Source organism: Carassius carassius, chromosome 20 (assembly GCF_963082965.1).
Source record: "Carassius carassius chromosome 20, fCarCar2.1, whole genome shotgun sequence".
NCBI lineage: Eukaryota > Metazoa > Chordata > Actinopteri > Cypriniformes > Cyprinidae > Carassius > Carassius carassius.
Genome location: NC_081774.1, coordinates 18,449,373 through 18,521,461, shown reverse-complemented (window position 1 = coordinate 18,521,461; position 72,089 = coordinate 18,449,373). Strand labels below are relative to the sequence as shown.

At 38.7% G+C, this 72,089-nt stretch overlaps 2 protein-coding genes across 2 annotated transcripts; one reads left to right on the top strand and one right to left on the bottom strand.

Moving 5' to 3' along the window:
* Positions 1 to 36,869: 36,869 nt before the first annotated feature.
* On the bottom strand, positions 36,870 to 46,805 carry LOC132096578 (carbonic anhydrase-related protein-like). The gene is made up of 9 exons (XM_059502022.1): positions 46,195 to 46,805; positions 45,150 to 45,341; positions 42,161 to 42,285; positions 41,490 to 41,585; positions 41,255 to 41,317; positions 41,105 to 41,153; positions 40,864 to 40,976; positions 39,087 to 39,257; positions 36,870 to 37,418 (listed from the first exon to the last, which is right to left on the bottom strand). The coding sequence occupies exons 1-8, from the start codon at positions 46,265 to 46,267 to the stop codon at positions 39,123 to 39,125; spliced, it is 846 nt and encodes a 281-aa protein (XP_059358005.1). The 5' UTR covers positions 46,268 to 46,805; the 3' UTR covers positions 36,870 to 37,418; positions 39,087 to 39,122.
* Positions 46,806 to 52,407: 5,602 nt separating this feature from the next.
* On the top strand, positions 52,408 to 65,498 carry LOC132096577 (ras-related protein Rab-2A). Its single transcript, XM_059502021.1, has 8 exons — positions 52,408 to 52,637; positions 56,552 to 56,623; positions 56,985 to 57,052; positions 60,904 to 60,986; positions 61,133 to 61,225; positions 62,095 to 62,206; positions 63,062 to 63,130; positions 64,462 to 65,498. Exons 1-8 carry the CDS (start codon positions 52,592 to 52,594, stop codon positions 64,555 to 64,557), a joined length of 639 nt encoding a protein of 212 aa, XP_059358004.1. The 5' UTR covers positions 52,408 to 52,591; the 3' UTR covers positions 64,558 to 65,498.
* The last annotated feature ends 6,591 nt before the right edge of the window (positions 65,499 to 72,089 follow it).

The window sequence follows — 72,089 nt, the reverse complement described above, 5'->3', positions numbered from 1 at the left end:
TACAAAGAGAAAATCAGAAGAGAAGAGAAGAGAAGAGAAGAGAAGAGAAGAGAAGAGAAGAGAAGAGAAGAGAAGAGAAGAGAAGAGAAGAGAAGAGAAGAGAAGAGAAGAGAAGAGAAGAGAAGAGAATTAAGATAGACATCATAAAGTAGCAAGAATGTCCTCACAAGTCAGGGGTTCTGTCTTTAAAAACATGAAATAAACTGAGAGCACCCCCCACAAAATTGAGAGTTGGAAGTAAGGCATTACTAAGCCATAGAAACACTCAAATTACCATATCACATTTTGTGGAGAAGTGTAAAAACAGAATTGCAAGGCATTTACAAATTTTAATAAGTTCAGGAACTATATTTTACATCATTAACAGATCTAGTGAGAAATGTTTCCCTCAGGATACGCAACAGCTTTTGTGTTTACTTTGTGACATGCATTTAAAATGAGTTCACAATATCATCCTTCTCCAAACCAGTTTCCACTATAACAATCACAGAGAGGTTTAATAAAAAACTGGTTTTTAATAAAAACTGGTGGTGGTGTAGTGGTGGGGATTTTTAAGTGATTATTTTCCTGCAGGTTATCATTATGCCAGTAGGTGGCAATACATCTTTATGAGTCGTTGAATCATTTCATTTACTGATTCGTTCAGCCACACGAACTGGTTCAGGATCTAAAAATTACGGTGCACTGTGATTTTCTATAGTATTATTCTGTCAAACAAATGTTTGTGTTTCAATTGTGACTTTGTGTACTGATTTTGACTTAAATAGTTACTTAGGTAGGACATTATGGAAGTAAATCACAGAGTTATGGGTAGTATAATCAATAGCCTATACTGAATTAAGGTAGGCAATGAGTTGAATATGGCTTATGTATATAGCCTAATTAATTTTTACATTAATTAAGGTTAGATCTTTACCTTACGGTGCTATTATAATTGCCATTTTGAATTTTTTTTTCTTCAAATGGCAGAAAGGTGGAACAGGCAATCTGTATGCCATTAGAAACAAGCTACTGGACTTATGGTAATCATCAAAGGTCACAATAAATAAGAAGTGAGGTGGAAAAAAATATCATTCCACAATCAGAAAGTCCAGAGTCTGTATTAGGATTTGTGCAAACAGGTAGGTACAATATTTTCACAACCTAAATAATTTTTAATCGAGGTTATGTAAGGAAATCTATTTCACACTCTGCTGTAATTAGGCCTATCTGTGGGACTCAGCTGGTTACCTCCGACATCTACTTATTTTTAGTAATGTCTTTATTATTAACTGTACAGTATGTTATTAAATATATAACACATAAATATACATTACATTTGCAGTTTCAGCATTTTTACTCTGCATAGCCATAAAACACAGGCTTTATTAAAAGGAACACATAAAAGACAGGAGGGGGAAATAAAATGGTGACTTCATGTGAATGTAATATGTTTAAAGAGGAAAAAGAACATCAGCAGTATAATCAATAGCACATGAATGAAGCTTCCCCATAATCCAAATGGCAATCATCCACATTCCCTCTTCAAAACTCGACCACAAAATTGGATTTGAGAAATTCACGAATGGTCGCTTCATTACTTCAACAGGATTTATTTTGGCAATGTATTTTGCATTTTAATTGATTTCTGTCTTGATGGTGTGCTGTTTACAACCATGAAATGGCTTTTTTTTCTATTTAAATTCTTCCGGTAAACATTGAATTAGTTATTTTCAACTTTCTGAGTTCTTGAAAAAGCTACAATGTCTGTGGGCAATGGGATCCTGCATGTTTGCAGTTATAAATGCGACCCTGGACCTATTTGCAGGCTGCGATTTGTGAAAAAAACAGAGGGAGGGATGTTTTGAAACAGTTTAATTCATAAAAATAAATCATGAGAACATGAACTAGATGACGTCATGTGCTAATTAGCATATTTATGACGTAAGTGCATCATATTGTATTGCCTCCCTATGCTCACATACTGCTATTTAATTTAGACATTTAATTTAATTTCTCAGAGAGTAAAAAATGATTGTCCAAAAAATCGCTAGATTTGTCGCTAGTCGCTAAATCTAGCAACAAAGTCGCCAAGTTGGCAACTCCACTGCCTAGCGGACCCGGCTTCAACCGTCTCGCAAGTGTTGATAGGCTGTTACTCGTGAGGTGTAACCAATCAGATAGCGCTGGGGGCGGGACATTGATCAAGTCTGCAGAGTGGTGAATACCATAGACAGTAAAAGAAATGGACACAGCGACCCCATTGGAACTTAATTGAGACAAGTGAAGCCCATTTTTAGCAATTTTTAGCACTTCCGTTTCTGACGCGAAGACTCAAACTAAGCTTGATGACGTCAGCAACCTGTCTGACATTTGTAAATCTTCTAGTAGCTGTGCGTGAAAACTGCCATCGTTAATCTTGCAGAGACGGCGAGCTTGAGCGGGGAGTTCTTTGGCGTGAGTGAGCAGGAGTAAGTATTCTGATTAATTATTTTGTATAATATTTTAAAATGTAACGCCAGGGCTTGTATCTATGGGCTTCTCTCTTGACATCTCCACATTTGCCTGCGAGCTTCTCCTCCTGTCTGTACGGTAATTTCTCTGTGCGACAGTCGAGTGGTTATGACGCAATCGTTAGCCTATTTTTACAAAAACTGTTTCTACGGGGCCATAATGTAACATAGAAGGTAATGGAGCCCTTTATACATTGTGTATCTTTATAAATAAATAATGGACAAATGGAGTCTTTAAACGCCTCAGATGTAAAGTTATTCACTGTCAAAGTGACGCCAAAATGAATGGGAGTCAATGGGATGCTAACGCAAGTGAAGTTCTGCTACAAGATGGCGGCACGCGGCCGACTTCAACTTCCGGTCGACTTCCTTCCCGCCTGGTGAATACAGTAATAATATGTTCCTGCACAACCGGAGGCTGCAGATTCAGGACCACATATCTAGGACCGCAGTTCTAGGACCCTAGTTTTTCGTGATAGCGCCACCTACCGTACTGGACGATATAGCGAAGGCTGCAGTTTCAGGACCGCAGTTCTAGGACCCTGTTGGTTTAGTTTGCAGTCACGTTACTTTGTATATAGCATCAATATATTAATCTCAGTAGTATTTGTTTTTAAATGTGATTTTTGATTCAAAATGCAGCAGAGGTTAATTACTAAGTGTGCTTTGAGTCACCATTTTAAATTTAAACATGAATTTACACAAAATATAAATGAAATATCAATTTTGTAAAATCGATGTATATCAATTTTAAAACAATTGTAAAAATGAACAACCTTAAAAGTCTTAGTCTCTTGAATTATACAGTATATTGATTAACCCCCTTAAGGTGAATTATTTCCCGAGGTGGGTAGTAACGAGTTTACTTCGTTGCATTTACTTGAGTAATTTTTTGGGGTAACTAATACTTTTCGGAGTATATTTAAAGATGGGTACTTTATACTCTTACTTGAGTAAATTTTTTGGGGAAAATCTGTACTTTTACTTCGTTACTGTGGGCGACGCTCCTCTCGTTACTTTATCTTAATGCAATAAATGTTATAAATGCTTCAGTTTATTCCAAACGCGCCGTCTACTTTTCTCTGGGCAATGAGCGATGCCCATTCGCGAATGATTCATTCTTTTGAGTCAATTCTGTTCAAAGGCTTGATCAAACCAATTGGCAAACGAGTGAATTGGTTCATGAATCAGTTTGAATGAGTCGTTCAGTTCCCTGCCGCACGCGCTGAGTGTCTGAAGTGGTTCACTCGGAGTTGTAATGTTTAAGAACAGAAAGAGCGTTGATTTAAAATTAAAATTTAAAAAACGTCCCAACTTTTGCGGAATTCGGGTTATAGATAAAATGTATGTAATGTATGTGTGCGTGTATAAATGTATATATTTCATCAGCCTTTACTCCAATTTATGTAATTTATTATAAAACCCTGTCTGTTTACTTAAGTAACAGATATAGGTGTCATGCCATAACATATTTTTAATACGACTGACTTTATATTAAATGTGAATTTAACATTGAAAGTTAATGTGATATACAACCCGAATTCCGGAAAAGTTGGGACGTTTTTTTAATTTTAATAAAATGAAAACTAAAAGACTTTCAAATCACATGAGCCAATATTTTATTCACAATAGAACATAGATAACATAGCAAATGTTTAAACTGAGAAAGTTTACAATTTTATGCACAAAATGAGCTCATTTCAATTTTGATTTCTGCTACAGGTCTCAAAATAGTTGGGACGGGGCATGTTTACCATGGTGTAGCATCTCCTTTTCTTTTCAAAACAGTTTGAAGACGTCTGGGCATTGAGGCTATGAGTTGCTGGAGTTTTGCTTTTGGAATTTGGTCCCATTCTTGCCTTATATAGATTTCCAGCTGCTGAAGAGTTCGTGGTCGTCTTGGACGTATTTTTCGTTTAATGATGCGCCAAATGTTCTCTATAGGTGAAAGATCTGGACTGCAGGCAGGCCAGGTTAGCACCCGGACTCTTCTACGACGAAGCCATGCTATTGTTATAGCTGCAGTATGTGGTTTTGCATTGTCCTGCTGAAATAAACAAGGCCTTCCCTGAAATAGACGTTGTTTGGAGGGAAGCATATGTTGCTCTAAAACCTTTATATACCTTTCAGCTTTCACAGAGCCTTCCAAAACATGCAAGCTGCCCATACCGTATGCACTTATGCACCCCCATACCATCAGAGATGCTGGCTTTTGAACTGAACGCTGATAACATGCTGGAAGGTCTCCCTCCTCTTTAGAATGTCAAATTTGGACTCGTCTGACCATAAAACACTATTCCACTTTGAAATAGTCCATTTTAAATGAGCCTTGGCCCACAGGACACGATGGCGCTTCTGGACCATGTTCACATATGGCTTCCTTTTTGCATGATAGAGCTTTAGTTGGCATCTGCTGATGGCACGGCGGATTGTGTTTACCGACAGTGGTTTCTGAAAGTATTCCTGGGCCCATTTAGTAATGTCATTGACACAATCATGCCGATAAGTGATGCAGTGTCGTCTGAGAGCCCGAAGACCACGGGCATCCAATAAAGATCTCCGGCCTTGTCCCTTACGCACAGAGATTTCTCCAGTTTCTCTGAATCTTTTGATGATGTTATGCACTGTAGATGATGAAATTTGCAAAGCCTTTGCAATTTGACATTGAGGAACATTGTTTTTAAAGTTCACAATTTTTTTACGCAGTCTTTCACAGATTGGAGAGCCTCTGCCCATCTTTACTTCTGAGAGACTCTGCTTCTCTAAGACAAAGCTTTTATAGCTAATCATGTTATAGACCTGATATCAATTAACTTAATTAATCACTAGATGTTCTCCCAGCTGAATCTTTTCAAAACTGCTTGCTTTTTTAGCCATTTGTTGCCCCCGTGCCAACTTTTTTGAGACCTGTAGCAGGCATTACATTTTAAATGAGCTAATTAAGTGGATAAAAGTGTAAAATTTCTCAGTTTAAACATTTGCTATGTTATCTATGTTCTATTGTGAATAAAATATTGGCTCATGTGATTTGAAATTCCTTTAGTTTTCATTTTATTAAAATTTAAAAAACGTCCCAACTTTTCCGGAATTCGGGTTGTATATATCTAAATAAAAATAGGCTCAGTATATATGACCCAAAGTAACTAGTAACTAACTACTTGAGTAGATTTTTTATCAGATACTCTTTTACTCTTACTCAAGTAACTATTCAAGACTAGTACTTTTACTTTTACTTGAGTAAATATTTCTAGAAGTACTTTTACTTTTACTTGAGTACAGTTTTTGGGTACTCTACCCACCTCTGATTATTTCATTATCAGGTAAGTTAAAGTTGGAATCAGCGTATGGAGTCACTAAATTACAGCCGATAGTTTAAAAGTTGTTGAGAGGCAAGACACAAGAATGATTCAAAAATTTCCCATCAGTTGCTGCATGGATAGAATGGCTGTAGGCTTCAACTCTAGACAGAGAGAGATAAATAAGAAACATTTGTTTAACATATTCAACTGGTATATATATATATATATATATATATATATATATATATATATATATATATATATATATATATATATATATATATATATATATATATATATATATATATATATATATATATATATATATATATGAAAAGTGTAAGTCCTTGCAGCATGTGGTGCATCTCTTCAATTCGGGCAGGGATCTCCCTTTTTGGATTGTTATATGTATCTTGAAAAAGAGAGAGCCTACTTGTTAGAATATTTTGAGATCATGAAAATATCCCTAGTGCCTTTTTTAATCATCTGTCCTACAATGAGCCTAACCAAATCCATAAAATCACTTCATATTGGCCATTCAGAACATGACAGAAACTAACACGATATCAATGGACTGTATGTGGAGTAGACCTGCAGATTAGGCCAAATTGTAACAAGCTATTAAAATTGCCAAACATTCATCATTGCAAAACAATGCCAAAACAACAAGCTAACACATAGTGCAACTAGACAGTCAGTGCAGTTTAATTATGAAATATATTTTATACATAAATATGGTAAAACAACGACTATTAAGTCAGTATTCACACTAATACATTAAGCTGCAGGTAAATCTTACAAACCTTACATCAACCATGCTCTTGTCATCTGATAAGTTTAATTAATGTGCAGGCTAGATTCACTTATGATACTTCGTCATTAAAACTCAACAAGGATTTATGAAATCATGGCCACGAATTAACGTCGTAGTAATTAATAAAACTAGCTCACAAATTCTTAATTTGTTGGGAATTAATTATTAATTCATAGTTAGCAGTTCTCACTATGTAAACTTCGCACCGTTTAAACGTTATAAAATAAAACTTTATTAAATATCGATACTCACCGTCTGATTGCAGTCCACGTCATCCATCTTTAATTAGTGTTGATCCAGTACGGTAGGTGGCGCTGTCACAAAAAAACTAGGGTCCTAAAGCTGCGGTCTAAGAGTTGCGGTCCTGAAATTGCAGCCTCCGGTTGTGCAGGAATACCCTTCTCGAATACAGAGAGGCTGCGTGCCAGCCAAAGTAGCGCATTTTAAAATAAAATTGACTTTAATCAAACCACGGATCCGTGATAAGTTTTGTGAGCCGTCTCGCCAATAGTGTAGTAGCACTGATCACTCTGAGGGGGGGATAAATTTATCCCCACTGGGGATAAAAATAATTAAGCAGAGGCAGGGATTGTTACGGATCACTCGGGAAGCTGAGGAGTAACAGACAGAATGGTTTATTGAACAGATACAAGCAGAGGACCAGGTAGTGTAGGGTGGAGTGAGGGATGGATCCATGCAGGCTGGGTGAAGACGTCAGAGGAGGAAGGTGAACCACACACACGCACACTGGGGATCTGGATATTCGGAGAAACGCTGGAGAGAGGTAAATAGAAGAAGAGTTAGTCCTTAGAGATAGCATACAGGTAAGATCTGGTCGTGAATGAGACCGGACGCTGATTGAGTGCGTGTGTGTGGTATTTATGGTGCCGAGGTGATTGGGTAATGATGAGGGTCAGGTGGAAGTGCTCAGTACTCAGGTGAGGGCGTGCGTTGTGAATGAGTGGAGGTGGAACCTGGCGTGTTTGTAACAGTACCCCCCTCCCCACGGCCCGCTCCTGATTTGAGTGGAAGGTGTCGAGTAAGTTATAGTCCAGGATATCGTTGCGTGGGACCCAGGAACGTTCCTCTGGACCGTATCCTTCCCAGTCCACTAGATATTCCAGTTGTCCACCACGCCGCCGGGAGTTCAGGATGTCACTAACTTCATAGGCCGCGCCATCGTCTAGGAGGAGTGGAGGGGGGTCTTGGTTTCGCCAGGTTATGTGGAAGGAGAGACAGAAGGATGGTGAGGTTTAAGGAGAGACACATGGAAGGTGAGGTGAATCCGGTACTCAGGGGGTAATTGGAGTTTGTAAGTGACCGGATTGATCTGCTGGAGGATGGTGAATGGGCCAATGAATCTGGGACTTAGCTTGCGGTAGGGCAGGTGCAGGCGGATGTCCCGGGTGGACAGCCAGACCTTCTGACCGGGTTGGTAGTTAGGAGCCTCGGATCGGCGAAGGTCGGCTGTCGTTCTGCGTCTGTGTAAGGCCCGCTGGAGTTGGTGGTGTGACGCGTCCAGGTTCCAGGAGTTCTGGTGGCCGTGACAGAAGGTAAGGAAGAAGCGTCCAATCTCCTGGACCTTCCTCTCCGTCTGCCCGTTCGACTGGGGATGGTATCCGGAGGACAGGCTGATGGCCACACCTAGGAGTGATATCCTCTGGGATGCCGAAGTACCTGAAGACATGGTTAAATAACAGCTCGGCCGTATATGAGGATATCATCTATGTAGACGAGGACGAACTTGTGGAGGAACACCCGGAACAACTCATGGATGAATCCTGGAAGACGGAGGGGGCGTTAACAAGTCCATACGGCATCACACAGTATTCATAGTGGCCAGTAGGGGTTATGAAGGTTGTTTTCCATTCGTCCCCCTCTCGTATCCGGATGAGGTTATAGCTGGGACGAGGGGAAGTGGGTACCTGAACTTGACAGTGATATTGTTGAGAGCCGATAATCAATGCATGGTCTTAAACCTCCGTCCTTTTTCTGCACAAAGAAGAAACTCGAAGCAGCAGGGGAGGTAGATGGATGAATATAACCCTGGGCCAGCGCCTCCTTGATGTATTCCTCCATGGCCTTCTCCTCCGGAATGGATAGGGGGTATATCCTTCCTGTAGGCACTGGTTCACCCGGCAGCAGATCGATGGCACAGTCCCACGGCTGGTGTGGAGGCAGCTTGGAAGCCCGTTTGGGGCAGAAGACGTCACTGAAGGGGGCGTAGCAGGTAGGGATGGCGATGGATTGGTTTTCCACTGGGCTCTCTATTGAAGTGGAACAAACTGGAAAAGGTTCAGTGGAAGATGTGGCCGGAACTGGACAACCTGAGATGCAGCTCTTGAAACAGGCGTCGCCCTACTTCAGGACTTCGCCCATCTTCCAGGAGATTGTGCTGCTCTAACCACGGGCGCCCTAGAATCACGTCAGTGGTAGATTCCTCCAGAACCGGCAGATGGATTTCCTCATGATGGAGTAGTCCAGTTTGGAGGGAAATGGGACCCACACTATGACGCACGCATCTTCTACATAACGGTTTGCCGGTGATAGTGTGGACTTGGTAGGCTGACGGCGTTGCTGTGGTAGCGAGCTTGAGCTGATGGCAGAGGGCTGAAGTTGCCGGCTGACTTAGAATCGAATAGGGCGGAAACTGGAAGAGATATGTCAGCGGCAGTAAGTGGTCACAACAGTGGTGAGTGGTTTCATTTGGTATCTTGAAGGGAGAACGGCATTCACCATGGGACGAGGAGGACGGACAGGCATACAGCGATGGCATGCCCTGGGGCTGCACAGTAGAGGCACAGATTCTGGGCCAGCCGTCTTTGTCTTTCAGCCATAGAGAGATGATATGAGTCCACTAGCATAGATTCGCTGGCTGGTTCTGGGGAGCTGACGGCTTCTGGTCGGCAGAGTGGCGTAGAGGAATACGCCTGGCCCTGGTGCTCTTCTAAGCATGACTGCATACGTGTGGCGAAGCGGATGGACAGCTGGATGAATCGTTCAAGCCCGATGGTGTCCTCGTATGCAGCGAGATGCAACCGCACTCGAGGTTCCAATCCCTGACGGTAGTCAGTAAAGCCTGTTCGTTCCATCCACTGGAGGCCGCTAGAGTCCTAAACTGAAGGGCATATTCATTGACAGACATTTTTCCCTGTTTGAGATTATACAGCTTCTCACCAATGGAAGAGTCCAAAGCTGGTCTGCCAAAAACTTCTCGGAAATGGTCGGTGAAGCTGGAATAAGACTGGATAACTGGGTTATTTTGAGTCCATATTGAATCTACCCACAGTAGTGCTTTACCTTGCAATAGAGAAATTACATCAGCGAGCATTGTAGGAGGAAACCGCTGCACTCCTCCGCCGAACCAGAGTAGGGCGCCGGCCAGGCCATGGGACTGGCGTGAATGGAAGGTGAGGAAGTGCTGGCATCATTGACGGAAGTGCTCGCTGGTGTTGGGGATGCAGGTGTAGCCGTGAGTGTTCTTCGGAGTGCATCGACCAGATCTTGAAAGGGGTCCGTGAGGCTCATGCTTGTGCCTAGTAGTGTTGGTCCGGTCTTCTGTTACAGATCACTCGGGAGGCTGAGGAGTAACAGACAGAATGGTTTATTGAACAGACACAAGCAGAGGACCAGGTAGTGTAGGGTGGAGTGAGGGATGGATCCGTGCAGGCTGGGTGAAGACGTCAGAGGAGGAAGGTGAACCCCACACACGCACACTGGGGATCTGGATCTTCGGAGAATCGCTGGAGAGAGGTAAGTAGAAGAAGAGTTAGTCCTTAGAGATAGCATACAGGTAAGACCTTGTCACCAATGAGACTGGACGCTGATTGAGTGTGTGTGTGTGGTATTTATGGTGCCGAGGTGATTGGGTAATGATGAGGGTCAGGTGTAAGTGCTCAGTACTCAGGTGAGGGAGCGTGCGTTGTGAATGAGTGGAGGTGGAACCTGGCGTGTTTGTAACAGGGATACATTGACCAGAAAGGGGGAAATCCCACGCATCCCCCCCGGCAAATCGCACCCTGCCTATTTGTATAGCCAAAAGTATATTCTATGGGTCAAAATTATAGAATTTTCTTCTATGCCATTTGGATATTAAGTAAAGATCATGTTCCATGACAATATTTTATTTTGTATTTATTTTTACAAATAGTTGTAACAAACCATACATCAATGCAAAGGTTATTTATTCAAGTTTAAAGGAAAAAAAAGTGATTTTTTGATTGTGAAATTATGACTGGTTTTGTGGTCCAGGGTCAAAAAGGTTATAGGAACTTCATATCAGTCATATCAGTCAAATTTTTATAGGTTCTGTTCTCAATTTAGACAAAAATTGGGAACTACCACAACATTTACTTTACCATCTACATCCAAAAAAGTTCTGAATTTGCTATTAACCATTGTGTTTTGATGTGTTCTTATTGATTGTGGTTTAACATGTATGAAGAATATTTATGAAACAGTATAGTTTATTAATACTATTCCAGTGTACCAGTGGTGTTGCTTTTTTCAGGATCATCTGCAGTGTTAAAAGATGAGAAAGAGAAGCTAGGATGAGCTGTGAAACTCATCCTCCTCTCAATCTATTCCATCTGTCACAACCAATGAATTGTAGTTTGAATTTTCTTGTTGGCAGCAGTCATGTCATTACAGAGAGCTCTGAATTGTTGAACGCCCTGGGCAAAATTTCATGGCTGCTAAAACTAGTCTGCGTATTAACCCTCATTTACTGAAGTCACCACTTTCAACTTACACATCTCACTACAGTAAATCTTCAAAGAATTAAGAGTGATATTCGAACGCAGAGATTTCAGACTGATTGCTGTTTAGATTCAGAGCGAAAGAGAACAATAAAAAAGAGCTGAGAGGATCTGTGCATCTAGTCGACCTGTTGTCGACAGGCTAATTTCGGTTTCTCATTCTTTCTTTTTTTTTTCTTGTTCGTTCCTCTCAGACAACACATTTAGATAAAAAATTGAGATAGATGTTTCCTGTGCAGGGTGTCGGTGCGCTTGAACCCCAGACAGGGATGTTATTTGAAGGATCCACCTTTATCAGTGCATATATATTGTTTGCTGAGTTTTGGGTTAAGATGGGCTCGTCAGTTTGTTGTGTCGTGTTTTTTGGAGAGGAACGGCTGTAATGCAGTCCTTGTCCCTGAAATAGGATACACTGGCTGTACGTGTCAGAGATTTCACATTCACGAATCAGTTTGTTCTTTGATCAATGACGCTAACCTCCCTGTGCAGCCTCCAGGTGTGTTCAAATGAGGTGCATTCCACCCCGGTTCTCTGAATAAAAAAGCAATCCTCCCTGTCACTCTTTTTCATTAGAGAGCATTGTGGCACTAAAAGAGAATATTCTGAGTCTGGTGGAAGATGTAAGGAATAAAGATGACTACATTGCAAAGAGTTGATGTTTTATTAATACAGCCCTCTCAATATGATTTATGCTTTTTTTTTCCTCCGTGAAAAGGAAGGGCCATGTGAAGTTAGAATTTGCATTGATAAATAATTAATTGCATTTAGAGGTAATAAGGATGCATGCTCACTTCAGCTTTGCCTCTTCCTGTACTGTGACTCTTCATTCGAAGGGTAAAACTGCCAGCACATTGAACCTGCACATGCTACTGCCAGTCATCGTGCAGATTAGCTTTTTAAGCCCATACGAACACAGCTTAACATTATTGTTGTGAAAGCAGTTTTTAGCAACATCTGTTGCCGATGCCAATAAGGGATGCAACTGCAGTGTCTGGAAAGCTGTTTTTATATGCCAATGTTTTGAAATAAATCATGGGAAATGGTAATGTCATGTTATTATTTAAATGTTATTATTTCAGATGAACCAGCATTTCCTTTGCATGTCTCTGATAAAAAAGCACTTATGTAAAAGTAAACTGTAATTGTATTTTTTGTTGTTGTTCTTATTTTTCTTTATCAGTTATGTATGACTGAATCATTGTGCTGTCCAATTTAAAGAATGATGCAAAATATCCTGTATTATGAAAAAAAAATGGTAACACTTTACTTAAAGCCTTCTTATAATGTCCATTATAATGCATTATAGCTTTTCATAAATAATTGTAACCAAAGTTAAAATGCATTATAATATTTGCAGATTCCTTGTATCTGAAATCGGTTGTTTGGCGTGTTTTATTGCATTATTTAATATTATCAGATCATACAATGCATTATAAGGTGTGTTACCAGGCCTAATCAATTAACTAAAAATACTTTATAATGCATTATATATGAAGACTTCAAGTAAAGTGTTACCCCAAAACCCCTGTATAAATAAGTATAAACCATGCATAATTAATGGAAAAAAAATTGCATAGAACATTTATCTAGAATTATTATTATTATTTTTTTACATTTTTTATTGTCAAAGTCTTGGCTTTCATCTTAGAAATGAGTCTTTTCGGTCTGAGTGAACAGTTTAAAAGCTGCATTTTTTTTCTTTAAGAGTCATAACCCAGTTTGTCTTTTTACAAAGTCAAAGCACTAGCACAGGAAAAGAGAAAACATTGCTGTCCAAACATATTCTAAACGATCATTGTGAAATACCTGAGGTCTATATATATGTTGAAAGGCCTTCACAGTTTTTCAAGTAACATGTACCTTTCCAATCAGAGTTGTAATCCTAATTCTTTCTCTTTTTAAAGCAGACAGCAAGAGAAACTGTGCGGTTTCACATTCCTCCAGGATTTCTAATAGCACAGTGCACTGCCAAAACCAAAATTGGTGCTTTACTTACATGCCATTCGGTTCAGCTCAAACGATGTCCAAAGGCTGTCCTATATACCTCACTGTATCCTGCAATTACCAAAGATTAATATATGACTTCATTTTCCTCTTTTCTTTCTCGGTAATTCTGGGACCGGAGCCAGCAGCACAGTTTCCTTTTGACTTAAAGACATCATTCAGTCTCTGTTTACACTTGTTTTATAAGGAAAAAAAACCTCTCAAAGCAACCATCTCTCTCTGCATTTTTCCCTGCTCTCTAACATAATTAACAGAAAATTGCCTCTATCTATCATTTAAATGTAATCACATTTGTGGAGGAATTTATATCAAGATAAATACAGAAATAGTTCACAGTTGATCTTAAGGTCAGTAAAAATGACTTGGAGGAAACTTTGTAGGCAGGTGAAATTGTCCTTAATTTGCTGTTGTGCTTTGTCTCATGGTCATTTTCAGTAGCCACACGTGTGATATTATTACAGTAGACAGAAACATTATGGCCATGGAGACTTGTAATTGTATACGGCAGGGTGTGTTTGTAACACAAGCTTACTTTGCATTAGCCAGAATCAAAGCAGACAGCTAAAGGGGACTAATTTGCAACCAGCAAGACACAGACTGTCACTGACTACTGAATCTGCCACATTTTTACACAATAATTGGATGGATGTGAAATGCTCACCATTTTTTTCCAATGCTAATAACGTCCCTGCAAATATGATTACAAAACACATCAACTATCAGCTGTCAGCATATGCTAAAGTGCAAGACAAAGTGATGCTTTTTTAAACACTGTTGAACACTGTAAACTGTGGACCAAGTTAACCAGTTTTTATGAAAATACCATAATTGCTACAGTTATCTTTACTGTAAAACCATAATAAATGGTTATGGGATCTCCTTCAAGATACTTTCTTTTTCCAAACTGCACTTCTAAATATATATATATATATATATATATATATATATATATATATATACATATATATTTTAGTAGACAACCCAATATATATATATATATATATATATATAGGGTTGTCTACTAAAAACTTCTATGTAACAATACCTATTGTAAAAGGCACTACACACATGCATTTTGAACAGAACTGAAAATATTTATCTTAGTGGGTAGTAGGTGGGAAAACGCTATATGGAATGAAGAAATTATGCATCATGTTGTCTAAAATCCCACCTGTTCTTACACAGTATGGGCTTTTGTACATGAAAAATGTAGCTGCCTTTATATTTTAGGAACTAATGTAATGGCTGCATCCCCAGCTGTACTTCAAAATGAATTGTGTGGCTTAAGAAATCATTTAGATCAGTTAGATTTGCAGGTTTCTTTGTGTGTTTTATTTCATCAATAGTTCATGACATTAGTCAGCAGAAACACTCAAAGACTCATTATGATCAAACTTCTAAGGACAAAAGCTGGAATTTCGAGTCATTGTTTCTTTGGGGGTAAAATTAGCTCTAGGACAAGAATAGAAGGCTCTCTGTATGGAGTCATTTCATAATTGCATTGGGCAGAATGTATAGTTAAGCAGTTTCTGAATAAGGCGCAGAGAGTGAAAGGTCATATGCACATGTCACTGATTCATTTCAAAACTTTTTTTTTCGCCAGCTATTTTGTGGTCTTTTATTAACTGATCATATAATGATTTAAAATGTTATGCAAACTTTAAAACAGAGCTGGTGCATTTCTTTGTTGATAAACCAATCTAATATCTTATTCTTGAGTTCAGTTTTATTTAACAGCACATGATTAGCGTACTCAGACTATGACTCAGTCTTCTGTTCGTTGCTCAGTGAAACATTAACGGGTTCAGACTGTTATTCCAACTAAAAAATTGTTTAACATTTCATAAAAAAATTGAGAGCCGGCATTCAGACAGCTGTTATTATTTGCTGTTAAAGGTCTTATTTTTATACTCTCCTGTCTTATGTATTCTCTCTCCACTCTTAAAAATAAAGGTTCTTCACGATGTCATAGAAGAAACTTTTTGTCTAAATGGTTCCATGAAGAACCTTTAACATCTTAAGAACCTTTCTGTTTCACAAAAGATTCTTTGTGGTCAAAGAAGGTTCTTCGGATTAAGAAAGAGATGGTTCTTTAAAGAACCTTTGACTGAATGGTTATTTGTGGAACCAAAAATGGTTCTTTTATGACATCGCTGTGAAAAAACTTGTGTACCACTCCAAACAAACAAAAAAAATAAAAACTGCACACTGATGTACGTGTACATGCATATATCATCTCTGCCTTTGAATAGGCTTAGTCAGAAATGGAAATAAGTGAGTCAGCATTGTGCAAGAAGCTGTTTTCTGCCAAAGCTTTTTGAAAATCAGTGAAGAGCTATATAAAGAACATTAGCATGTTGATGGAACTTTGCATCTTGTCTGAACAGTCTGTATCTGTTGAAAACAGAGAAGGACAAACTGAAATGCGGCTAGGGTCATTGCTGTTTTAAAGAGTTCTGTAACTTTTTGAAAATATATTTGTGTTATGATGTAGGGAAGTATATCTCTATAAACAGAATTTACTGTCAGACTTCCAGAAGCATGCTCTGGTCAAGCTCTAGGGCCTACATTTTATTAATTATAAATTGATTATTAACACAATGGAAAGATATGATATATAAGATGATATAAAGAGCAAAAGTTAGCTATCGTTCACTGGGGGATTGAGAGTTAGCTTACATGAGGATGCCAAGTTGAAGTTAATTTTTATCTTTTTGGTTACACTTTAGAATACGGAACATATATTCACTGTTAATTAAGAGTTTTTTTCTTAATAAACTGCTAATTTGCTGCTTATTAGCAGTTGGTAAGGTAGTTGTTATGTTTAGGTATATATGGGGTAGGATTAAGGGATCTAAAATACGGCCATGCAGGAAAAGGCATTAAATTGTGCTTTATAAGTAGTAATAAATGGCCAGTATACTAACATGCATACTAATATTACTTGCAATTTCAAAAATAAATTTGTTTAAAGATTCAAAAACATGTAATTATTATATGTCAGCATTCTTAATATTGGCAGAAAGATTGCCTAAAGAAGGTTTGCACATGTTTGCATATAACAGAAACATGAGCATATGTACAAAAAGTAAACAGTGTCGTTAGTTCAGTAAACCTGGTTTCTGCCTGTCAGTAAGGTACTCAGCTCTTGCTTTTTTGTGAAGTGCAGGTGCTGCTGGGCAGCAGAATAGTCCCATTCAATTATTTTAGCAATTGGACGAAACTATAAATGTTTGGATATATAGTCAAGTCCAAAAGTCTGAGAAGAAATTATTAAATTAAATTAAATTTATGTATTTAGCAGACGCTTTTTGAGTAAAAATGTCTTTTATGTTTGTGCATCTTGAGCTCTATTAGACTTATATATTAAGAACATCTGACCTTTTGAGTTCACATCAGTTGACGTCAGGGTCACAAATTTGCTTAAATTTGCTTAGTGACCTAGAAATGAGAATCTTTTCATTTGATGTCATGGCTTTTCTTTGTTTCGCATTTTCACTGTCCTAATCTTTCTGTTTATTTCTAGATTTGAAGAGGGGAAAAACCTACAATGTAACCTCAGACTTTTGGGCCTCACTGTATATCATTTGTGTATGTCCATGTCTCCCCACTCGACAGCTATGAAGTGATGAGATCATGCCAAATGACCTATATTGTGTTGCTGCTGTAGTTTGTACCACATTCATTTAGCACACATCCGTCCTCTTAAAGCTCCAGGGAATAAAAGCTTCAGCCATTGCGTCTCACCTTGTTAGATGTGCTAGGTCTGTACTGGAATCTGCTTTAAAAAATGAAGTTGGGAGAGTGCTGAGCTGACGGCACTGTGAATCTGTAAACACCGAAGTAAATCAATTACAACGGGAAAAACACAGTCCCATGTATAATTTGATCTGATTATGCTGTTGACAGCAGCGGCGTAATGATTACTTACACACAACAGAGTCAAAGCATGTTGCAGACTCCGAGATGTGAATGTACTGTATTATCAGGCCGGGAAATCTTTGATTTGGTTTGTCAAGTTGTATGGGGCAGCACTAGAAATTCGATTGGATATTAATTAAAGGAAAATGGAGAAGGGGGAAAAATGAATGTGGTAATAGCCTCTGACGACTTCAGAAAAAGAGTTCAGGTGCGTGTGCTTTTTATGTTCGAGATCAATATTAGCGTGCTCGTTTTGATGAGAAGAAACGGTGTGATTTGATCAGTGTAGACCTCAATCTCTTCAATTCTTTATTGCTTCTGGAGTGATTGCACTCCCACTCCACCTGGGCTCACTCTGCCCGTGCATCTGATATCCTCTTTTCAGAATGCTATAGAGGAAACAATGTAAGATGAGTTTTTGGATTTCAAATTTGTATCTTTTTTTTTTTTTAGTGTGTGCGTGTGAGGGGGTGGGTGGAATTGCTATGGGTGGCGGTTATATATTAGAAAATGAGTAAAGATCCGACCTGCTAAGTTTTGATGAAGGAATGATTTGCTGGGGCGCTTTGTGCTGTGTTTAGACAGGATGTCGTGAAATAGCATATTTCACTTATCAACGGTGAGCCTATTATATAAAACATTTTTAATTTTTTGTCAATTTAAGCTTGAGTTGGTGCAGCACTGCCAAAAAAATGATAAACAAAATAGTAAGTAACTCTCTCTCTCTAAAAAACCTAACAAAAAAGCTGTTTTATTCTACATTAAGAATGCAGATGGGGGTGACATACTGAAATTCAAGTTTGTTTATATAATACTTTTCAAAATGCATACTGTTTCAAAGCAACTTTTACAGGAAATGCTTATTTCAGTGTTAAAAAATGTAATTAATCTGTTTTCAGTCAGATATGTGTCGTAGTAATGCCTTAAAGGAATAGTTCACCCAAAAATGAAAATTGGATGTTTATCTGCTTACCCTCAGAGCATCTAAGATGTAGATGACTTTGTTTCTAGAACACAAACAAAGATGTTTAACACAAACCATTGCAGTCTGTCAGTCTAATAATGTAAGTTGCTGGGAATCATGGCTAAAACATACAATAATAAAAAAAACATACACAAACAAAACCAAATTAAACCCTGCGGCTTGTGACAATACATTGATGTGTAAAGACACAAAACGATCGGTTTGTGCAAGAAACTGAACAGAATTTATATTGGGTTTTTTTTACCTTTGATTCATTCAATGTCCGAACTGGTTAGAACTCTCCTGAGCGTGTCCTGTTGTGCACATTCTCTGCAACAGCAGGTGATGGCGGATCGTAGACTTATAACTGCATTAACAGCATTAGACTTATAACTTATAACCTGTCTCTCAAGTGGACCACTGACACTCCTAATTGAGATTGTAGATAGAGTGTCAATGGTCAACTTGAGAGACAGGTGGCCGGTAATGCACAGCCAATATAACAAAGGAGTGGCTAGGGAAAACTCTGTGAATGTCCTTGAGTGGCCCAGCCAGAGCCCAGGCTTGAACCCATATCTAACATCTCTGGAGAGATCAGAAAATGGCTGTGCACTAATACTCCACATCCAACCTGATGGAGCTTGAGAGGTCCTGCAAAGAAGAATTAGAGAAACTGTAAAAATAGGTGTGCCAAGCTTGTAGCATACTAAAAATTGCTTGATTTTTTTTTTTTTTTTTAACAAAACAAACTTCTTTTACATTGTCATTATGGTGTATTGCTTTTAGAATGTTGAGGAAATTAATGAATTTAATTAATTTTGGAATAAGGCTGTAACATAAAAAAACAAATGTGGGAAAAAAAGTGCTGTGAATACTTTCCGGATGCCCTGTATTCAGTCAGTTTATAATGCTCTAATGTATACTATGTTATTGTTGTTTTTCCTGCAGTAAGGTTAATAAAACTCAAGCAAAGCAATTTATATCTGTTGTCTTACACTATACAGTGTTTATAGAAAATTTGAGTAAAAATGAAACTTGTAATTGACCCTTCCAAAGACCCATCCCTAGTTACTGTTGCTATGTCCAACAAGCCGTGCTGCTCTCATGCAACACATCAATTTCTTACGCAGTGAAAAACCCATCACGGAGTAAAGAGGAAAGACGGAACTGACAACGCACCGACAAACAAGACGGAGCTGGTTACTTTTGGCAGGAAACAAACTGTCAGCTTTCAAATTTGTAATTTTGTAAGAAATTCATACAATATATACTGTTTTGTGGCTCTTTTATGTGCTGTGACAGATCGCTGTTGCACCTCCATTCAAGCAGCATGTGAAACGATCATCTCTTCCTCTTTACTAGTTATAGCGCGAAATAAACATGAATGAGCATCGGAAGGTATCTTGTTTCAACGGTGGAAAAACGTTGATACACTGTTTTTTTCAAGTTTAAGCCCACTGAACTTAATCTACTCTCCAGTCTGTTTCATTTGTCAGATCAAAATGGCATTACGATTGGTCAGATCCCCTGTCAATCAAACTCCCTGCGAATGGTCAATTATTACCGTATAAGGATTTAGTAGTTTTGTATCTGGAGTTTTCGCAAGTGTTGGCATCTTCGTTATGTACCCACACCACTAGATGTCAGAATAAGTTGATTTCACCATACTGTATTGGACAGTGGAAAATCAACAACAAATACAGAGCTTCCATTTAAGCACACTTTCTAAGAAAAATATGAGTTGAATTCAGAATAGAATACTGGCATACAACTATTTCTGACATGGCAAAAATAGTAAGAGTAGTATGCTACTATGCTATTACAAATTTAGCCATGGTCTTGAGGCTTCCAAACCCAGATGTGCCTATATCTGAAACATCCTTTCAACGCATGAACATCTAATTATGTGTTGTGGTCTTTCAACTTCTTTCAGATTTTCAGACTAAGAAGGAACGTTGTTGAGCACACAGTAGTTTGACCAAACAATATAAACATTCCCTGAATGGATTTATTTTTTTTATGAATTTTATGACCTAGATTCTGCCAAATCTCATTTCTATCTTAAATATTTATCTTCACACAGTGAAACCAGCTTGTTGTATTCACTGAAAACTACATTCCTGCATATCACTCGGTTTTCAGAAGCTTTATGTTATTGTTACTGAGATAGCATTGACATTTATAGACTGAGAGAGTGGAGAACAAGCAAACAGTATAATTTCTAATAAACAGGGAGCGATAAATGATTATAATTTACTACTGAACAATGAGCCAAGACTAAATCCAAACTATGAGGAATCGCTGATCAATACTATTGATGACAAGCCACCAGAGCTACAAGGGTGTAATGGGAGATTGTGTCTGAACTAAATATGTCCAATCAAGCTGTTGTCTCCCAGAAAATGTTACTATACAATGCATGTTATTTGACTTGGCACAGCAAGCCCAGTGTGGCATGTGGTTTGCAAAACACAAGGAGGGTTTTATAAGGGGCAGCTGTGATTACATTCCTCTCTTCCATTCCTTCTCATTATGAATGTGAAACAGAATACAGCCCAAGCATAACTTACAGCACTTACAGGAGGTGTGAAACTCCACTAGGGTACAAACCACACCAAATAAAATATACATAATGCTGGTGAAGTTTCATAGTCTGGCTCTCCCATGTCCAAAGGACTTGCGCTGACTTCTCAAAATGAAAGGAGAGTCTGTTACTGTGAAGCCATGTAAATAAACGTGAACATTTCACAACTTTGACTTTTTAAGAGGCAGAGATCAAGGACATGACAAACTAGATAGGCCTACATGCGCCCACCATCTATAATACGCGCAAGGCTGTGGGTTTGATTCCCAGGGAACACATATTAAATGCATAAATTTAATTTTAAATGTACATTTAATAATACAACACCATAAATGGCTTGGTTGTATGGAAGCTAATTTCAACCACATTATAGAATAAATAAATTATTAAATAAAAAGCTGAAAATTATGACAGAAATTTGGGTTAGAAATTATGAAAAAACAATGACATAAAATCTCAGAAAGGAATTCTCATAATTTTAATAATAATTATAATAGTAACACTTCAGGGACCAAGTCTCACTATTGATTAGTTGTTTATTATTCGCATGCATATAATAACATATTGGCTGTTTATTAGTACTTATAGAGCACATGTTCTGCATGACCATATTCTATGTCCTTAATCCTACCCAATAAACTTAACAACTGCTTTATTAACTATAAATAAGCAGCAAATTAGGAGTTTATTGAGGCAAAAGTCATAATTAATGATTTGTTAATAGTGAGAATTGGACCTTAAAAAAAAGAGTGTGACCTTTATAGGTATAATACATATAATTAGTTTTCTCATTACAATGATTTTTATATTCTATTTTGCTGTTTTATGCCATAATTAAGAAATTATGTCATAATTACTATTTACCAAAGTATGTTATTTTCTAATCTTGTGGAAATGAGCTTTCATAGTAAAGAAATTAACAAATATTTTGATATCTTACTTTCTCAAGATTGTTATCATAAAAGCACCTGATGCAACCAATTAAAAAATGTTCACCTATGTGTCCTGAACAATCTTACTATTGATCATAAATAGTTACTTTTCGATTTTCTTAATAGACCTGCATGTCTGTGCATGGTTATTTTATTAAATGATTTAGATGATGCTCAGTTCCATTAATGGAAAATCCACAAAATTTACAGTGCGACCAAGTGAAGTTAGATTTTTGAACAAATGTCTCCTATGAACGAGTTCGAACATGTCTATGTGAGGGTCAGAGAGCTCTCAGAATTAAGCAAAAATATCTTAATTTGTGTTCTGAAGATGAACAGAGATCTTACAGGTTTGGAACAACATGAGGTCGAGTAATTAAAGAATTTTCATTTTTGGGTTAACTATCCCTTTAAAAATACAAATGATGAGTTTTTTAGTGGTATAAAGGAAATAATGAAATATGCTATCACGTTCAGTTTGTTTTGTAGTTGCTTTTGTAAAATGATTGCATAATCTGGGTCTGAGTTCCCCTTCAAGGCAACTTGCACTGCGTCTTCTAGTGAACACTTTGGGGAATGCCACTAGAGAATAAGTGTCTCGTTCCCTTTCGAGGAACCATGGTCACATGTGTAACCCGAGACGTTACCATTCAATGGAAATCGCACTGCATCCTCTAGAGGCATTTTCCATAGTGTAGACTAGAGGACGCAGTGTCTCGGTACCTCTTGGGTTACCATGGTTACATGCATAACCCGAGATGATTTTAGTTAAATTCCATAAAATAATATATATTTTTTTTAATTAATGGAACAGCTAAAACCTGACACACTACAGAAGATTGAAAATCCTAACCGATTATGAAATCTGGTTGCAGCACTCAAATAAGGAGAATCTTAGCCGATTTTCTTATCCTCAAATCTTATACATGCACACACTGCAAGATTTGAAAATCATGGTGCATCACACCCTACAAGATTCTTAAGACTATTATACTTGGGGGGAGCACGTTATTGTTGTTTCAAAAACTATTTTTTACATATGTTAGCTAGTCTGCTAGCAGCTTTCACTCTCCCGGTATGTTCAAAACTGAGGCGATACCCCCCCAGCGCTTCTCTTTCCCCTTACGGTTGTGTTTTTGACAAATTATTCAGACAGTCGTGTTATTGCAGAACTTACACTAGCAGTTTATCCATCTCCACTATCCAAAGGACCTGTCTAGCAGCTTGTTTTGTGGTTGTGCATTGGCTATTGTGAAAGTATGATGTAATCATAGCAATGATCATCCTGATTTAAAATCCTAAATATCAAACCTGATTTGTTTGTGAGCAGATCAGGAAGATGCAAGATTCAATCTGTGAATGCCATACATTACCAAAAAAAACGCTCTGAACATCAGAGCCGTTTGAGGCTCTCAACAAGATTTTTTCTCTGATTCTCGAGAGGGGAAAATCGGGGCTAAATTGGTCTAAAAATCCTGAAGTGTGAACCCGGCTTTAAGACCAGAATCATTAAGAAAAGCTGCAGTCATAACCAGAATCATCAAATAGGGATATTTATTAAAAGTTACCTCGCTAATGTGGTTTATGTGGATGAATAGATGGCTTTGGGCACAGATCATCAACGACTTCCACTGCAGGAATTGGGTTTAGTAACCTACTCTGTTTATTGTGTCTTGAGTCTTGGTGGTCTGACAGTGGACTCTTGATCAGAGGTTGTTATGAGCTAATCAGTGGGTTTAGTCAAAGATTATAGAATACCCAAGACATGTCACTCGTATAGTTTTTAATGGGGAAAAATGCAACACTCAATATGGCCACTCAATAAAAGGAAGCCCTGTTCATTCTGAATGAAAGAGCCAATCGCTAATCGGTAAAGTCAGCGCATCACTACATCTACCGTTAGAAGCATCCCGGTTGCTTTAGAAACAGTCAGCGCTCTGAGACATGCGCTTTGGACTGTGCACTGGCTGATCTAGCCTGAGAAATAAGCTTTTTATAATGCTATTTGAGCAAAAGTAACAACATTTATGACACAGTTGTTGTCATATTTCTTTGGTGATTTAAAATATGAAACTTACTCTTAAGCTTAGTGAACAGTTTTGAGAAATTTGATATTCCACCATTCAAAGAGATAGGAGCTGCATAGGATGCCCGAGAGGTGTTTCAAAGATGGCCGCCGAGTGACATGACTTTGGTTCAGTGATGCTTGGTTAGTTCCGGAAGCTCAGCTTCAGGAGAAAGGACACGTAGTTCAGGAACAGTGGAGAATCTTGTACCACTCTGATAGCCCTTTGATTCCCCTGTCACTCCCCACTTGAGGGGCAACAGACCTAGTTTGCTCTGATGATCTCTTTCTGCTGGGTCATTGCCTCTGTTAGAGTACGATTCACAGTGACCCCCATTTAGCAGGGTCCTGTCAAGACCCCATCATTTTGTAGGTCTGTATGTTTAGACATTCGGGTTTGAACTTCATTTTAAATTTTAATGTGACGTACGTCTAGAAACATAAATTATTCCTTAGTGATGTTTAATCAATGCACTTCTAAAACAGTTTGATATTGATTATCCTCTAGCTGTACTTAAATGACCACTCATTGGGTTTAATTATGCCTGACTCTTTTCAAATGCACTTCTTTAATGAGGTATGTTAACAAAACGAGGAGTCCGTTGTGACTGCTATCTTGTATCATTTATCTGGAAAGGACTCCATGGGAATGTTAGTTAAAATGAAGCCTGCGAACAAAACCTGAGCCTAAGTAAGTTTAGAGTGTGATGAAATTCCAAGCTTGGTAGGCTCCATGAAGCAAATTCCATCGTTTCGAATCTCTCCCTTTCACATTTCATCATCAACACTTGTGTCACATTCACCAATTGAATGGGACATTGTCCTCCCCTCAGAGCCCAGTCTCAATAACTGCCCATTTTCTGGGTCCCTGCCCTCACACAATCACGTATCAACTCCAATCTGTCCACATAATGCTCTGCTGCCTGCTTGGAATGGCTGCTAAAACCTAGTGCCACTCCATTTGCATCCACTGCTTCTGTCCAGGGTAAGATTCCCTGCGATAATAAACACCCCCTGTTGAGAAGGTGTGGGTTTGAGGGATTTTGTCACCAGAAGAAACTTGTGCAGTATATTTATATTTCAAAGCACGGAGCTTGTATGTCATGGTCTAACACTTGTTTTTTAAACTGTTTCCATACTGTGGTGATGTGGTGACCATACAACTCAAAGCAACTGAGAAAGATTCATTTTTATAAATGATACCTAATAATAAAATTCTATGGGACAAACAATGAAGTATTTTAATGTAAGCTTGACATCTAAATAATGTTTGTATTTGCACCAGATATGATTATACTCATCAAGTGTGTAAGTCAGCTGCCCGTTTCTGAGCACTATTTGCAGCTCAGCAAAACATTAATATTCCTCTTAATGGCAGTTTTGTTTTCCACAGGCCTGACACTCTAGACAAGATTGTTAACATGACAAAGAGCCTTCTCAAGTAACTTTAGATTTAAAGATTAATAGTAGATTAGTTGGGATGTCAAGAAAGGAGAAATCTGATCTGCTATTTGCTTAAAAGGGTCTTATACTCATTGCGGGGAAAAAATGGTTCGTATTATACAATGGTCAGTTCTGGTCCATGAATTTTATTTTATTGAGTGTGCAGATATTTAGTCCAGTCTATCAGTCTGTGCAATTTAGTAAATTTTTTAAATCTTTCTGCAAGCTACACCATTAAATCAGTAAATGGAGACAAGTTACTGTCTTAATGAAAGAGTCTAATTATCAGTCGATTTGTTCAAAACATTTATCATTCTGGAAATGAGTGAGACAATTCATTAATTCAACCAGTTAATTACAAAAATCTCTGATTTATTCAGGAGCAAAACAAGAGACTGTCTTTAAGAGACGTAGGCTGCATCCAAAATCGCATACTTTTCTACTATATAGTAGGCAAAAAAAATAGTACAAAAGGAATTATGTCCAAATTTAAAGTACTCATAAAAGAGTAGGCAAAAAGTGCCTGGATGGCCTGCTGCTTTAAACACATGATGGACATTTTAACATCCCATCAGGCCATACTAGAGGATTTGTGAATGGCAGTAAAATGCTGCAATTGACACCGTCTGAATCACATGCAACCATGGCTGGACTGGCCATTGGGCATACCGGGCATTTGCCCGATGTGCCGACGTGCTTTTTGGGCCGATATATCTCATACTCATACTTTTTTTTTTTTTTTTTTTTTGTAAACGGCCCATAAAATTTGTACATCGGCGGCCCATTCGTTTTGTTTTGCTTAATTGGCAGCGCTGGGTTTGTGCCGGTGTAATGCATTGGTCAAAGTCAGTGTTAGTTTTTTTTTCTGACAGACCAGCCCATGAAACACGTAGATCAGCGGCCCCATTGGCTCTTTTCTTGATTGACACTGGGCTGGCCCAATCACAACTTTAAACGAGTGAGCGAGCGGCAGCAGTGTCAGTGTGTATCTGTAAAAAAGATGGAGAAGAAACGCAAGGAATGTGCAGATAAATAGCGTGAAAAAATAGAACCAGGCCCTTAAAGCAGACACTGTAAACTGTGTCAAAATATATGTTTTCTGACCTTCATCAGCTCCTGTGGCAGATGATGATAGTGAGGACAGAGGATCAGGAGAGAGATGAGAAAGTGTAGAGCCTGCGGTAAGCATAACTACTTTCAAAACACTTAGGCCATGTCATGAGTGTAGGTTATTTCCACATCTGCATAGTTGACGATTACCGCAATTCACTAGAAATTTAATAAGAGGCGTTTGTAAACCATGTTTTCCGCCAAAATAAAAGCTTGATGCAGTTTGCATCAAAATAAAAGATCATGTGCTTATCTCTTTCAAGTATAGAAATTGGTACAACTAATTAAGAAAGTTTCCTTTATTTTTTTGTGCATTTGTTTTACAAAATATGGCTATTACTGTCATTCGATTAATATTATAACTATTATTATGTATAGGTGTAATGTAAATAGACACTGTAACTAAAAGAGGTTTGAATTTTCCTTTGTTTAATTTGCACACTGAATATGGGTTGGAGCTTTTCATTTTGAACTCTCAAAGTGCACCAGATTAATGAATTTAACATTAAAATGCACAAAATTTTCTCACGGGGGGGCATGCCCCCGAAACCCCCTAGAAGGACCGAGGACACACCACCATAGTTTTAACAGAAATCCTGTAAGAAACACTGGTATTGCTATGCCAGAGCCGCTTATAGCTTGTTTTAGGATTCACCGCTGTGGAGTATAGTTCAACTGTATTAATAAATTTACAATTTTGACTTATTTCATCTGTTAGCTCTCACTCGTTCCTATACTCACTCATTATATGGCATTAGTGGTTTTAATGAATAGAAGTTGGTATGCATATAATTAAGGGGCGTGCAAAGATTGGTGGTGTTTATGATCATATAGTGGGCCGGTCTGGGCAAAAATGCCCAGGCCGATTTTTTGTCCCAGTCCAGCCCTGCATGCAACTGCAACTGAGTCACATGATAATGATAACATGGCAATTGTAGCACATCCAGATTACATTTATATTCTATAGAACTTTTTTAACAGTTGCAAAGTAATTACCTATTCAAAATACAGTGCTGTTTTTATTATTATTATTATTATTATTATTATTATTATTATTATTATTATTTGTATATTTGTCACATGTTAAAAGATTCAGATCATCAAACAAATTTTAATATTACACAAATATAAAGCAAGTAAATACAAAATGCAGTTTTTAAATTATGATTTCATTTATTAAAGGAAAAAGCTGTCCAAACCTACCTGGCCCTACGTGAAAAATTAATTGCCCCCTCCTGTTAAATCATGAAAGATCTGTCATTATCCTTATTATTTTAGAAAGCTGAGTTAAATTTCACTAGTCACACCAAGGACTGATTACTGTCTGCTGTTGAATCAAGAAATCACTTTTAAAAGAACCTGTCTGACAAAGTGAAGCATGCTTAAAAAGCAAGACATCATGCCGCTATCTAAAGAAATTCAAGAACAGATGAGAAACAAAATAGTTGGCGTATCAGAATCAGAATGAGCTTTATTGCCAGGTATGTTCACACATACGAGGAATTTGTTTTCATGACAGAAGCTCCGCAGTGCAACATAATGACAGTGACAGAACAAAAAACACAAAATGGAATAAAAAAAATTCAAAAATACAAATAGGTAGGTAAAGAACGAAAATATACAAATTGACAATGTATGGCAGGTATATTACAATGAGCATTATGTATGTACAGGTATATTATGTGCAAAAAAATTAAGTGTACGCTAAGTATGGTGTTAGATAAATAAGTGTATGTATATATAAATATAAATAGTGTAGTGTGTTCCACAGTTTTTATCAATTGTTCATTAGATGGTATGCTTGAAGGAAGAAACTTTTCCTGTGTCTGGTCGTTCTGGTGTTCAAAGCTCTGTAGCGTCGACCAGATGGCAACAGTTCAAAGAGGGAGTGTGCTGGATGTGAGGAGTCCAGAGCGATATTGCCAGCCCTTTTGCTCACTCTGGATAAGTACAGTTCTTGAATAGATGGGAGGGTTGAACCGATGATTCGCTCGGCCTTTTTCACAATGGAGTCAATGTGAATGTCCCACTTCAGGTCCTGAGAGATAGTGGTGCCCAGGAACCTGAATGACTCCACTGCAGTCACACTGCTGTTCATGATGGTGAGTTGGGGGAGTGCAGGGGGGTTTCTCCTGAAGTCCACGTTCATCTCCACTGTTTTGAGTGTGTTAAGCTCCAGGTTGTTGAGACTGCACCAGACAGCCAGCTCTTTAACCTCCTGTCTGTAAGCAGACTCGTCACCATCCTGAATGAGGCCGATGAGTGTGGTGTCGTCTGCAAACTTCAGGAGCTTGACAGAGGGGTCCTTAGATGTGCAATCGTTGGTGTACAGTTGGTGAGAGAAGAGCAGTGGGGAGAGAACGCAGCCCTGGGGAGCTCCAGCGCTGATTGTACGGGTGCTGGATGTGTATTTTCCCAGCCTCACTAGCTGCTGCCTGTCTGTCAGGAAGCTGTTGATCCACTGACAGGTGGAGGTGGGCATGGCGAGCTGAGTTAGTTTGGGCAGGAGGAGGTTTGGGATGATCGTGCTAAAGGCTGAGCTGAAGTCCACAAACAGGATCCTCAAATAAGTCCCCGGTCTGTCTAGGTGTTGCAGAAGATAATGCAGTCCAATGTTTACTGCATCGTCCAAAGACCTGTTTGCTCTGTAGGCAAACTGAAGAGGATCCAGCAAAGGGTCCAGTGATGTCCTTCAGGTGGGCCAGCACCAGTTTTTCAAATGACTTCATGACCACAGACGTTAGAGCCACAGGCCTGTAGTCATTTAGTCCTGTAATTTTGGATTTCTTTGGGATGGGGATGATGGTGGAGCGTTTGAAGCATGAAGGGACTTCGCACAGCTCCAGCGATCTGTTGAAGATCTTTGTGAAGATGGGGGCCAGCTGGTCAGCACAGGATTTCAGACAGGCTGGTGTAACACAATCTGGGCCTGGTGCTTTTTTCCTCTTCTGCTTCCGGACGACCTGGCGCACCGAATCCTCGCTGATCTGAATTGCAGGTGTGGGGGAGAGGGGGGATGCAGGAGGTGTGAATGGTGAGAGCGATTGATTGGAGAGGTGTTCAGGGCGGGTTGCAGGAGTTGTCAAGGGTGTGAACGGTTGTGTGGAGAGGCATTCAGGGTTGGTTGCAGGAGTTGTTATTGGTGTGAACGGTTGTGTGGAGAGGTGTTCAGGGCAGGTGATGGGTGTTCTTTCAAACCTGCAGTAAAACTCGTTCAGATCGTCTGCCAGTCATTGATTCTCCACAGTGCTGGGGGGTGGTGTCTTGTAATTGGTGATCTTCTTTAGACTTTTCCACGCTGATGCTGAGTCGTTGGAAGTGAACTGAGTCCTTATTTTTTCAGAATAATTCCTTTTTGCCACTCTGATCTCCTTTTCCAGTGTGTATTTAACCTGTTTATACAAGAAATTGTCCCCCTTCATGTAAACATCTTCTTTGGCCTGGCGGAGCTGTCTGAGTTTTGCAGTGAACCACGGTTTGTCATTGTTGTAATATAGTTGAGTCCTGGTAGGAATGCATATATCCTCACAGAAACTGATATATGATGTTACGGTCTCTGTGAGTTCATTCAGATCGGTGGCAGCAGCTTCAAAAATACTCCAGTCAGTGAGGTCAAAACAAGCTTGTAAATCCTGCTCTGCTTCATTAGTCCATCTTTTTACAGTCCTTAAACAGGTTAAGCTGATTTTAGTTTCTACCTGTAGGTCGGTATAAGATGAACCAGAAGGTGATCAGAACGTCCCAAAGCTGCTCGTGGAACAGAGTGATATGCATCCTTTATTGTGGTGTAACAGTGATCCAATATATTACTGTCTCTTGTGGTACATGTAACATGCTGTCTGTATTTTGGCAGTTCACGGGAGAGATTGGCTTTAATAAAGTCCCCAAGAATTATTAAAATGGAGTCCGGGTGTTGTTGTTCTGTCTCTGTGATCTGATCTGCGAGTTTCTGTAAAGCTGAGCTCACGTGCGCTTGCGGAGGAATGTAAACACTCACCAGAATGAACGAGTGAATCTCCCGCAGCGAATAGAATGGCTTGCAGTTAATGAAGAGTGTTTCGAGATTTGAGCAGCACATCTTCTTTAACACAGTTACATCTGTACACCACCGTTCATTGATATAAAAGCATGTCCTGCCGCCACGCGATTTCCCCGTTGATTCTGCTTTGCGGTCCGCTCTGAATAGCTGAAAGTCCGGCAGATGGAGCGCGCTGTCCGGTATGGCGTCATTCAGCCAAGTTTCCGTGAAACACAGAGCAGCAGAGTGTGAGAAATCCTTATTTGTCCGAGAGAGCAGAAGCAGTTCGTCCATTTTGTTGGGTAGAGAGCGGAGATTTGCCAGATGGATGCTAGGCAACGGCGTTCGAAATCTGCGTTTTCTGAGTCTCATGAGCGCGCCAGCTCTTTTTCCCCGTCTGCGCGTCCTCTTGAAGCCTGTGATCAGCGCAGCCGCTCCGCCGACAAGAATGTCCAGCAAAACATCAGAATAGTCGAAAACCGGTGATATTTCGGGAGATGTGTGTTGTATCAGTCTGGAAAGGGTTATAAAGCCATTTCTAAGGCTTTGGGACTCCAGTGAACCATGGTCAGATCCATTATCCACAAATGGAGAAAACTTGGAACAGAGGTGAACCTTCCCAGGAGCGGCCGGCCTACCAAAATTACTCCAAAAGAACCCACAACAACATCTAAAGAACTGCAGGCCTTGCTTGCCTCAATTAAGGTCAATATTCATGATTCAACAATAAAAAAGAAACTGGACAAAAACGGCATCCATGGAAGAGTTTAAAGGCAAAAGCCATTGCTGACCAAAAAGAAAACAAAGGCTCATCTCATATTTGCCAAAAAAATATCTTGATTATCCCCAAGACTTTTGGGCAAATATTCTGTGGACTGATGTGACAAAAGTTGAACTTTTTAGGGGAAGGTGTGTGTCCCATTACATCTGGCATAAAACCAACATAGCATTTCATAAAAAGAACATCATACTAAGTCAACCATGTTGCTGGTAGTGTGATGGTCTGCTTTGCAGCTTCAGGACCTGGACGACTTTCCATAACTAATGGAACAATGAATTCTGGACTCTATCAGAAAATCCTGAAGGACTTTTTCACACAAATGGGTACCAACTCAAGAGTATGGGATTTTACAACCATTCAATTACACTGATTCATTCAGGAACAAAACAACAAATAGAAGCGTAAGGAATTTCTGCAGAGATTCTCTTTCATATCTCAACTGCCCAGAACTGTCACTGATGTTATAACAGCCTAATTTGCAAACATATATGATGGAGTCTGCCACTGTTACATTACAACAGAAAAATGTTGTCTGAAAACATAACACCACTCTGTTTTTATTTTATCACTGTTCGATTCTGACAACTGTTTTAACTGCCCACAGTTTAATTGCAGAGTAAATGGCAAAAAATGATTTGAATATTCTCAAACCGAATGTTGTTCTCTTTTGGAGCCTGTGGGCAGAATTAAAGGCCATGTTCTTGTGCGCCCCCAGCCCTGTGTTGTCAAGCACACTCAATTCCATTTGGCAGTGAGTGATCAATATCTCCCTCCCTCTCCCCCCTCCCCCTCTCTTCTTCCATACTGCACATTTATATCTCCCTCATTGGCATAAAGATATGGACATTATAGCAACCCACAGCTCATTGGTTAGAAATTGTAGTTATTTTTAGAGCAGCTTAATGGAACAATAGTCTTTCCTCTCTCTTTCTCTCTCCCTTTCTCTCTCTCTCTGCACACATTCTCTCTTTTGGGCACAAAGGTCATGGTGAAATGGATTAGATTTTGTTTTTGATTTATATCTTTTGTTATTATGTCCCTTTCAGAATCCCATTCCAGTAAAATGCTGACCTGCACCGCATATGAATTTTCTGCCATATGCAGAATATTATGTCCACAAACAGAATATACTAGAGAAACGATATCTGATTTCTTTCTGTAGCCCACTTTCTCATTAGAACACCTTATCATTAAATTCTTTTTTGCATAATACTTTTCCATCTGAGTGTCTGTGGAGGTGTAGTAGCCTGGGGCTTTGGGGACCCTTGGGATTTACTACTCCATCCCAGGAATTTCTCTCTCTCTCTCTCTCTCTCTCTCTCTCTCTCTCTCTCTCTCTCTCTTTTTTTCCCTCTTAACTATGGTCCTTTTCTATTCACATGCGAGAAAAAAAGAAAGTAGTGATTTGATATCTGTGCTGAGGGAATGTAAAGGGACTCTCTGTCTCCATCGTGGCATACAGTATATTTTTGTTGCTAAAATGAGTAGTAGTGCAGATGGGAAATGCACCAGCTTTACAAGGGCATTGAGTTGTCCCTCAACCCATGAAGCAACCATCTGTTTGGGCTTTAAGCTCTTTTATATTAAAGCTGTAATAGCAAAAGGTCATTCCGGGAATGACATCAATAAACTTGTGAATTAATGCAAAACAAAAGAGGGAAGCGATACCTCTGTACTCGACGGTACATCTGGGTCCGCCAAATCTTCTGCTATGGAAACAAATCAATTAGAGCCACTTCAATTATGTCTGATGTGAACAATGAAGAACTGAATTTTACACAGACATGTTTTAATGAATGAGTGGAAGCCATGTAAAGAATGGAAGAGCCATGTAGCATGTTGCACATCTTAAATTAAAAATCTAAAATGTGAGTCTATGAAATTAGTCCTGCTCTTTTCCGGTTCAAAATCCGCATAATAAAACTTAATCAACCATGTCTGAAATGCAAGCCCTAGTGCTTTTGGCAAGAAAAACAACAAATAAACTATCCATGTGAATATTGGGAGGAGAATAATAGAAATGTCAAATGGAATAATCCTTTGTCACTGATATTTTCCCCCTGACCGTGAAAGGTCATGGCAGATCACTCAATTAGATGGCCCGTGGCCTGAAACCTTTCTATCCTGTGTCCAAGCAGAAATACTCACATACTCAGAGCTCCCCCTGCTGTTTCTTTAAAGCAGCTACAAGTGTGCCGTCAGCCCCCTGGTGCCAAGAATCCTGTCAAACTAGACCAGAGGGAATAAATCTCTATTTATTTAAGAAAATAAAAAAGCCAAATAGATCTGTTATCATTCTGCTTTAAGACTATGTTCACTGGTACACTGGTTTAGCACCATAAAAAAAAACATACAACACAATATTTGTCATATCCACTTTGCATCCATGTTCATAAAATTATTCCAGGTTACAAAGTTCAGTCATTTATTTTCCTGCATGGAAGCACAATGTTTGATCAAAACAGGTTTGGGCAGATTTGGGACAGTGACATTCAGGGTGAAAGACACTGTCTGATCTCTGTTCATGCATCCTCTTCTGTGTTCACAATCAGTCTGTTTACTTACAGGTGTGTGCCACATGAAATAACTATTCATACACATCGTAACTATAGAAAAGCATATTGAGAATGCGTATGTTTATTTAAAGAACGTCTTTGTGAAGTGAGTGATGACTGAATAAGCATAGGGTTGGTCTAAGAGAACAATGAACATTGTTTGTAAGAGAAACTACTGTAGTATCTTAATGATACTAAAATATCCCTGGTATCATATCAGTTATAGTCTGATATTAGAGATTTCAGAGAATGTATTGTTCTATCAGGTGCTTCATATTGTAACCCCTAAATGCTCTATATTGAACCCAAATTAGCATGTACTTGGTAATTTTCCATATTTTTACAGTATATCAGTGTTATATTATTTTTTGACTGTTATTAATTTTTTTTTAAATATTTTGTTTGAGATTAAATATTACATTTTGTATGCTCATTTACCCATATTTTTTATCTAATTTTTATTTAATCATTAAAAAATATATGTTAATTGTTATCTTAAGCAGCGTAAATCTCAAAATAAATATAAAATTATTACTGTACATTTTTAATGTTGTGATACCTAAATTAACTTTGATGCTAAAATTTACAAGGATTGATTTTAGTTTTTAATATTTATTTTCTATTAATTTAGACACATTGGTTTAATATTATTATTATAGGTCCTAATTGTTACTGATAAAAACATCAAAATAATAATCTTTAGAATTCTGGTATGCATTTTTAAGAAAAATATTTAATACTAATATTGTGTATTTGGTAACACTTTATTTTAAGGACCAATTCTCATCATTTACTAGTTACCTAGCATGTATATCACCAGCATATTAGCTGTTTATTACACACACATTAATGCCTTATTCTGCATGCATGATCATATTTTAGCTCTCTTAATCCAACCCCATACCTAAATTTAACAACTAATTTACTAACTATTAATAAGCAGTAAATAAGGAGTTTGTTCAGAGAAAACTCTTTGTTAATAGTGAATATATTTTACATATTGTAAGTGTAAAAGAAAGAAAGAAAGAAAGAAAGAAAGAAAGAAAGAAAGAAAGAAAGAAAGAAAGAAAGAAAGAAAGAAAGAAAGAAAGAAAGAAGTGTTATGTGAGGGTTTGGTTTAGGGGTATGGGAATATAAAATCATTAGCTCAAGTATAAAAACAATAGCAGTGAATGGACAGTCCTCATAGTGATAGGAAAAACAAACTGTGTGTGTGTGTGTGTGTGTGTGTGTGTGTGTGTGTGTGTGTGTGTGTGTGTGTGTGTGTGTGTGTGTGTGTGTGAATGCACGCTTGTTGCTCATGTTTGTTGTTCCATTTTAGACTGATAGCATTTGTGACTGATTGTTATAATCTGCCTCTGTTTCAGGCCCTAGGGAGAGCTATTAACACATTAACATCTGTATCTTGTTTATTTGTCATGCTATAATTTCCCTCTAATCAAGTCTTAATAACGACAAGAGGATTGAGGAATTAGCTGTCTGATGGGCATTGTGCGAATCTTCTTGCTGATTACTGGAGTGAAACACTTCATTTAGCGTGACACACTAGGTTGACTGCCTCAATTAACCATTCACCATGATGTCAGAGCATGACGATTTGCTCATCGAGTGTGTTTGAAGATGAAATCTCCTCTCGTGCACTTCACCCACAGCATTAAATGAGGAGCCACCCATAAATGTTCACATCCTTTTTAAAGAGTTGATGATTCTGATCTCTGATGTGAAACTGCTATCAGCTTTCCATAATCGATAGAGAGATTTTAAGTCTTTAAAGTGACCCTAGTGCTATCTTTTTGTCGTGGACCTCGCAATGCCTTCAAATTACTGTCATTTGTGTAATGCATCTAGTGATATTGGTTGCTGTCTTTTTTTTCACAGACAGCTGAGGGCGCTGTAGCGCTTTTCAATCCACACTAAACACATCCGTCTTCGGTAGCTAGAAGTATCAGCCTTCTAAAAATCATAAAGTGATATAACAACTACATCTCTTTATACAGCCGTTATGACTAAAAAAATTCTAAGTCCAATTCTATGTCTGTGTCTTCTCTTCTATGTCATTTGTGGACCTACAGCAGCAGCACACCACACTGTAGCAACATGCAAGATAATAATAGTACTAGGCCTAACTACTTATGTGACTTGTGTGAAATGGTAGTGTTGGTAAGAAAAAGAAAAAAAACATTGTGCTGCATAATGTACCATGATAGTGAATGTGCCATGGTACTTTGGATCTTACCATGGTATTCTGTTCTACAGTTTCTACTGTTTACCACAATTACATGCCTTTTCAATGCAAACAAACAGGTGTGGATCCTCTGTATTCAGAAGACAAACAGTTTGCTTCAATATTGTTTTAGAAGCTTTGAAGCTGCTGGGTGGAGCTGCATATGCTAGTTGCTATGGGGGATGTTAATATTTCCTTGTGGATCAGTGGAATAGGTAATGCGATTACAATAAAATCAGTAAGTTTGCTTCATGTCAACGCCCTAAATGACAGCATGCTGTCAGAGATTTTTAAATAGGTCACTTGATGAAACATCAGTAATGTTATTTTTAAAGCAGAAATAAAATAACTATAATAATAAAATAAATTAAATGAAAATTAGGCATTGGAAATTTACTGTAATAAGTTTAGGATAATGTAGTAAAATTATTAAAACTGAAACAAAACAAAATTATATATATATATATATATATTATATATACATAATTACATGTCAGTTGTTATGATGACAAGAGGTTTTCAAGGTATGCATAATCAGTTCTTTTCACCTAAACGTGGTTTCCCATGAGAACAGCAGAGTCTGTGGTTGTTCAGGTTTCAGAAATAATATGACATACAGACACATATCTGTCAATGAATCGTGTTTCTTTTTGTGGGACTACAAAAAAAAGTACAGCATTGCTAAAAAAGTTTTGTAAAGCAAGATAATGAAAGACCAATAGACTAGTTATCTATTAAACTGCTGTATGCCACCTGCTGAGCACTGAATCTGCAGATCTAAGCGATACAGCTATCTATCAAAATACATTTAAAACAAACAATATAACTATATGGTCCTTCATATTCTGTTCGTTCATCTGTTAAAGAAAAAAATTACACCCATGAATCCAGTCTTTGTAGCTTGAATCAGTTAATTCAACAGAATTAATTTATTTCAGTGCTAATATTTAAAAGCATTCAATGTACAGACATTTATATGACTTAACTGATTCTGATAATGTCAAATTATTTATCAGAATATCAGAAATAATCAAACAGTGTATGGAACTGGTCTGCCTACATTACATGTCAGTCTTGTGCTGTGTAGTATGATGTTCCTATAAAGCCACATTTATAGGACTACACACATGCAACATATTGTTGTTAAACTTCTTAATTGCAGTATTATAACAATATTCATCAAGTGTTAATATACTCTTTCACTTTTCCATACAAGCTTATCACCAGGCTTCTCTTCATACTCACTAGCTTCCATGCGTTTACATGAAATCCAGTATAATTGTGTTTTAAAATGAACAGTAAAAGCAGCATTTTGCACACATCAGGGCCATACTCAGGACGGTTAACTACAAAACAATGCCCAAGCAACTCTACAGGAAGTGATGAACTTTCAAACTTTCACTTTAGCCAGGACATTGTAGAGCCTTCATCTCTAGTTCTTCATCATTCTAATCTCTGAAAAAAAAAAAAATTAACTCTACATGCATACACACACACACATACACACACACACAGTTTTTTAAAAGGCTTTACCGTTACTTTCAGAATTCTACAGGACTGTTTAAATCGGAAGAGAATAAGGATCTGTGGATCCCTAATTCACATGTCAATCACACATTGCTGATTTGTGAGGCAGTCATGTGACCATTAGATATCTATTACACCTGAACAATATCTCACTGTGCATCCATCAGTTTGTCATGCATGTGTTCTCTGTTACTTAGCACAGAGGAAGTAGTGTGTTCATATGTGTGTGTGGGGGGGGGGGGGGGGGTGTATAGGAGAGAGGTGGGGAGAGAATTAAAAAATGTAAGAGCAATGGAAAATGGGTGTACGTGTCATTATATAAATACGTATGTGCGCCAAAAAAAAGAAAAACATGTAGCTGAAAACGGTCTTAACATGACTAATTTGCCTAGAGGAGAGTCAGAAGGTCTTTCAAATGCAATTAGTGAGGAGGCATATTATTGCCTAATCTGTTGACATCAGTTTTACTCGTTAGTACTGATTCAGCTAATTTACATCCTGATATTAGTCTCATTTATTGACAGTTCATGGTTTGAAGATGATTGCAACATACTTGACCTAGTTGGGTATTTTTCATATAAAATGTAGGAAGTGATAAATGATGTCTACTCCGTGTTTGAAGAGTTCGTTTATTGTGGTATTTACAGCTCATAGCTTGTATGAATCAATTTTATGATCCAAATCTGAGGTGAATAACATTATTTCATTTCAATTTCAAACAAACATGAAAACTGTTAATTTGTGCTGAAAGTGAGAAGAGTGCTGGAGTAGCTCTGCTCAACATTATTATAAGTAACTATATTAAAAGTAATTTAGTTTGCTGAAACTGTACGCATCCTCAGGCCATTTATATTGGAACAGATTAAGAGAAATTTAACATGACATAATTTGCTCACTAATGGATCCTCTGCAGTGAATGGGTGCCATCAGAACGAGAGTCTAAAACAGCTGATCAAAACAACAAAATAATCCACAAGTGATCCACACCACTCCAGTCCATCAATATTGTGAAGCAAAAAGCTGCATGTTTGTAATAAACAATAAAATTGCATTCTCCAGTCATCTCATCTGAATCAATAGAGGAATATGGGCAGATAAAGCACTGCTTATAAAGCAAGACAGTCCAGAACAGTGCAGGCAGACCCAGGTGTCCCCTTGAGAGCTCTAGAAATAGACAGATCTATACACAATTCTGCAGCTAGTCCTAGATCAGAAGGAAGTGGGTTACTCTATTTCTCTAACTCTTGCAGCACGCTATTGTATAGTGATGCTAATACTGCTAAGAGAACTTGGCCTATTTCCATTAAGCCACTGCACACTAAGCAGGAGCTTTTGTATAGTTATTGGTCACATGGAGATGAATCTTCAGTTTTGTTTAATTCTGGAAGTACTAACAGGTTTGCATTCTGAAAATCCAGGTGGGCTCTTGATTCAACCTAGACAATGAGACATTTAATCAGCTAATGTGAGGAGCCTAATCTAGCTCCTCCTTTACAAAGAGGAGCCGAAGCCATACATAAGCCATCGCATTATGCTCAAATGAGGGCGCTCCGCTTGAATAAACAAAGAACAGCATACAATCTCCTGACAAGTTACCCATGGCTGATTAAAATGGATCCTGCAGTGGGGGTTTTACTGGAAGGCTGCCCTGACCACCCTGTCACTCAGGGGCTGGGTGGGTCTGAAGTTGTCCCCCAGCATCCCGTCATTGCCTTCTGGAAGCTCTGCTCCTTTAATATGGGACCTGAGACGGCGAAACTCCTCAATCTGGGACAGAGAAAAGGGTTGAATGTTAGTTGAAAGAAGGCCAGTATTCACCTGTTTATTCACCCGGAATTAACAAAAAAACATAAAAAAAACAGTCATAAATTGCACAGGTATATTTGTAGCAATAGCCAACAATACATTGTATGGGTCAAAAAAATTTTTATATTATGCCAAAGTAAAATCATGTTCATGTTCCTTGAAGATATTTTGTAAATTTGTAAATATATCAAAACGTAATTTTTTTATATATACGTAATATGCATTGCTAAGAACGTCATTTTGACAACTTTAAAAGTGATTTTCTAATTATTATTTTTTTTGCAACCTCAGATTCCAGATTTTCAAATAGTTGTATCTCAGCCAAGTATTGTCTTATCCTAACATCATCAATGCATACATCAATGGAAAGCTTATTTATTCTGCTTTTATAAATCTCAATTTTTAAAAATTTACCCTTTTGATTGGTTTTTTGGACGTCAGGGTCACAAATATATTTATACGGTACATTATCCACGTTGAGCTGTACTGTGTAAAATAAACTTAATAAAATGTAAACTATATTATCGACCAGCTCTAATCTGATGAATGCAACTATAAGGCATAAACTTAAGAAGACATTATAAACATTAACATCTTGATTTTCTTTAAAGCTGCTTTGAAAAATGTGTATTGTGACAAGCGATATGCAACTCCATTCTTTTACTTTCTTATGGGAGTGTTGAATGTGGACCCTGGGTGTGAGCTTTTTTGCAAAAATGATAAAGCAAGAGTATCTTTTCCTCCTTTTCACCATTATTTCTCCCTTGTAACTTCTTTTTATAATATTCTGAAGAATTTGTTTGAAGCCATGACATAAGCAGGGTCAGATACCCTGTATAAGTACAAAACGGGGATAACATATCAGTGTTGCATGTTGACTTAATCTGAAATGGAAACAATTAATATCAAACATGTTATAGTCATCAAACACAGACAAGACCCTGACCTGCTTTCATGCTTGACCTCAAAATCAATATATGACTGGCGTTTACTTGAAAGTACCCCTGCTCTGCCAGTCATTGAGATCAAAGATAATGCAGTTCCAGACAAACAGCATATTGTTCTTTAACTTATGATGTATATCACTGTGGTAAACCCCACCCTGTTCAAGTCACGTCAAGTCGGTTTATGATTTCCCCTTTTACGTATTTATATAAATTAGTGTTCTAACAAATGAAGAGGCATTATGCACTAGTTTAAGTCTGGGGTCAGCAAGATTTTGATATTTGAAAGATATATTTTTACCCAGCAAGGATACATTGAACTGAATTGATGAAGTAAAAAGTGGCAGTAAAGACATAAATAATGTTACACTTAATGTACGCTTTGAGTAACCTACAAGTTTATATTGTTAAGAAAAAAACACTATCACAAATGACAGAACTGAAATACGGAACACATAAACACTCTCCAAGCACAGCTGCAATATGCTTAGAAAATCTACATAAACTTATCATTATGTTTGAATAGAGCAAAGATATCAATTTTCCTAGTCCAGATATTTAGCCACTATATTACATACATATTTGAGTAATAGTAATATTTAATTATAGCTGTGAGGTGTTACCTGCATCTGAGAGATGGTAAGGGGGTAACGGTAAAGAATCCAGGTGACGCTCTCACTACAGGGTGGTGTGGTTAAAGAGCCCTCATACACCCAGTAATCTCTTAAGAGAGGATCTAAGGAGGCAGACGAACCAATGGAGACAGTTAGATACACACAGATACACATAGGCCTATATCAAGATACTGTCAGCAAAGATCAAATATAAAAATGCAAATATCAGTATAACAGATTATGAATTTACCAGGCAGTAATGTGTTGGGGTTAAAACATGGAATTATTTTTGTCTTTCCCTGTATACACACACACACAAAAAGAAATTTTAGGTCACAAGTATATGAGTCGTATTTTTGGCTATAGTCTCTGGTGAGCCACTTATACTTATTCTGCTCACCTTATACTGCAGGTCCTGCAGGACGTCTGTGATGGCCTTCAGCCCAAGATGTTCCTTCCCAATCTGCATAGAACAAATTAGAGCACCATTGTCACACAATTCCAAGACACAAAAAAACAGCCTTTTTCCTGAAAGGTCTTCTACATTTACACCACTAATACCACGTTTATTTACACAACATTTTTGGGTAGTTTTGTATCTGGTATGATGGCCTCCATGTGGTGAAGTGTGATACCTGCACAAACAGGGCGATGATAAGAATGCCTTTTTTCTTGCCCATGGCTTCCTCCACGCCATTGAATAATGTAGAGTTCCAGTGGATTAGATGAAGCTGTGAGAGATATTTATTACTAATTGAGTGATTTGACCCTAACTCTGAAATTAACATATACTGCAAAGTATGCCAAATTATGAAGGTGAGGATGCCAATTCTGTTTTGTGTTAAAAGACTCGTTTGACTCGCAGTTTCGCTAACAGGTTGAAAAGTATGGTAACACGTTAAAAGTGTGTCCTTATCTTTCTCATTGTGTACAGAAGACCAGAAGTAGGAGAGCAGGTGCCAGGTGTTTTGAATAGATCACTTGATGATAAATCCCACTTTAGAGCATGTGGTATTGTTGTTTTTGGATTGAGCTCCCAGTTTATGGTTTTGTAGCTAAAAAGACTTCCTTCTTCATAAGTCAAATGGATACAGCAGCTGATGTGCTGGTGTTACTTGCATTGCTTCTGCAGAGTGAACACTGTGGCCTGTTGATATACGCCCCAAAATAAATATGTGCTGTTTATTTGTGTGGTGTGAAGCAGGCTTGTTTTAATCTGTCCTTTAAACATCAGAGAGTGTGAGTAAGTGAGAGAACCAACAAGAGAAGTTGATGATATGGCCAGAACTGGCGGAGTGACACTGACCTCCATAGGAAAAGCCTTGAAGTTGACAGTGTGTTCAGATCCCCTCTGGTTCTCTTTGCCCCAGTGGAACCGCACCTCGCTCAGTTCATACTCATGGTCACTAGGGAGCGGACCCCCAGTCACAACTGAATGGCATTACAAAGTTCACAGGAAAGAGAACAGGATGAAATGACAAAACAAGCTCACTGTACATATAGGTTTCTCACAGACAGCAGATGTATGTCATTTAAACTCTCTGTGACCAACAAAAGCAAAACATCTTGTGATGCCACTAATTGTCAGGATCCTGCCCTGACAGTCCTGTCCATCTTGTCTCTGTTCCATGTTTCTTTGTTTGTTTTGTGTCTAAGCACATGGTTCTGTCTTTGTTCGGTTCTGCCACGTGCTCCCCTTGTCCCACCTCCTTGTTACCCCTGGTCACGCCCCCTTGTTTAGCCCTTGTCTGCTTGATCGTTTTCACCTGATCCTCATGTGTACTGCTCTATATATCGGGTTCTCTTTCCTTGTGTCTCTGCTGGTTCGTTTTTGGTGTTTACCTGCTTCTTGGGCCAGAAGTTATCCTTTTGATCTTGCTCAAGTTGTTTTTGATCTCTTGTCTAGTTAGTCTATATCCTCGGTTCCTTTTTGGCCTTTTAGTTTTATCTAGTTCTTGTTTTTTAAATGTGCACATCCTAATCTAGTTTTTGTTTTTCTCTTTTTGATTTAGGGTTTCATTAACTCAGTTTGAGAGTGCAGTTCCTTTTTTGGATCCTGGCTTTTTGTTTTTAAACTGGTTTATTTCTTTGGATAGTTTTGGTTATTTTGCCTTTTGTTCACTCTTTGTTTTCTATTGTCTGTGTTTTGAGTCTAGTCTTGTTTTGTGTATTGTCCTGTCTTGCCCCCACTCAGATTTCCTGGCCACTGAACCCCACTGCCTGGAAGCAGCTCACCTCTCTCACGTGTCAAGTCTCGTGAGTCTCTACCTGGCGACTAGACTGGTGACATTTGAGTTTCACTTAAAGCTACGGGTTTCCTGTGTCTGCCTGGCCCTTCCTCTGGAGCTGCTTCCTCTGTGCTCAAGCCCGTGGTCATCTTGGACCGTCTCTGTGGTCATCCCTCCTGCCCGTATTGTCTGCCCTGCCCATCTGTTTGAACCGTTTCACTGCAAATTCCCCCAGCTGTTCCAGTCTATGTTTTGTTGATAAAATACCCTTGTCTGCTCATTCTGCATTTGGGTCCCATTTCTTACAGATCCCTGACCCTAATGAGATCTTGTTTAAAGAGATCGCTCAGCCCAAAATGAAAATTCTGTCATTATTTAATTGCCCTGATGTTCCAAATAATGGGCAACCATTAAATGGATAAATCACATCCAAGGCGGTTATAATGCCTGATATTTTTTAACTGCTACCTATCTCTCAAGTGGACCATTGACAATCCCAATTGAGATTGTAGATAGAGTGTCAATGGTCCATTTAAGAGATAGGTGGCGGTAATGCATTTATAAGTCTGCGATCTGCTGTAAAGCAAGAAGACCCATCACTCGCAGGCTGAAGAAGAGGCGAACATGCTCAGGACAGTTCAGACATTGCGGTGAAAATCAGAGGTAAAAACTATATAAATACTGTTCAGTTTCTAGCACAGATCGATGGTTTTGTATCTTTACACATCAATGTATCATCACAAGCCGCAGGGTTTAATTTGGTTTTGTTTGTGTATGTTTTATATTTCTCAAAGCCGTGATTCCACCCCACTTAGTGAGAATTGGTCTAAAGTGTTACCCAGTTCTTTTAGTTTTAGTTAAGTATAACCCTGCACCTGACCTCTGAACTATTATTATCTTTTGTAATCAAACGAAATTGTGTGAACAAAGTAAGATTTAAAGTGTCCCATTATACAATTTTTACGGTTCCTAATATTGTTTTGGGAGTCTAAAAGGTCAAAAAAATGCTTTTGTTTTCTCAAAATATGCATTTAATATCACCTCATTTTCCAGAGATTCTCAAATGATTCGTTTAAAGCAGTTCAAAGATCCAGTCTCTCTAAACCCCTCCTTTCCATAAACCTGCTCTGATTGGTCAGATGGCTTAGTCTGTTGTGATTGGTCTACGGCGTACAGCGCGTGTCGGAAACGATCTGCCCATTTCAATTTTGAACGCTTTATAAAAAATATAAACATCTATTATATATCATACTTACAGGTTGTGATTCATTGGAGTAGAGGGTCCAAATAAGTAGGATACTGAATTAGAACATAGGCACGGATTATGGAAATGTGTTGCCCCGTGACGTGTAGCCTGTGACGATTCGAATTTCTAACGACTCGTTTCACCTGTTCAGAGTCGATTCTTTATTTTGGGAGACAATAACTTAATTTATCGTGCACTTTCGGCTTTTCAACTTTGCAGATTGTTTACATTCACATACAGCTACTTTACACACTGCATGAAATGGCACAATAAGGGCACTTTAAGATGTTTTACACTCTAAAAAATGCAGAGGATGCAAAAAGCCCGCACTCTGCCTAACTCAGTGGCTGGGCTGAAGTAGCCCCACATAGGGTTGTTTCATGGGTTTGAGTGTAGTTTCAGCTGTTAGTGAGATTGACCCAGCCACTAACCCAATGCCTGTGTAAAACAAAAACTACCCATCACTGGAAAAAAATCAACCCAACATATGACCAAACATGTTCAACCCAGCGGTTGGGTTAAAAAAATAAGTGTAGCAATAATCCACTAATTTACTCATATTTACAATCCACATTTACTATCTTTCTAATGCTAGAATGCAATCTGCTCTAAAGTTACATGGAGTTCTTTTTAGGTGCTTTTATGGTACTTTTTTGTTGTTTTCTGTCCTTTTGGGAACTTTAGTCAAGAGTAGTTAAAAAAAAAAACTATTTTGGTATTCAAATGAAAAAAAGTATAATTTTGAATGACGTTGGTAAACAAGGCAGAAAGAGGAGAAAATAATGTTTATCATTTTTTTGTGAACGTTCAGCATGTTATACCTGATTTGGACTTGAGCATGATCCTCACAGTATGACCGTCGTTGATGACTTCACAGTCCCTGCAAACGACATAGTTGGGGTTAAGCCCCACCTCCAGGAGCCACGGGTCATAGCGGGCCTCCCTAGAGTTAAGGTTTATGGGGGACTGGTACTCTCCATTTGCCTCAGGAAACAGAAGGCCCCATTCAACACCTGAATTCATGCACAAAAGACAAAAACAATGACTCAATCAACCTTTAAATGGTGATAACATTTTATTCTAATGCAGTTATCAAAGCATTCTTATCTTGCGGTCCTTGTTCATGAACCACGAGCCTGCTGCTAAACCTTGAAACTTTTGCAACAATCAAACTTTTGCATCATGATACTTTGTGTCAATTCACACATAAAATATTAGATAATAAATAGTGGTCCATTTTTTTTGTCCCAATGCTGAAACTTAATAAAGTCAACCAGAGCTCCAGTGCCTCAAAGTCATTACTGAGGAGTCCAACAGGAATAGCAGACACAGGGGGATAGGATGTGCTCATTTTTCCCCTCTGCTGCTTTTCATCTCACCTATATGTCTATATGTATTACTCGTTTTTTCTTTTCTTTGACTATTCACTGCATGTGTTTGATCTATAATCCCACAAGTAAAGAATACATATTATATACAGATGAACACTGTTAGAAGTAATAGAAATAAAGCTAGGAAAAAAGACTCTCTTCACAAAAAGAACAATCTTGGTCTAAATAATTTTTTTTTAACATAATAAACATGCATTATGCAGTTATTTTTTATTTTTATTTATGCACGTTACAAGTTAAAAATACAGAGTGCATATTCAAAAAAAGTTCTGAAGCCGTCAGCATTGTGTGTGGTCACAGATCACAGTTGTCTAATTTTGTCTTTGTATTTAAAGAATCTGTAGTATATTTATGTATTTCAGGCGAACTGAGACGGGGTTGTTTTCAAAGTAAGTCCTGATCATGGGTGTGACAATAAAGTTTCATGTTTCACAAAGAGGAGAATTAGCCAATGATTCTCTTATTGAATCCTTACCTTCTTCATAGCCCCAGTCCAGCTCATCTTTGCCAGGGTAGTTATCGGTCTCCTCAATAACATTATCTGCCATGCCAACTGAATTTTCTTTTCTACAGCTTTCAGAACAACTTTCGTTCTGTCCTGAGCAGATGCCAAAAACTATTTCTTACTGAGCCTGTTTTCAGAGTGAAGTCTTCCTCGTGGTTATGTTCAATTCCCACCCATAAAACATGAAGAAAGTGGTTTATAACAATACAAGTGAAAGTGACTGAACTCAATAGCTTCAAAGACTCAATGTCCACGCTGAGACTGCAGCCAAAGGAAACCGGTCGTCATTCCATTGAAAATGATGAGTTTTCTTCTCCTATGATGAGTTTCCTTCTCCTTTGCTCTTCTAGGAAAGTTATCCTCTCTGTACCAAACAAAAGTAAGTTCACAAACTCACTCTCTTAGCTACCACAGCCCACACGGTTCCCCCACAAGCCATCTGATTGGTTGCGTGCAGTGACTCTTAAGCCTCTGATGTTGCACCATAGAAACAGCTCAGCAGTCTGGCCTGGTTTACAGTCAGGCCACAGAAGCACAGTGCACATTGGCAGCAATGCAGGAGTGATGTTGCTCTTGGAGAGTTCTTCTCACAATGGAGGAAATAGGTGTGGTTAAAAACACCCACCAGCGGGAGGGTGAAGAAGGAGAGACTGAAGAAGGTTTGATATTGTTTGCTTTGCACATTACTAATGGTGATTTCAAGGTAAGGATGAGAAGGGCTTGTTCTTTCCTGTCCACAAGTGAAACAACTTTCCAGAGACAGCTCTACCAACTTTAATCAGAAGTTTGCAGGAGACCATGTTGTTTGTCAGCACCGTCAAATTTTATCTTGGTTCTACAATGCTAATTGTTATTTTATCAGCTGGCCAAAAGTAGCTCATGCTATCAAGAACTGTTTGAACTTCCACTAAATGGATTTATGAAAGTCTCCTGAATGCACTGATTGACCCAAATAAAAATTGAAACAACTGGAGGAGGTGAACACCATGGTGCATTGCCTTTTTATTCTATACTAAGTAACTACTATGACCCTAATTTTCTAAAATTAGGCAGCACGTTACACAAAAGTGCAATCACTACCTAATTAATTATAAGTAGGTCGTTTAACTCCCCAAAGCTCAGGGACTAGAACAGGGATGTCATGTGACCTTGGCGTCCTCTATATTAAATTTACGTTTTTGATATAAGATATATTGGGAAATCTGGATAAGCAGTCATCAAAACGAGCATTTTGTCAGGAAGGTGTGTCTGGTAAAGTGTTCAGCAAGATTGAGGGATTTTAATTAATTTGAATTCTTTGAATAATTATTACACTGAACAATATACAGGTCCTTCTAAAAAAAATTAGCATATTGTGATAAAGTTCATTATTTTCCATAATGTAATGATAAAAATTCAACTTTCATATATTTTAGATTCATTGCACACCAACTGAAATATTTCAGGTCTTTTATTGTTTTAATACTGATGATTTTGGCATACAGCTCATAAAAACCCAAAATTCCTATCTCAAAAAATTAGCAAATCATGAAAAGGTTCTCTAAACAAGCTATTAACCTAATCATCTGAATCAACTAATTAACTCTAAACACCTGCAAAAGATTCCTGAGGCTTTTAAAAACTCCCAGTCTGGTTCATTACTCAAAACCGCAATCATGGGTAAGACTGCTGACCAGAAGGCCATCATTGATACCCTCAAGCAAGAGGGTAAGACACAGAAAGAAATTTCTGAACGAACAGGCTGTTCCCAGAGTGCTGTATCAAGGCACCTCAGTGGGAAGTCTGTGGGAAGGAAAAAGTGTGGCAAAAAACGCTGCACAACGAGAAGAGGTGACCGGACCCTGAGGAAGATTGTGGAGAAGGACCGATTCCAGACCTTGGGGGACCTGAGGAAGCAGTCTGGAGTAGAAACATCCAGAGCCACCGTGCACAGGCGTGTACAGGAAATGGGCTACAGGTGCCGCATTCCCCAAGGTCAAGCCACTTTTGAACCAGAAACAGTGGCAGAAGCGCCTGACCTGGGCTACAGAGAAGCAGCACTGGACTTTTGGGCAAATTTTGCATGTCATTCGGAAATCAAGGTGCCGAGTCTGGAGGAAGACTGGGGAGAAGGAAATGCCAAAATACCTGAAGTCCAGTGTCAAGTATCCACAGTCAGTGATGGTCTGGGGGGCCATGTCAGCTGCTGGTGTTGGTCCACTGTGTTTTATCAAGGGCAGGGTCAATGCAGCTAGCTATCAGGAGATTTTGGAGCACTTCATGCTTCCATCTGCTGAAAAGCTTTATGGAGATGAAGATTTCATTTTTCAGCACGACCTGGCACCTGCTCACAGTGCCAAAACCACTGGTAAATGGTTTACTGACCATGGTATTACTGTGCTCAATTGGCCTGCCAACTCTCCTGACCTGAACCCCATAGAGAATCTGTGGGATACTGTGAAGAGAAAGTTGAGAGACGCAAGACCCAACCCTCTGGATGAGCTTAAGGCCGCTATTGAAGCATCCTGGGCCTCCATAACACCTCAGCAGTGCCACAGGCTGATTGCCTCCATGCCACGCCGCACTGAAGCAGTCATTTCTGCAAAAGGATTCCCGACCAAGTATTGAGTGCATAACTGAACATAATTATTTGAAGGTTGACTTTTTTTTTGTATTAAAAACACTTTTCTTTTATTGGTCGGATGAAATATGCTAATTTTTTGAGACAGACATTTTGGGTTTTTAGCAGAGCTGTCTGCCAAAATCATCAGTATTAAAACAATAAAAGACCTGAAATATTTCAGTTGGTGTGCAATGAATCTAAAATATATGAAAGTTTATTTTTTATCATTACATTATGGAAAATAATGAACTTTATCACAATATGCTAATTTTTTGAGAAGGACCTGTAGTTCTTGTTTGAGCGCAGGTTCATCAGATTACAGGACTGTCCTCTAGTGGACATTACAAGACGTGACAGTCTGAACACGAGTGGTTTGGTACAGAACTATGATCAACCGAATAATGTGTTCATTTCTGACTCATCTTTGACGTTGCTTATTAAACGAGTGGAGGCAAACAAATCTACCAAAAAAAAAATCTTGTCTGACTCTTGACTGAGAATAATGTGCACAGATTAAGCCTTGTTAACAAGCAAAAACAGTATAAGACATAGGAAGCATTTCAGCTCATATTTTGGACAGAATTGATAGTTTAAAGTTAAAACTCCTTGATGGATTTGTTTCTTATAAACACAGTGCTTTTCACTTCACAAAATGTTCATTGATGGACTGTTATGCGAGTGGATTACTTGTGAAATATTGTGACGTTTTTATCAGCTGTTTGGACTCTCATTCAGATGGCACCCATTCACTCCAAAGGATTCAGTGGTGACCAAGTGATGTTATTCAAAATTTCTCCAGGTCTTTTCTGATAAAGAAAACTCATCTATATATAAGATGGCCTGGGGTAATTAAAATGTAAATAAATATTAAATTTTTGGGTGAACTATACCTATTCTTCCAAGTCTAAATATGAAGACATGGTACTTAAGTCTATTAAAACATTTCCAGGGGAAGTTCATTAAAGGTCATATCTTAATAGTTCATCAGTATCTAAGGTCAAGGTATTTCTCTCATCTCTGATACCTTAACCATCATTAGCATAAAGCTCACAACATGGTGCATCCACTCATTAGATAATTACATACATACAGTGCATTACAAATCTTGCATTGTCCTAATAAATTAATTTAAATTGAGATTGGTAACAGGAGGTTTATAGACATTCCCTTCCCCTTCACGCGTGAAATGGTTTTGAGTCCTGAACCATCCAGCTCTACACCATCAGTGTGGCCCAGAGCAAGGCACTTAATGCCAAATAGCACCATTGGCACTGGAGTATGGTTAACCATTCACTTTGACTGCTGTGTCAGTCTGAACAAGAACAACCATGCTTTCCAGTTTGATGGATAGGATAATGCTTACATATAAATTTATTCTTGAAACTGTGTGTACAATCAAGAAAAGAAATACTATAACTTCACCGCTGGAAATGAGGATTGCTAAAATAATTCACATTTATCTAAACGAAAATTATAGTTTAATCTACAACATGACAATATTATACAGTGATCATGCTGGTATTTATTGGTTCATTAAAGTTTCATGGGATGATATCATGTGTATACCTTTTACACTTTCTCGGGTATGTATTATTCAATTGAAGTGTACTTTATTACAAGTCCAGATAGTCCAAATAGTATAGCATCTTCTCATTTTCTGTTTATTCACCATCATACCTATTTATATTTTATATGTAGGCCTATTCTACAATTTACATATGCTTTTCAATATTACAAGACTAAAAATGTAAGGCTGGGGACATGTCCCCAAAATAACCACATGATATAAAATATGTGCAAATTTCTACCTTTAGGGATACAACAGCTTGTCATTGTGGCAGTACCCTTGAAGAGACAACTTTGTACCTTATCTACCCCTAAAAGATGCATAGAGGGATATGTAACCTTCTAGTTCACAGTTCATCCAAAAATGAAAATTCTGTCATAATTTACTCACCCTGAAACAGTTAATGGTAGCCATCTGATTGGTTAATTCCATTTAACTTCTATTTAAATAAACAAAAACAAAAAAAGAAAATACTTCCAAACAATTACAAATAACCTTAATCGGGAGCATTATGTAGGTCGGGACCAGGTTTTTTCAGTAAACCCAGAGTTTCTTTTGGTGTGCTCCCCGTTTTTAAATCGTAAGCAATGTTTAAATACCTCATTCATTCATGGAGCAAAATAAATAAATAAATTCTTAGTGAGTATTTTTGTCTTATCTGACTAAATATCTAAAAATTCAAGAAAAGTCAAGATGCATTTGAGGGTGTGAAATCTTTTATTTGTCCTTTTGTTTTCTTGATTACGTTCTTAAGTTTGATTAATACTTGTACAGCACTTTGCCTTCACCACCTGTTGAACACCTTATGAAAAATACTGTAAGGTATTTAGTCTTGCATTTAATTGCATTCTAAGTCCATTTGACATAAAAAAAAAGACCTTTGAGTCCCTAGATGACATTGCATTAAAAAAACATTATCCTGTGGTGTTAAACATATCAACACTTCAGAAAACCGCTGTCATTTAACACAGTCTACCGCTGCATTACGAAATGAGTATATTGGGAGTGTACAGAGACATATACTGCAATCAAGATGACAACTTTTATGGGAAGTCCATGGTTATTATATCAAGACATTGCAAAGTCTATTTCTGCTTGTGTTACAACAGTGTGTTTTTATTGACACCTGTGGAGATCTGTCTCCTATTGAAAATGTATGACCCATCATGAAAAGAAGAATCAGACAGTAATGCCTATGGACTGATGAGCAGCTCAAGTCTTGTATCAAGCAAGATTGGACAAATATTTTGCATGCAAATCTAGTTAGTATCAGTTAGTACCAGCTTAATTTTCAGATTGTAATTAAAAGGACAGTTGATGTGACACAGTGAAACATGCCTCTCTCCCAACTATTTTTGGAGTGTGTTGCAGCCAATATTTACAAAATACAATTAGGTCTGTTAGGACAATTAGGTTGTATCTTATTTTGTGTACAGCAGAAGAAAGAAATTCATACAGGTTTGGAACAACTTAAGGGTGAGTAAATTATGACAGTTTTCATTTTTGGGTGGACTGTGCCTTTTAAACCATGATAAAACAGAAAATATATTTTGCTCTGTATTGTGATGTACATCTGAGAGTAACAGATTATTGAAAAAAATGTATAGTGGTGACTTCTATGCATCAGTTGTTGACTGGATTTTGAGATGTGGGCATTGCAAATGTGGAGGCAGGTGAATGGCACCGGGGGAACCTTTTCTAAATTCCTAGAGCTGAAATACTTTTGGTGTGTTAGAAACCACAGGAACTAGGAAGAGATTTAGTTCTAGGAACTCTGTTTAAGGGAACTAAATCAGGTCATAATTCAGAGTAGGGACTAAAACAGTTCTATAACTACTACCAGTGATGTAAGTTTACGTATTTTTCATTTCACGCCTACTTAACTATAATATACTACTACTAACTACTATAAATTCTGTCCCCCTGCCCTCTCGACGGACATTGACCTGACACACACCGCGGTTAGGTAAGTGAACTTCCGGTGTAGTCCACAGCCTCCACTGTTCTGCGTGCGTGGCGAAGGCGGGACGCGTGACGTAGGCCGACTGGAGCTCGAGCTGTTTATTGTTCCTTCCCGTCGAGGAAAGAAAAGGGCTGGCTTAGCGGAGGCATATATCACACACACTCATCTCTACGGTTTTAGCTTCAAGGAGCCATTTTAGTAAGGCCAAGACAGGTTGCTACAAGACCGGTTGGCCATGGCGTACGCGTATCTCTTCAAATACATCATAATCGGAGACACGGGTAAGCAGCGAGCGCGAGTCTCTTATTTCCGCAGTGCTGGACTCAATGACGTGGTTCAGTCAGTAGCGAGGGTGGGATGACCGACAGCCTGTTTTTAATCTGCCTTTCTCTCCAGCTGCCTCGTTAGCTCTTAGCCTTGGCACTATCGCATACGTAAAGTCGATTTCTAAGTGTGTGCTTCGTGTCACGGCAGCGGTGTGTAGTTATAATGCTCTCGCGGTCTTTTGTTTTCGGATGGGTGGGGGGAGCTAGCATCCAAGCTAAGTGCTGCTTCACATCAGCTGTCTGCCTCAATAACAACAGCAGCATCTCAGCTTTCTATTCGCATGACACGTAACGTAGAGCGAAAAAGCAACATGTTGTGTACGTGTCATTGCGTCTAGCACGGTGTTTGCTTGTTTTGTATAACGTTACATCTTTTTCTAGCCCAACTAAAGGCCACATCAGCCTGGCTAATGTTAGGTAGCCAACATCGCTAGCAGCTATTTAACGTACACCTCTGAAAATGGCGTTTGCTTATTAGAGGAAAACCCGTTTAGTGCGCAGTGGCTATAAAGTATATTCCTTTGTTTTATTACTCCATTCTCCCATTGATGAGTCAGGATCTTACAGTTTGTGTTTTGATGCTGGTAACCCCGTGTAATTGTGGCCTGCTAGTGTTCTCACCAGGTTTGTGTCACTGTAGGCCTTTCCTCAAGAGATACGGCAAAACAGCAGAAAAATGTATTTCTGCCTTCAAAAGTGTTCATCCCTCCACAAGTTCCGCACTGTTTTCTTTTTTCAGTATTAATATTTTGCTAGATAATAAACATTAATATCATGCTAATGGTGTTGAATGCCATCCAACATTGTCCATATGATTTTGCATCCAGTTCATTCCAGGTTACATCTTGGTTTTGCTTGTTTGTGTTTTCAGGCCCACTTTATATTAAGTGTCTTTAACTACTACGTACTAACAAATAACCATTTGATACAGTGCCTTAATTGTGCACAACAAAATGAATTGTGAATTTGATTAACAATAAATCATCCTCTGCCCCTTTTCACCTCAATTTTGGGCAAGCTATGCCTCCCCTAAAGAGCCACCACTGTCTGTGAGTAAGTTTTGTAGTTACATTTGAAATGCTCTGTTGACACTACCAGTACCCTTTAACACACCCTTAAACCAATACATACCATACAAACTCTTTCTCACTCTGTATATATTGACTCAAGTAGCTTACACTTAATATAAAGGACAGGGACCCTTTTCCCCAAATAATGCATTTTCCCCCGCATATAATAATCGTATGCTCAGTGTTTTCCTACATTGGTAAGGACTAGATTTAACTGCACGACCAATGTGAAAGTGACGTGACATTCAGCCAAGTATGGTGACCCATACTCAGAATTCGTGCTCTGCATTTAACCCATCCGAAGAGCACACACACACACACTGTGAACACACACTTGGAGCAGTGGGCAGCCATTTATGTTGCGGCGCCCAAGGAGCAGTTTGGGGTTCGCTGCCTTGCTCAAGGGCACCTAAGTCGTGGTATTGAGGGTGGAGAGAGCACTGTGCATGCACTCCCCCCATCTACAATTCCTGCTGGCCCAAACTCGAACTCACAACCTTCCGATTGCGAGTCCGACTCTCTAACCATTAGGCCACGACTTCCCAAAACGACGACTTCCATGTTGTATTGAGGATTTTGTTGCACTGAATCCTACAGCACCAAAATCATCATAAGGAAGACTCTTTTGTTGGTGTACTTAAATGCATCTTGAAACTGTGCTCTATTGTGTTGCAAATGTAACCTTTAACAAGCTTTTCATCGACAGAATAATAGGTAGGATTGCTTCGTTTACTGAGAAGCCTCTTTCCTGCCTCATGTGGAGATGTACTGTAGTGGTGGTGCTCAACATTTTTTGCAAAACTGAACCACGTTTTATATCATTTTCTTTACAGCTAAACAGTGTCTGTCAGTCTGAGTATGCTCACAATGTGACCGCTAGCATAAATGAGTTAAGAAATAGTTCACCCAGGAAACAAAAATTCTGTTTACTCGCCCTCATGGCATTTCAAACCTTGATGACTTTTTTCTGTGGAACATAAAAGAAGATATTTAGAAAAATGTTGGTAACCAAACAGTTTTGCTTATCATTGACTTCTATCGTATGGGCTAAAAACATAACGGCCCGGTTTCACAGACTGGGCTTAGACTTAGCCAGGATTAGATCATAGTTCAATTAAGACATTTAAGCAATTTTTATAAACGTGCTTAGAAAGAAACATCACTGGTGTGCATCTTGGGACAAAACAAATGCACTGATTTATTTTAAGATCAGTGAGTGCAAGTTTCTTTTAGTTAAAACCTCTCAGACTTACATTTTAGTCTAGGACTAGGCTTAAACCTTGTCTGTGAAACCAGGGGAATGTCTCAAAAAACATTTTATGTTCCACAGAAGAATGTCAGTCATACAGATTTTAAAAAAACACGAGGGTGAGTAAATTTATGGCAAGATTTTAGTTTTTGGGTGTAGTATCCATTTAATCTTGACAACTACGCCTTAGTACAGGTTGTGCCATAACATCTGATGATTAGTATGTTATTAAGCCACTGCATTTCAACTTTTTACCTAACTTGACACATCTAGAGTGAAAGAGTTTCTTCCTTTTGTATCAGGCCTTGAACTGTGATCAAGTCCAAACCAACCATCATAAACTCTACAATCCCTAATGCGTTTCACAAAATGCTGAACAACTGTAAAATTGGGTTTGTGGTTGTAAAAGTGATGTGTAAACATGCTTGTGCATTTGCATGTTGCTCAACCCAGGTCAGATGATGCTCATCTGCAACTTGATCTAGCTGCTCATTTTAAGGCATCGTGAAATTGCAATTTTTGTCTTAAAGTGGTACATGCATATATGCAAACTAGTTTCAGCAAATTAAACCAAAAGCATTTCATCCTTATTAGTTTGATTTCAGTTGCTTGCCATGAACATATGCCATAGACATAATAATAGATTGAAGCAACAACATCCAGCTGTTACCAGATAATTTATATCGTCACAATTATCCACAAGAGACAATACACAAGTTTTTCCACGTTAGTTTCTATTGTTCAGTATGTAGAGTGTAGTCTGCATATTGTAATTTCATCATTGTTGTGTTGTCTCCATGCATCTCTCTTGTGAGCGCTCTTTGAATGCTGCTTGTTTGCTTGGCAACGGCTGTTGCTCATGGTAACGCCTCCTCCTAATGTCATAAGCATTTAACCTGTTTTGCGTATCATGGCAGCTCTTCTAATTTTAATTTTGGGGATGGGTTATTTAGTTATGCCGGTAATATAAAATGTCTTGAACTGATTTTACTTAACGTAGTTCATTAAATATGGAATAACATTAAAGGAGCAGGTAATACTTTTAATAAGAAACAAGTATATAGTTTAAAGTACACAGAAAAAACTAATTAAAGGTGTGCTTTTATTTTATTTTTTGTTTGTTTGCTTTTTTTGATTTACATCACACACTAAATGTTAAATATGGGAGACATCTTTGTTTTTTTCTATCAGTCCATCAGGTAATTTGTCTTCGATGCTGTATCAAACTCATCGGCCCTTATGTGTCTCCCTTTAATTTGTCTGATATTGATCTCTGTGCATTTTATTTTATTCTCATTCATTGTAGCAGTAATAATGAGATGGTTTTACAATGGCTTTAAATAAACCTTGTATGTTTATGCACATTGTTGGGAAGTAAGATGAGAGTGGAAGGCCTATTCTACTCTCAAAACCGAAATAACCCTATCACTTTTTACAATTTTTCAATTATATCCTGAACAAATGGTTTTGATGTAATGGGATAGAGCAGATGTATTGGCCTGAGGCTAATTGTGGCTATTCACGTGTGACCCTCTGTGTTTGCTTTGCAGGTGTGGGGAAGTCGTGCCTATTATTACAGTTTACAGATAAGCGCTTTCAGCCGGTGCATGATCTCACTATCGGTAAGGCTCTTTTAACTCAACCACATATTCTCTCATTAATTAAAACAGCAGGGAATGGGTATCATTAGCACGGGAAGCAGACTGGTGCCAGTCTCCTTGAAGTATTTTTATAAGGAACCTTCTGTAAGCACTTAATAGTGAAATTTGTGGTGCGGGTGAACAGGCTCCATCTACTCCATAAATGTATTCAAATTTATTTAAAGTTGCCATTTGATAACCATATTGTCAAGTTTTATATTGCTAATGCTTTAAAATGGGAGATCTGATCAGTATTGTTGTTGTAAATCTGCGGTGATGTGTTCAGTGCCCTGTGCTGCTGCATGAGTCACGAATCAAGCTCTGCTTTCATTTGTCTCGACAGGTGTTGAATTTGGAGCACGAATGATCACTATAGATGGCAAACAGATAAAACTTCAGATCTGGGATACGGTAAGATTGAAGTCATCTGATTATTTTTGTGCACCTTATTTGTGTAGAAAATGACTTGACATTTTTGGTCTGCTGTTTTGATCTCTGTGTGGCAAGTCAGGTTGGTCAGCCCTTAGTAAATGATGCGAGTGTTACTATGGCTGATATATGAAACTGACACAGAGACCATGTTGTGGGAAAGTTTATTCCTGGTTAGACAGATTTGGCCATGCAAAAATGCTAATGCAGCAGTATGCCTGAGGGAGTTCATTTCTGCTGCCAGGTCACTTTGAGCTGGTCACATGACATTTAGGTTTTAGGAGACATTTGGGATTTAGGAGAGTAATGACTCTAGAGACACAGGAAAATAATGACAGTGCTGATTGGCATCAAAACAAAGTCCCCTGCAGTTTACTAGTAACTATCCTGAGCTCGGACGTCAAAGGCAGCCGACCAAGAGAAATTAACCAATTTCAGCTTTCTAAGAGCCTCCCCAGAATGATCTGCTGCAGAAGTATATATCAGCCTTTAGGGGTGGAAGATGCTCTTTGCAGCTAAATGGTGTAGTAACCACTTTAACCAGCAGGGGTAAACCTGCAGCCCTTGCTTCATCCACATGATCTCTTTCTAAAGCCCTGCCCTCCAAAGACATGTCAACAAACCTGATGTCATGCTCAAAATGATTTCCACGGAGAAGAGGTTTCTAACTGGGTCGTTTTTATGATGTGGGCTGCTCACCTGGCTCTTTTTTTTTTTCTTCACTGTTTAGAGCAGTGGTCCCCAACCTTTTTAGCACCAAGGACCAGTTTAATGTCAGACAATTTTTCACGGACCGGGCTTTAAGGTGTGACGGATGAATACAACAAAATAAAATGATACGACTGGCATAAAACCTGTGGTATATTTTAAATATAATAATAAACATGGATCCACTGTGTAATTGTATGTGTGTTCGTTAGCAGCGTCCTCGTAACATCGTGCCAACAACATAACATGAATAACATCCTCTCTGCCCTCTAACCCACTTTTTTTTCACTGATTCTGGTCTCTATGGTGACGTTTAAACATGTCTTAAAAATAAGATACACCACAAAAACTAATATAAAATCCATGAAAATAACACAGAGCATCCGGCCTTTTTTCAAAATAAAAGATCATTATGGCTCAGCGCACTTCTACCTTCACCTCTGTTATTTGTTTTGGAAAGATCCACCACTCACGGCTCTTCTGGGGCCCGTTCTTCGTACGTCGCTATCTCAGTTAGCTGGATTTGAATGTCGACGATTTGGCGTGATCTTGGATCATTTGGTTCTTCGAAGCTCATCCCGGAGCTGCTGTCATAGCAACAGGTCCGTAAGCTTAAACCTGCTCGGGAGCAGGCTTATTTCATGTAAACAGGATTAGATCGCTTCTTTTCAACCAGAACTAATACTCAAAATATGTCTGCTACCACCGCTACTTTATTACAAGAGTATCGTACTGATCCAGGGACAATAATTTAAAATAATAATCATTTAAACTTTCATTAATGCTGTCACGTAACAAATCTGTCCAAATATAAAATGAAATTATCGGTTTCATGTATCTATTATAACATTTATGTAGTTTTGTTTGCTTGGCTGTTTCCTTATAAAAGTCCAGAAATTTGTCAAGTTTTTCGTCGGGGGTCATTTTAAACTATATAACGTCATTACATTGTCGTCTTGCCACCAGCCAATCGCTGCACTGCTGATCATGGTTTCGAGTATCGATACATATCCCAACACAAGCCAACACATGAACGCGCAATTATCTCCGATAACTCAATCCAGCGATACTAATCATACACAACAGGTGTGTTCGAAGAACCCAATTAGCCGGATCATGATTAGCACGATGATATCATCTTGGATGTGTCATTTGATCTCGGATGTAATAAGCGACGAACAAGGACGGGCCCCTGGTCCAGTCAGTGCAGGGCTGTGCCAGTGTTGTTTTGTGTTAAAAATTTAAAAAATGTATATAATGAGCAAGTACATCATGAATCCATTGGTTTAGAGCACCTGTGGCTGACACAAGAATAGGTTTGATTTCTTTAGGCACCTCTTTCACTCATCTGTCTGGTAGTATGCAGATTTATGCTAGTGCTGCTATTGGAGGAAAAAATCACTACCTTTAACTACCAGCATGATATAAGGAATAATCTTTTCAGGAAAGTATGTACATCTTCTTCTTTAGTGTTTAGTCATGACTTTGTATATGTGCAGTACTGTTAAAAAAAATGTCTAAGTCTATGTTCTCCAAGTCTGCATTTATTTAATCTAAAATAGATTAAAAACTGTAATATTGTAAAACAACAGTGTTGCAATTTAAAATGGCTGTTTTCTGTTTTAATATATTTTAAAATGTTATTTATTCCTGTTATGGCCAAGCTGAATTTTCAGCAGGCATTGTGAATTTTCAGTGCACATGATCTTCAGAAATCATTCTAATATGCTGCTTAAGAAACATAGTAACAAGCAGCTGTGCTGAAACCTGAAGAATGTCATGATGCATTTTTTGATTTAATAGAAAGTGCAAAAGAATAGCATTTATCTGACATCGTAATCTTTTGTTACAAATTTATTTTGTCACTTGATCAATTTAATAGTTTCTTGATAAAATAAAGAAAGGTTGTTTTCTTTCCTTTTTTTTTCTGTGATTACAGCTGCAGCTCTTGATGGGCAAAGACCTCAAATGAAATATTTCAGTGGATCACGTAGTCTTCAATCCATGTCTTTCAAAATATGCCACTCTGAGAAATAGTTTATTTTTTATAAGCATTCCTTGTAATTGAATATGTTTGTTTAAATGATAGGGCTTTTTTAAACTTCTCAAAACGACATGGATCAATGCTTTGCCAACGTGTATAAATGTTTGTACAGTATAGCAGTCAATATTTTGACTCATTCAGGAGCAGACTTGTTCAATCCTCCTTGTGTAAGAAATGCATTTATGAACAATGTTGATGGAAGATAATGTCCCAATTGCACATAAACATTTTGGCCAGCAGAGGGAGACACCGTATGAATGATATTCCATCCATTAGCTCATGGTCATAGCATCAACATTTGTTTTATACATCGAAATGTTTATTTTTAATGATGCCAGTTATATATTTTTCATATATTTTGCAAATTAAAAAACTCATGTTAAACATTAAATAAGATGTTTTCCTCTTTATAGCGAGTTTGCATGGGTGAGGCTATCTTATGAAAAATCCTGAGTAGGGATAATTAGGGGTAATCACACAGTGGTTTTTCGGTGTGGTTCTGTTGCGATGTCATCTAGATGCTAGTTTGTCTTTAAATGGAACATTAATAATTTATTTCAAGGTTATTTCAACAAGCTGTGTGATAAAGCTAGAGAAGATGGGGGAGTGTTGGATGAAGTAACAGGAGGAATCTGCATGTCTGGCCTTCCTGTAACCTTTCACTCCAGCAGATGGCAGGCATAACGGTGTCATCCATCATTTATTCACAATGGGCTCCATTAACTCTAATGTTAACAGCTGCCCCGGGGAAAGGGTTATTGAATTCAAATACGTGCTCCTGGCTTGTTTGCCTGCTGTCAAAGGGCTTGGGTTGACCAGAGACCATCTTACATTGTGACACTCTGATGAATGGTGTCCGTTCACTGGGGGCTGGCCCATTGGAGAAGCATTGTGGGATGGAGAGTTGGTGGCGAGGAGACACTGGTCTCTTAGAGCTGAGAGTTCCTAGGGCAACAGCAGCCTGGAGGGACTGTGGTGAAGATGCGTCATACCCAGTGGACATCGTTGGCAGCTGATTGTTCCTCGTAAACAGGCTTTTACTAGTGATGTGATGTGATCCCAGCGTCTGTGTGTGTTTCAGGCCGGACAGGAGTCCTTCCGCTCAATCACCAGGTCATACTACAGAGGTGCAGCCGGGGCTCTGCTAGTTTATGACATCACAAGGTGAGACCGAACTCGTGTGGCTCTCATATTTCTGTTCTGCTCCATTGCTTTATTATCTTATCTTTAGTACTTAACTTTAAAGCTTGTTCACTTCTTATTGGTTATTGTTTTTTATTTAGTTGTGTGGATGTTTGTTATATTTGCAGAAGGGACACGTTTAACCACTTGACAACCTGGTTAGAAGATGCTCGTCAACATTCCAACTCTAACATGGTCATCATGCTCATCGGAAATAAAAGGTCTATACATTTTTATTTTAATATTTATATTATTAATATCATTATTGCTACTTATAGTCTCATGTATGTATTAATTTATCTAGTACATATTGATTATAAATGGTTTATTGTATTTTTTGGCTCGTAACTGTTTAATTGCAGCAAATGACATGAGACAAATGAGAGTACAGCACATTTCTAAAATGACTTGTGGATCTAAACTTTACACCACAATCACTTTTCCATTTTAAATATTTTCCATCGACATCACTTTTTTTTTGAGCAGGTGTGATTATTGGCTAGTGATCAATTTCAAATATTTGGTCAAATATCAGCAGATTAATTTGTTTGGATGATATATTGGTAACTAATATGTAGTAAGTGCTAGTGCTTCTATTCAAACACATGATGTCTCTTATTAATACTTTTATCAAGGAAAAGTTAATTTAATCTAAAGTGGCAGCAAGGGCACAAAAAAAGAATCTCTTTCTATTCATTAAATGATCCTGAAAAAATCTATCGCCATTTCCACAAAAATATTAAGCTGTTTTCAGCATAGTTAATAAGAAATGTTTCTTGAATACGAATTCAGCATATTAGAATAAATTGTGAAGTGTCACGTGACACTGAAGACTGGAGTAATAGCTGATGAAAATTCAGCTTTGCCATGACTGCAAAAAAATGATATTTTAATGCATTAAAAAGGAAAGCAGTTATTTTGTTTCACAAAAGTTTTGTTTTTACTGGATTACTATTCAAATAAATGCACTCTTTGTGAACGTAAGAGCCTTTAAAAAAACACAAATCTTACTGAGCCCAAACTTTTGAATGGTAGTTCTTCACAGTCCAGTGTAATCTGAATTCAAATCGGATCTGTTTCCTCATGGCAGTGATTTGGAGTCACGGAGAGAGGTGAAGAAAGAGGAAGGCGAGGCCTTTGCCAGAGAACACGGACTGATCTTCATGGAAACTTCTGCAAAGACTGCATCAAATGTAGAAGAGGTAAAACAGCACTTTTGTTTTCTTGTGCACTTGTGAGATCTTTAGTGCTCGTGTCGTGATTTATGTTTGGCTTCTTGTGTGAAAACACATGCACATACATGCAAATAAATAACACCCTAGAGAAACATTCAGATCTCTGCAGTGGAAGCCAAGAAGCTAAAGCTGGGCTTAGAGCTGGCTTTCAAGGAACGGGGGGTGTTAAATTGTGGAAGCCCCCCCCCATCCTCCCACTATAAGACGCCTCAATGATTAATTTGTCTCATTAGTGTCGTGTGAATTCTCCTGACCCTTCCCCCACCCCTTTATGACGTTTCAATCTCCTTTTTAAGGTTCATGCATATTCATAGATTCCCTGCCACACACACATACCACATCTGCGGCACTCGCTCAGCCATCTCTTTCTCTCTCTCGGTGGTAATTGAGCCGCGGAGGACTGATGGCTCTGGAGAGCTGAGAGGGAGTTGCACCAAAAAAAGCAAAGCTGCTCTGTTAATTATGCTTCAAATTGTCAGTAGCTGGGCTTAACACTTTAAAGGTGAGCCGTGCACACGGTCATGTTTATTTTCTCTGGGTGACCACTGTGTGCTCCATTCCAATAATAATAATAGACAACATCACTTTCGGCCAGATGAGGGCACCAGCCTTCAACTGTAGAAGCTCTGACTCTTTGATTATGTCAAGCTGATCTAATTTATTCATGAATTATATTGATTCCAGTATGCGGTATTGTTTTGTGTCCAATATTGGCTGTTTTGCATTGGTCTCATTGAGGTTCTGTTTGAGTTTATCAGATAAAGCAGTTGAAGGGTGGCATTTTAATCACAAGGATAACATATGGCTCTTTTTGTGTTTCAGGCATTTATCAACACGGCCAAGGAAATTTATGAAAAGATCCAGGAGGGAGTCTTTGATATAAACAACGAGGTAACCCATATGACAAGAAAGCTCATTCTTTGTTTGCTGTTACAAGTTAGAAATAATTGGGTCAAGAGGACTTCCTGTAGCATTACACTGAAATCTATTATGTATGGTTTGGTGGGTAGATTCTGAAACCTTCAGCACAGACTTGCTAGTTTCCCTATTTAATATACAGAGACAACCACTAAAATGTAAACATTGTGGCTCTGTGACCAGCTTAACCGATGTTGTGAATTCTTAGGTTGGACTATATGATGATTCAAACTTTTTTTTTAAATTTAACTCATTCACAGCTTAGCTAATTATACGTACATGCAACTACAGCTGCTAATATGACAAACACTTCATTGTTTTTCATAAAAAATAGGTTTAATAAAAGTTCAATCATATACTAGAGGCTCACATTGGATGGTTGATACCCTTTGCACAGTGGTGATGTTTTCCCACAGTAGCCACATTGTTGTCCTCAAATCTATGCAAATTCCAATGTAATAGCCAATAGGGCATAGCAGTTATTATAATACTGGTTTGCATGTGATTGCAGGCATTGAAACAGGCTCTAAAATGTTCAGAAGTGTAATTGTTGTGAATACTTCTACAATTATAATGAATGTACAAATGAAGTGATAGGAAGGAGCAGGATGATGACTAACCAGGAACGTAGATGTACTTCAGGGAAAGCTCCACACAAGCCCTCTGGCCCTTCAGTTTCTCTCTATTGGCTGGGAGCCAACACGTAAATTCCTCAAATCTTACAGCCAGTTTAATGGAGGAGAGCCCACTGCAGCTATTTTACTGCAGTAGTAGGAAAAGTTTTGTTTTTTTTAAGTTTAGGCACAGAGTCCAAACCGCATCAGCTGATAGAGATCCTGGCCAGGAACCTCAAGGCTCACATGTGAGCTCACCCCAGATCACTATAAATCAGATTTGGTGCAATGTAGTTTCCTGAGAACTTTTACAGAAGTGCTGCCTCGCTACTGCGTGTCGGTTTTGAACGTGAGCCCGCTTAAGGGAAAAATTGGCGAGGAGATAGCTTTGTGTGATGAATGAAAGTGCCACCAGCTTGGGTGTGTGTGTTTTTAAAGCTCTGGCAGGTTTCCCTGCGTCTCTGTGTTACCGCTGGAATAACACTCCAGAGGTTCTCCCGCCTCAGTGCTGACAAAAGCGGCCCACTAATTCAGGCCTACAGGGGCTGGTATTTTCTGCATAATAACAGCGTTATGTGACAGTACTAAATCACCATCTTTTCACATGCGCTCTTAACTTTTGTGAGGTCTTGTCATCTGAAATGGAAATGAGGGTTTAAGTGTCTTAACGTGTTTTATTTGTGTTTACAGGCTAACGGCATCAAGATTGGACCCCAGCATGCTGCCACCAACTCCACGATTGGCGGCAGTCAGGGAGGACAGCAAGCCGGAGGGGGCTGTTGCTGAGCACTACCCTTTACCCTCCAGTCACCTCCACGTCCCCCTCCGCCCCTTACGTTTCTACTGAACTGGTCGGGCCCACTAACATTTTCTTAACCTCCCACAGCCCAGGCCCCGGATTCAAATCATATGTTAGATGGCTGTCCAAAACAATACAACAAAAAAAATCTATTTATAAAGTCCAGGTCCTCTTCAAACCTCCTGACAAACTCCTGAAGCCTGTTTGGGCTACAGCAAACATTATATGGTTACTAGTAAAGAAAAAGACAGGAGCTTTGGAGTTATTATGGTAAATATATTCATGTTTGTTTCTCTGCAAATTGTCTTTTTTTTTTTTTTTTTTAGTTTTGTTTTGCCCATTTGACTTCAAGCTAAACTGTATTAAATGCTACAAAGTCATCTATAGTATTTTAATCAGTTTATGTGGGTGCATTCAATGAAAACTGTGGCGAACCCTGAAGTCAAAATAAAAGGAACGTAGAGCTGGTCTGAAAAAGGAACAGCTGTTATCAAAGTGAAGAGGAAAAAAGCAGGACTGTTTTAAATCTGTATTTATCATTCACATTCTGTATATATAGTTATCATTTCTTGCTTTGGTGTACGTTGACCGAGCTAGAATTCTGTACTGAATTTGCTTAAATTCTATACTGTATGTATAGAGCTTGAAACTGCAGCAGTATTGCGATATTTCCAAAACCCCTTTGACACCATTTTAAGGTAATCTTTTACTTCATTTATTTTAGTTTGGTCCTGCCATCTGCCTTGACTCCTTGTATCCGTGCCCCCAATCCTCCTTGCTGTATAGAAACTCTGGCTCTATATTCCTATTTTAATGCCAAATTTGTGTTTACCGGTGTTCTAAAATCATGGCTCCAGATATGGATCACATCTCCAGAACTAGATCTGCTGTTTGCCTTAAAAGATTTTGGGACTTTCAAAAAAAATAACTTGTTCATGTTACACTGGATCATTTAAGTAATTATGTGCAATTATATATTGCATATGAAAACGCTAGACTCACTTATCCATTAGACAGACACTCACGCATACATGCCTATACCTATATATCCATAAAAGTCGTCACATATGCATGCATTTGTATGCATATAAATATAGCTATTTTTTCCTCCCTTCAAAGTTAATTTTCTCCAATGCAGTCCGCTGTGTAAAGTCAGTGCAGATCCACATTAATTTAGGTGTCTGAGTGATTGTGTAAAGACTTGCTTTCTCTTGGCACTATGTTGTTAATAGATATATGGTGAACATCTTGTCTGTTGTGAAAGGGGTGTGATAAAGCCAAACCTGAAGTAACTTTGTGACCCTCGACTTTATTTGCTGTGTTCTCAAATTAAATGCTACCACGAAAAAAAATATAATAAAACCTTCTAAACTCTATTTGCTTGTTTGTTTGTGTGTGCGTGTGTGTGACCGGGCTAGATTTTTAGTGGATTGCATACGACAAAAATTGTCCAATAAAATATATTTGCTTTATATATCTTTTTTTAAGCATAGAAAATGAGTTGAAGTGAAATCATCTGATAATGCAACTTACAACCACAACTTACAACAACAAAGCATTGTGTATGATGGCGCCAGAGGAACGCAACAACCCATATGTGTTTAGGTGCATATAGATATGACGCAAAGATCAAGGGCAGGCTTGAACATCCGGGGTACCGCCGCCAACAGGGATTTAGAGCCATTCAGAGAGAGAGGTCATGCATAACATGAGCTCCTAGTCATTCTATAGGTTCTTGCTTCTAATATGAGGTAAACCAAAGATAAAAATACAAAATTAACAAAAATGTGATGGTGAACACAAGTTTACTATAAAAAAATATATTTTTTAATATTTATTTTTCAAGAAATTAGGAGAAAATCTCTTGAAAACAAGAAAAGTTTGTGGAACCTAAACAAAAGGACAGTGGAGTGGACCCTACAACAAGGCTTCAGAAGGGAACGAACACAAAAAACTGCTGGAGAAGAACCACTTACAAACTTCACAGATTTAACAAAAAGGATTATTCCATCTTAAAAAGGATTTAACCACAAAAACGTTTTTAAATAACCTTTCCATATACAAACAACAAGGACCAAAAATTGCAAAAGGACAAACAAAACCAACAGACCCCCAACTTTCCATTTGATGGAGGTAAGACAACAAGAGCTCTAATTCAACTAAAATAACTTTTATAAGCAATTTGTCAAGATAAATTCAACTAAAAAGTGAAACTTTTTATAAACTCTTTTATAAACTTTGCAAACAAACTTGACCAACTGTTCCCTGGCATACTACAGCTGTAGAAAGGTATAGCAACTTAAAATAACAAAAGAGGGCCGTTGTCATTCACACCTTCTGATTGGATTAACTGAGCCATTATAATCAATATCAAAGACCTGTAAACGGCATTACCATGGCAACACCAGCAATGGGGACTGGAGCTCACACCTTTTCCTACCCCCAGACATCAAGTCTGAGAAGAGCAGACAACAACACAAGCTCAAAACTCAGAAGGAAAACCCAGAAACACTTTTTAAAGATACTTTAAACAGTAGGGGCAAAACTATCACCACAAACCTGCTCTTCTACACAGAACACCCGACTGCATGGCACACCGCCCCCTGCACACTGTTCCAGTATCACACCAAACATGGAATCTGTAAAGGCAGACAACTGTGCATTTATGAAGACCCAGAGAACAGACACCTGACAATAAACTTTTATAAAAATGGAACGATAATGATTCAGGGAAACAATGCTGCCCTCACAAACTTTGAGCAGACCTTCCAATGCTTAAAAGATATGGTGGAAAGAGATGAAGCAACCCCCTGCAAGCAAACCCATACAGACACACCAGAAGACACTGATCAAAATGAGTCCTCAACCCACAACAACACAGAGAACAGGACCCCTCCAGAAACCACAGAGAACATCAGTCTTCCCCAAAGCATAGGACTACACAACACAGTTGTCCAGCTACAGCACAGCTTAGCACTGCTAGAAGTCGAAATAGTGGAACTGAGTGAGCAAGTCCACATCCTGACCACTAAAGACACTGAACAACTTAGAGAACAGCTGGACCAGATAAGAAACCAGCTGAAAATGTCCATCCAAGAACTTAAAAGGAAAATGGACACTCTGTATCTGAGCTTGCATGCTTCAAAGTTGAGCTTCAAAAAAGGGACAAACAGATCGAGACCCTAACAACACAGATGAGGTGTCTCACTACCCCTGCGAATGCCCCCGAAGTCACCCTCCCTCTCCCATACCCACACCTACACATCCAAAGTCCAGCAGCACATCTCCGGCACCCACCAAACCATCACAGCCCAGCAACAGCCAAAGGGAAGCAGGAACACCTGCAGCCTCCGAAAACCCAGAGATCCCTCAGAAAAACATGACAGCTACAACCCCAGCTGAGAAACAGCCAGTGAAAACAGAGGCTGACATTGCCATCCTCATTGACTCCAATGGGAAGTTCCTACAAGGAGAAATAGTTTTTCCAGGCCTTAAAACAACAAAACTCTGGTGCCCAAAAACAGGTGATGCCCTCAGAATACTTTCTGACTCCACCTTTGGCACACCCTCACATATCATCATACACACAGGCACCAACGACTTGAGAAGGGAACAGGAGAGAGTTGGGCAGCTGATCTGCAGAGTAGCAGAGAAGGCTACAGAGACCTACCCCAACACAAAGATCACCATCTCTACCCTCCTACCCCGCAGAGACATCCACCCAGACACCATCCAGAGAGTCAACGCTGACATCTCCAAAGGATGTGCTCGCCTGCCCAATGTGCACCTGGCTCATCACCCCTCCATCACAATCAGGGACCTGTATGACCATGTACACATAAAGAAGGACAAAGTCAATGTGTTTGCAAAAACACTGAAAGACACAGTGTGGGGCAGACAAAACACCTTCACACCCCTGAAAACAACACAGCTGGCAACCTACAGAACACAAAACCAGACACCCAGCATAAACCTACAAACTCATCACAGAGAACGACCACCACTGGCTGCACAATACCAGGGACCCCCACAACATGCTAAAATCCACATCAGAACACCCCATGCACCAGCACTACACCACCACAGATCTACACCAGCCCATCAGCAGAAACCCCAGTTTGCACCAGATCACCACCCAAGACACCCACGACCACAAAAACATCATTCCAGGCAGAGAAGCAACATGAGGAACAGCCCAACAGCAGCAGCAGCAACCAGCCTTCCACCTGCTCATGCAGCCTCAGCTGATAACACAGCGAACCCAGCACCGCTCCCTTTGGGCTAAAGAGCTCAAACACTGAATTCCAGAAGAGCATCAAAGAGATGGATATTATAATTCTACAGGAGACATGGAGCAGGGCAGACACTGTCACCCACTGCCCACCCAACTACAGAGAAATCATCCTACCATCACAAAAACTCAACACAGTCCGACAGGGAAGAGACTCAGGAGGACAAATAATCTGGTACAAATCAAAACTCCACAACCACATCAACACAGTGAAGCAATGCAAATACTACACCTGGCTTAAAATCCACAAGGAACTGCTCCCATCCAGAAAAGATATACAGTATACCTGTGTGCCATATACATCCCACCATCAGAGTCCCCCTACTACAGAGAAGACACATTCTCCATATTAGAGGAAGAGACAAGCCACTTCCAGGCCCAAGGAAACGTGCTCATCTGTGGAGACCTGAACGCAAGAACAAGACTACAGCCGGACTTCACCGACACACAAGGGAGCAAATACATCAACAACAAACTGACTGTTATTAAGAACACATTCTCCCATACCCACAGAAATAACCATTATCAGATAGTAAATAAGAATGGGAAAGACCTCCTGCAGCTCTGTCGAAGCCTGGGTCTGTATATCATCAACAGTAGGTTACGAGGAGACACTTTAGGGAGATTCACATTTAGCTCACCTCTGGGGAATAGCACAGTTGACTATAAAATAACAGACATAGATCCTTCATCTCTCAGATCATTCACTGTTAGAGAACTAACCCCTCTATCCGATCACAGTCAAATCACTGTGTATCTCAAAAAGACTGAAAATAACATTAACACAAAACCCAGTAAACTGTAGAACATCAGAAAACCATACAGATGGGCTGAAAACAGCGCTGAAGAATATCAGAAAGCACTTAGCAGCCAAAAAATACAAGCACTGATAGATAATTTTCTAAATAACATCTATGCTCACACCAATGAAGGTGTCAATCTTGTGGTCAAATATTTAAATTACATATTTGAAAAATCAGCAAAACAATCCAAATTGAAAACAAAATCTGGAAAAAATCTAATACCCAAAAATGACAAAAATTGGTTTGATCAGGACTGCCAAACTACTCTCAAAAAACTGAGAACACTGTCAAATCAGAAACACAGAGATCCAAATAATACAGAGATCCGCCTTCTTTACTGTGCAACACTAAAACAATACAAACATACACTCAGAACCAAAAAAGCACAATACACCAAAAACCAACTCACAATAATTGAGAAGTCAGTGAACACAAACCAATTTTGGAATAACTGGAACAATCTGAAAAAAACTGATCATGAAGAATTGGCAATCCAAAATGGAGAAATATGTGAAAGTCATTTCCAAACACTGTTTAATAAAGTACAAACAGACACAAACTGTAAACAAAACCAAACAATCAACCAATTGGGAAAACTAGAATTAGCAATCAAAGATAACCAAAAGCCATTAGATTTCCCAATAACTGATAAAGAACTTAAAGAAAAAAATCAAAAACCTCCAACTCAAAAAAGCATCTGGACCTGATGGGATATTAAATTAAATTATAAAACACACAAGCAGTAAATTTCAATTGGCCATTCTAAAAGTATTCAATGTGATTCTAAGTGTAGGTCACTTCCCTGGCATCTGGAATCAAGGCTTGATAACACCAATCTTTAAAAACCGAGATAAATTTGAACCTAACAACTACAGAGACATCTGTGTGAGCAGCAACCTGGGAATGTTATTCTGTAGCATAATAAATGCTCGACTATTAGACTTCATCACCACACACAAGGTACTGAGTAGAAGTCAAATTGGATTTTTACCAAATTACCGTACATCTGACCACATCTAGACATTACATACTCTTATTGAAAAACATGTTAACCAAGATAAAGGTAAAATATATGTATGCTTTATTGACTTTAAAAAAAGCTTTTGACTCAATTTGGCACCAAGGACTGTTTTACAAACTTATTGAAAGCGGCATAGGAGGTAAAACCTATGACCTTATCAAATCATCGACACTGAAAGTAAATGTGGCGTAAAAATCAGCACCCAACGTACGAGGTATCTTTCCCAAGAGCGTGGTGTGAGACAGGGCTGCTGCTTAAGCCCAACATTATTTAACATTTACATCAATGAACTGGCGAGCAGTCTGGAGCGATCCGCAGCCCCTAGCCTCACCCTACAAAACTCACAGATCAAATGCCTGCTGTATGCAGATGATCTGGTTCTGCTGTCTCCCACTGAACAAGGTCTACAGCAGAACCTGGACCTGCTAGAACAATACTGCCAGACCTGGGCCCTGACAGTCAACCTGAAGAAAACCAAAATCATGATCTTCCAGAAAAGATCCAGATCCCACGGAACACAACACACATTTACATTAGGCACTAACCTGATAACACACACATCACACTACAACTACCTGGGTTTGAAAATCACATCCACAGGAAACTTTAATCATGCTGTGAATGAACTGAGAGATAAAGCATGCAGTGCCTTCTATGTCATAAAACGGAAATGTCCTATAGAAATCCCTATTAGAATTTGGCTGAAAATATTACAATCAGTAATTGAGCCCATTGCACTCTACGGCAGTGAGGTATGGGGTCCACTGACCAATCCAAATCAAGATTTCACCAAATGGGAAAAACATCCAATTGAGACCCTGCATGCAGAACTGTGTAAAAACATATTACACATGCACCGGCATACAACAAATAACGCATGCAGGGGAGAATTAGGCAAATATCCTCTAATCATAAAGTTACAAAAAAGGGCAATTAAATTTTGGAAACATCTGAAACTCAGTGACCCCCAATCATATCATTATAAAGCCCTGCAACACCAAGAGATGAGCAAAGAAAGCAGTCCCCTCCCACAGCTGATCCAGAACTTCAGTCCTGATGCTTCACTAACATCTACTGATGCTCTGAATCACATCAGAATCAATCAGATTACTGCACAAATCAAACAGAATTACATCACTCACTGGCAAACCCAAACAGAAAAACAGAGTAAAATGCGATGCTATTTGGCTCTAAAGAGAGAGTACAGTATGGCAGAGTATCTGTACACAGTTTCAGATAAGAAACTGAGAAGCACGCTGACCAGATACAGACTCAGCGGACACAAGCTGATGATATAGACGGGCAGATACAAAAAAACATGGCTGCCAGCGGAGCAGAGACTGTGTTTACACTGTGATCTGAATCAGATGGAAACAGAACTGCACTTCCTAACAGAATGCCCCA

Excerpts from the sequence above, each read along its gene's own strand:
- LOC132096578 (XM_059502022.1), bottom strand. The coding sequence starts at position 46,267 with ATGGCAGATAATGTTATTGAGGAGACCGATAACTACCCTGGCAAAGAT. Across the intron at positions 41,154-41,254 it reads TGCAGGACCTGCAGTATAAG|GGAAAGACAAAAATAATTCC; the intron begins GTGAGCAGAATA and ends GTGTGTATACAG. Across the intron at positions 40,977-41,104 it reads CCCCAACACATTACTGCCTG|ATCCTCTCTTAAGAGATTAC; the intron begins GTAAATTCATAA and ends CTGCCTCCTTAG.
- LOC132096577 (XM_059502021.1), top strand. The coding sequence starts at position 52,592 with ATGGCGTACGCGTATCTCTTCAAATACATCATAATCGGAGACACGG. Across the intron at positions 61,226-62,094 it reads ATGCTCATCGGAAATAAAAG|TGATTTGGAGTCACGGAGAG; the intron begins GTCTATACATTT and ends TCCTCATGGCAG. Across the intron at positions 63,131-64,461 it reads TCTTTGATATAAACAACGAG|GCTAACGGCATCAAGATTGG; the intron begins GTAACCCATATG and ends TTGTGTTTACAG.